Source organism: Chiloscyllium plagiosum, unplaced genomic scaffold (genome assembly GCF_037043375.1).
Source record: "Chiloscyllium plagiosum isolate Xiang-an unplaced genomic scaffold, Cpla_swu_hap1 HiC_scaffold_38, whole genome shotgun sequence".
Classification (NCBI taxonomy): domain Eukaryota; kingdom Metazoa; phylum Chordata; class Chondrichthyes; order Orectolobiformes; family Hemiscylliidae; genus Chiloscyllium; species Chiloscyllium plagiosum.
The window spans coordinates 25,790,409-25,861,329 of NW_028270176.1; the positions used below are offsets into that span (position 1 = coordinate 25,790,409).

The 70,921-nt window shown below is 50.1% G+C and overlaps 2 protein-coding genes across 3 annotated transcripts; one reads left to right on the forward strand and one right to left on the reverse strand.

Annotated features, from left to right (window-relative positions):
- The first annotated feature begins 1,013 nt into the window (after positions 1-1,013).
- On the forward strand, positions 1,014-11,981 carry btg3 (BTG anti-proliferation factor 3). Its single transcript, XM_043683255.2, has 5 exons — positions 1,014-1,149; positions 4,907-5,087; positions 6,729-6,866; positions 7,475-7,670; positions 10,050-11,981. Exons 2-5 carry the CDS (start codon positions 4,915-4,917, stop codon positions 10,251-10,253), a joined length of 711 nt encoding a protein of 236 aa, XP_043539190.2. The 5' UTR covers positions 1,014-1,149; positions 4,907-4,914; the 3' UTR covers positions 10,254-11,981.
- Positions 11,982-20,256: 8,275 nt separating this feature from the next.
- haus5 (HAUS augmin-like complex, subunit 5) lies at positions 20,257-53,001 on the reverse strand. 2 transcript variants are annotated; one of them, XM_087981067.1, is made up of 20 exons: positions 52,965-53,001; positions 52,489-52,580; positions 51,248-51,310; positions 50,619-50,651; positions 50,013-50,037; positions 49,493-49,613; positions 46,825-46,984; positions 46,594-46,675; positions 43,878-43,963; positions 37,787-37,844; positions 37,511-37,638; positions 35,541-35,619; positions 30,786-30,943; positions 28,672-28,834; positions 27,839-27,919; positions 24,346-24,491; positions 22,922-23,033; positions 22,102-22,240; positions 21,420-21,552; positions 20,257-20,644 (listed from the first exon to the last, which is right to left on the reverse strand). In XM_087981067.1, the coding sequence occupies exons 2-20, from the start codon at positions 52,575-52,577 to the stop codon at positions 20,500-20,502; spliced, it is 2,001 nt and encodes a 666-aa protein (XP_087837193.1). In that variant the 5' UTR covers positions 52,578-52,580; positions 52,965-53,001; the 3' UTR covers positions 20,257-20,499. The 2 variants fall into 2 exon arrangements, with proteins under 2 accessions (XP_087837193.1, XP_043539182.2); XM_043683247.2 differs by lacking the exon at positions 52,965-53,001 and adding an exon at positions 52,673-52,823.
- Between the last annotated feature and the right edge of the window lie 17,920 nt (positions 53,002-70,921).

Consider the following 70,921-nt stretch of genomic DNA (forward strand, 5'->3'; position numbering starts at 1 on the left):
TGCCGCACTGTCGGAGGGTCAGTGCTGAGGGAGTGGGCAGTGTTGGAGGGTCAGTGCTGAGGGAGTGGGCACTGTTGGAGGGTCAGTGCTGAAGTAGTGCCGCACTGTCGGAGGGTCAGTGCTGAGGGAGTGGGCACTGTTGGAGGGTCAGTGCTGAAGGAGTGCCGCACTGTCGGAGAGTCAGTGCTGAGGGAGTGGGCACTGTTGGAGGGTCAGTGCTGAGGGAGTGGGCACTGTTGGAGGGTCAGTGCTGAGGGAGTGCCGCACTGTCGGAGGGTCAGTGCTGAGGGAGTGCCTCACTGTCGGAGGGTCAGTGCTGAGGGAGTGGGCACTGTTGGAGGGTCAGTGCTGAAGGAGTGCCGCACTGTCGGAGAGTCAGTGCTGAGGGAGTGGGCACTGTTGGAGGGTCAGTGCTGAGGGAGTGGGCACTGTTGGAGGGTCAGTGCTGAGGGAGTGCCGCACTGTCGGAGGGTCAGTGCTGAGGGAGCGCCGCACTGTCGGAGGGTCAGTGCTGAGGGAGTGGGCACTGTCGGAGGGTCAGTGCTGAGGGAGTGGGCACTGTTGGAGGGTCAGTGCTGAGAGAGTGCCTCACTATCAATTGTGTTTACATAACACCTCAACTGGCCTCAGTGGCGAACATGAAGATCCCATTGCACCAGTTTGACAAGAGAAAAAGGGACCAGTCTGTTGTTGCCTCACGGGGCATCAGTGGGGAATGATTCATGGTCACATTGCAGTCTGCGGGATCTTGCTGTGCGCAGATTGGGCGCTGAGCCTGCCTCCGTGAGTGAGAGCGGCGGCACTCGAAGAGAGTGAGCGCCCCCGTCGCGGCGAGAGGCGCTAGAGAAATGCAGGTGCCGCCTCTCACCCTGGGGCTGCAGGCTTTGAGAAGGGCGGGCGGAAGCCCATACCTTATATGGTCAGTGACGTGGCCCCGGGGACGCCCCAGCTGGGTGGGCGACACAGAAACTGAATCATTCCTTTTCCTGATGTAAGTCGGTGGTAACTTACAGAAACCCTCAGTCACGTTGCAAAGTGAGTTAGTGAACCCAGGGCGCCCCGGGAGAAACCTGCACTTGAAAGAAAAGGCAATTAAAACTTCCAACAACTTTAAACCTCGGTATTTCTTGGTGGTGAGCTGTGACACTTGTAAGTGGGTCTGTGTCTCTGTCAATGCCTTTCCCTTCAATTAAGGAGCTAGAATTTCTAATTTCTTTTTTTAAGTTTTGAAAACTACTCTTCAGTATTTTTCTTACTTTTAAACCAATAACTTTTTCCTCGAGTGAATTAATCAAGTCAGATGGAATTATCTTGACATTGGGAGATGTTAAGGGACGAGTCAGTAATTGTTAGTTCGGGGGGGGGAATACAGTGGTGTTGAAATAATATATATACTTTTTAAGAAAGCAGTTTGGCACGCATGCCTGACCCCCCCCCCCCTTCTGTAGGGGTTGCTTTTATTTGTGTTTGGTTGAGGCGAGATGGGGGGGGGGGGGTGAAGGGAGATGTTTATAGTTTTTCTGAGTTAATTCTGTGAGATTGAGTGTTGGCGGGGGTAGTGGTGTCAGTTTTATTTAGCTGGAGTTGGGGGGGGGGGGGGGGGGTGCAGATATATGTCCAGCCCTCGACTAGGGAAAGTTACAGTTTCTGCAATAATTCAGGGAAATTCATCTGGAAGTGTGTGGCGTGTGTGTTAATTTCCCGCTAATCGTTGCTTCACCCCGGGGGGGGCGTGTGTTTATTTGGTGTCATGATCAGGGATTGCTATCACCACAAGTTCAGCTGTGATAACCCCCCCCCCCCCAATGTGTCACAGGAAGGAGGGGGGGGGAGAGGAACTACAGGGAGGGAGGGAGGAGCATGGGGCAGGGGATGAGGGTGGAGGGGGGCTACACTGAGGGAGGGAGGGAGGGACATGGGGCGGGGGGCGTGAGGGTGGAGGGGGTTACACTGAGGGAGGGAGGGACACGGGGCAGGGGGGTGAGGGTGGAGGGGGCTACACTGAAGGAGGGACAGTCTAAGGATAAGGGGTAGGACTGAGGAGAAACAACTTCACCCAGAGAGGTGGGGGGGGGGGGGGGTCTGAGGGACTCTCTGCCCCAGAGCAATCAAGACCCAAATGTTGGGTGTTTCCAAGATTTAGTTTTTCGGGTTAATGGGATCAAAGGGAGACTATGCTGGATGATCAAGTTGAATGGTGGAGGAGGATTGATGGGCCGAATGGCGTACTGTTTTTCTACATTTCCAACCAGCGGTCTCAGGGTCCTCTGTTGCCCATTGACAGGCTGTAGGGCTGGGAAATGGGATTCAAGTAGGTCGTTTCTCGATAGCCAGCATGAACACATTGGGCCGAAGGGCCTCTATGACTCTAGCCTTGAGCGTGAGCCTGTAAAATAAACGCCTGACCCACTTGAGAGCTGACTAAGGGGCTCCATGTGTTCAGAGAGAGGGATATACTGCTGAGGGTGTAGAAGCTTCTGGTCAGACTGTGTTTGGGGTATTGTGAGCAGTGTTGGGGCCCTGTATCTAAGGGAGCACCTGGGGGCGTTGGAGAGGGTCCACAGTCGGTTCATGAGAATGCTCCCTTCATCCCTGGGATCAGCACAGGACCCTGTATCACAGAATCCCGACAGTGTGGAAACAGGCCCTTCGGCCCAACAAGTCCACACTGACCCTCTGAAGATACCCCGTCCAGACCCGTCTCCTTACCCTACGTTTATCCCTGCCTAATGCACCTAATCCCTGAACACTATGGGGTGATTTAAGATGGCCAATCCACCCTAACCTGCACATCTTTGGAATGTGGGAGGAAACCAGGGGAAATCTATGCAGACACGGGGAGAATGTGCAAACTCCACACAGACAGTCACCCGAGGCTGGAATCGAACCCAGGTCCCTGGCGCTGTGAGGCAGCAGTGCTAACCACTGGGCCACCATGCCAACCCTGGTAACGTTTATAAGGATAAGGGGGAATCCAATTAAGACTTACAGAATAGATAGGGAGAGGTTGAACAGGCTGGGGCTGTTTTCCCTGGAGCGTCGGAGGCTAAGGGGTGACCTTAGAGGTTTATAAAATTATGAGGGACATTGATAGGGTAAATAGACAAAGTATTTTCCCTGGGGTCGGAGTGTCCAGAACTAGAGGGGCATAGGTTTAGGGTGAGAGGGGAAAGATATAAAAGAGACCTAACGGGCAACTTTTTCACACAGAGGGTGGTACGTGTATGGAATGAGCTGCCAGAGGATGTGGTGGAGGCTGGTACAATTACAACATTTAAGAGGCATCTGGATGGGTATATGAATAGGAAGGGTTTGGAGGGATATGGGCCGGGTGCTGGCAGGAGGGACTAGATTGGGTTGGGATATCTGGTCGGCATGGACAGGTTGGACTGAAGGGTCTGTTTCTGTGCTGTACATCTCTATGACTCTAATACTAGGAGACGTGGATGTGGAGAAGATGAGTAGGAGGGACTGGGACCTGAGGGCACAGCCTCAGAGTGAAGGGCCGACCCTATAGAATGGAAGTTGGGGAATCGGTGGGACTCATCGCTACAGAGGGCTATGGAGGCCAAGTCACTGTGTGTGTTTAAGACCGAGTTGAGCTGGGTTCTTGATCAGTAAGTGGGAGGGGGACTAAGGGTCATGGGGAGAAGGCAGGAGAATGGGGTTGGGAATCACATCAGCCAGGATGGAATGGCGGAGCAGAATCAATGGGCCAAATGGCCTCATTCTGCTCCCATATCGAATGCCTTGTGGGAGTTAGTCCCACAATATCCCAACTCCCTGTGGGAGAGTGAGCCCCACGTTCTCTCTTTCCCCCCACCCCCCGTGGGAGCGAGTCCCACATTCCCCACTCCCTGTGGGAGCACATCTCACATACTCTTTCCCTCCCCCCGGGACTTCTCCCGAATTCCCCATTGGATTGATATGGGATTGTTTTCTACTAATGTCCCCTCGTTCTGGTCTCCCTGCCCACGCGGGAATTGGTCTTCTCAGCGAGGGAACCCATTAGCATTCGGTCTTCAGGAGGGGAGATTCCCAGAGTGTCAACCCTTTCTTGATTGGTCAACTCTGACATTTCTGTCGAAATTCCCTGCTAAAAGTCCTGTGCGTCCTCTCCGGTGCCTCCTGCAGTTATATTTTCGATAGTACAGAGACCAGAACTGTGCACAGGCTGCCATCCACTAGGGGCTTAAACAGGTGGAGTGTAGATGCAACGTAATGAGCCTGTCAGGTGGTGATGCCTGCTGTAGTCCAATAGCTCAGTGGTCCTCATCATTCTCAATTTGCAAGCAGATTGTACAGGAGCCTTGGTGAGACCACCCCTGGAGTGTGTGTGCAGTTTGAGGAAGGATCGTCTGGTGATGGAGAGAGTGCAGGTTTCCCAGGGCTCCATCCTGGGATGGCAGGATGAAGGGAGACTGAAACGGTTAGGAATATATTCCCTGGGGTTTAGAAGACTGAGGGCAATCTTCCAGAAACTTGTAAAATTCCAACAGGATTAGACAGGGTAACCACAGGCAAGGACATTCCTGATGACCAGGGGGTGGGTGGAACTGGGGGAAGGGGGGGGTCACAGTCTAAGGATACAGGGTAGGAATGAGAGCAGGAGATATGTCATCTCTGCTCAGAGAGTGGGGGGGATCCTGTGGAAGTCTCTGACACAGAAAGTGGTTCAGGCCAATGTTTGAGAAGGAGTTGGATATCGTTCTCAGGGCTAAAGGGATCAATGGGGGAGAAAGTGGGGAAGGGATCAGGTTGAATGGTGGAGCAGGCTAGATGGGCTGAATGGCCTGTGCCTTATGTTTCTAAAAGGGAGGCAGCTGGATATCTGTGGTAGCCTGTCCTATCTGTCCCGTAGTAGCAGTTGATTTTGACCCTCTTTCCCCCTCTCTCGGGTCCCTAGGTCGGAGGATGGAGGAGGAGATCAGAGCCGCTGTGATCTTTCTGGTCAGCCTGGTGATCCGGCGGAGTGACCTGGCCCAGGACAAGGTCAAGGAGTTTGGGGAGAGACTGACCACTGTGCTGCGCCAGAAATACCAGGGCCACTGGTACCCAACCAATCCCAGCAAGGGCCAAGCGTACAGGTAACCAATCACCACCTCTGCCCGGCATCTCAGATGGGACAGCACAGGGTCAGGCCGTTCGGCCCCTCTGCTCCCTGCTGGTGTTCCCTGCTCCTCTCTTCATCCTCACCCACATCCTCCTTCTCTCTATCTCTGTGCAGTTATTACAGGGAGGGACCGTCAGTGGGAAGGAGCCATTGAAACACAGGAAATAGGAGGAGGCCATTCAGCCCCTCAACCCTGCTCCAACATTCAATCTGATCACTCAGCTCAGTCCCTCAATCCCATGTCTCCCCCCACACCCTTCGATCCCTTTAGCCCTAAGAACTTTCTCTAATTCTTTCTCAAACCTTTCTAGGGCAGAGAATTCCACACTCGCTGGGAGAAGACGTTATTCCTCATCTCAGTCCCAGCCTGTATCCTTAGACCATGATTCCGGATTCAGGACTCTCCAGTAACTGGGAACATTCTTCCTGCGCTTACCCTGTCTAGTCCTGTCAGAATTTGGGGAAAGGGGGGCCAGGCGGGTACTATTGTGGGGAGACTGGGGCATCTTTCAGGTTAGACATTAAATTCAAACTTCCATTTACCACCTCAGGTGGGTGGCATAGAACCCACAGGCCCTCGGAGGAGGGCAGTCGGTGCAGTCCCCCACCAACCCACCTCCCCATGTCCTGGGACGGGTATTTATCTCAACAAAAACTTTACACAGAAACAAGACCTCGGTCGTAATAACGCTGTGGGAGCTTGCTGTGAATAAATTGGCTGCTTTTTCTCCGTTATACTTAACGTAAGCGCTCTGGGACGTACTGAGGCAGCGAAAGGCGCTAGAGAAATGCAGGTTTTTGAGCTGCCAGTATTGAGCCAAGGTCCCCCTGCAATGGCGGACTCTGCCCATCTGAGGGCGGTGTTTCTCAAGGTTCAAACCGATGCGCTCAGTTCTGGCGCCATCCGGTGGCCAGAACCCTTCAATACAAGCAACAGCTCAAACAACAATGGCCTGCATTTCTCTAGCGCCTTTGGCGTTGCCGCAAAACTGTCTTTGTGCTCTATGGGAGCCAGAACTTGTTCCTCAAACCTCACGAGGTCATCACCCAAGAGCCTGATCAAGCAAAGGAGCTCAGCTTTTAAGGGACATACTTAGAGAGGAGGATGAGAGATGGTGGAGAGGTTTAGGGGCAAATTCGGGGGACCTCCAGGCAGCCGAAGGTGCGATGGAATTCGACAAGCACGAGAGGCCAGAGATAGGGAGGGGGCGTAGGGGCCGGAGGGGGTTATAGAAATAGGGAGGAGGTGTAGGGGCTGGAGGGGGTTATAGAAATAGGGAGGGGGTGTAGGGGCTGGAGGGGGTTATAGAAATAGGGAGGAGGTGTAGGGGCTGGAGGGGGTTATAGAAATAGGGAGGGGGTGTAGGGGCGGGAGGGGGTTATAGAAATAGGGAGGGGGTGTAGGGGCGGGAGGGGGTGTAGGGGGTTATAGAAATAGGGAGGAGGTGTAGGGGCTGGAGGGGGTGACAGAAATAGGGAGGGGTTAAGGGGCCGGAGGGGGTGTGTGGGGTGATGGGACAGTAGGAGTTCCTATGAATTTGGAAACAGACTGAGCAGATTTCCCATGGCATCCTTGGTATTCCTTGATTGTGTTCCCCTCTCTGTCTCTGGGCAGGTGCATTCGGATTAACAAGAAACAGAAAACCGACCCGTCGTTGCTGCTTGCTTGTGAAGACTGTGGCCTGGAGTATAACCAGCTGAGACTCCCCAAGGAGATCACGTTGTGGATCGACCCCAGCGAGGTGTGCTGCAGGTGAGAAGCCAGCCTAGGGCTGGGGCAGAGCAACTCAGCCCAGAGTCCCACTCTGGGCAACACGATTTGGGAACAGCAACAGGCCATTCAGCCCATTGAGTCTGCTCCAGCATTCAGTGAGATTGTGGCTGATTCGGATAACCCTCCCCTTTCCTGCTTCCCCACAATCTCCAGCCCTCAGCCACTGACTCATACCCTCTCGGGGTGAGGGACAGGGAGCTGGGAAGGTTAAGGAGGAGACTGAATCCCCCAGGGTGGGGTGGCAGTTTCGATCAGGCAGAGACACCATCTCTGGGGACAGGAGGGTCAGTCACTGGAGGGACACCGGGTTGGAGAGAATCAGGAAATGAGCCACAGGGAGAATGTGTATTTGGAGGGTGCCAGTTGTTGTTGTATCTGGGACACTGCCTGGAAGGGAACAGGTTCCACTGGAAGGGGGAATATTCACAAGGGGGTGAAGTGGGGAGCTCTTTGACAGAACCAGCACAGGCTAAGAGGGCTGAATGGCCTTCCCCTGTGTCTGTGGAAGCTGTAGCTGGGGTAAGGAGGGTGTGTGGTTAGGGACAGAGCCTGGAGTTAAGGGACTGTGTAATTCTGAATCCCTGCAGGTCTGGAGAGAGCTGTCAGCCCTTCACCGTGGCCCAGTTTAAGCAGGAATCCAGGAGAGTGTCGTCTTTAGACTCTGAGCACGAAGCTGGGAGTTCCGAGTGCAGTACGTCCGACTACCACACCGACACATCCTCGGATGAGGAGGACCACATCAAAGAGCAACCAATCAATACGACAGCAGAGGCTGCCACCAAGGTAAAGGGAATGGGGGGCGCGGAGGGAGGAGGTACCCATTCCTGAAGGAAGGGCTTATGCCCGAAACTTCGATTCTCCTGCTCCTTTGATGCTGCCTGACCTGCTGCACTTTTCCAGCAACACATTTTTCAGGGGAGGTACCCAGTGTCAGGGACATCACGTGGGACATTCCAACACAAACCCAGCTTCACACATCCCACCTCACACCGAAAGGCTACCCACTCCACACCCCTCCCTGACTGTCTGTCTGTCACCCCCTCTGTCCCCCCTACACCCCTCCACCTCTCTGTCACATCCTCCAGCCCCAAACCCCCTCCCTATCTCTCTGTCACCCCCTCCATCCCCCCACACCCTTCCCTATCTCTACCCCCCTCCAGTCCCTACACACCCTCTTTATCTCTGTAACCCCCTCCAGCCCCCGCACCCTCTCCCTACCTCTGTAAGCCCGAACACCCCTCCCTATCTCTGTCACCCCTCCAGCCCCTACACCCCCTCCCTATCTCTGTAACCCCCTCCAGCCCCTACACCCCTCCCTATCTTTGTATCATCGATAGTCACAGGTGAGGTGCTGGAAGACTGGAGGTTGGCAAACATGGTGCCACTGTTTAAGAAGGGTGGTAAAGACAAGCCAGGGAACTATAGACCGGTGAGCCTGACCTCGGTGATGGGCAAGTTGTTGGAGGGAATCCTGAGGGACAGGATGTACATGTATTTGGAAAGGCAAGGACTGATTCGGGATAGTCAACATGGCTTTGTGCGTGGGAAATCATGTCTCACAAACTTGATTGAGTTTTTTGATGAAGTAACAAAGAAGATTGATGAGGGCAGAGTAGTAGATGTGATCTATATGGACTGCAGTAAGGTGTTTGACAAGGTTCCCCATCGGACACTGATTAGCAAGGTTAGATCTCATGGAATAAAAGGAGAACTAGCCATTTGGATACAGAACTGGCTCAAAGGTAGAAGACAGAGGGTGGTGGTGGAGGGTTGTTTTTCAGACTGGAGGCCTGTGACCAGTGGAGTGCCACAAGGATCGGTGCTGGGCCCTCTACTTTATGTAATTTACATAAATGATTTGGATGTGAGCATAAGAGGTACAATTAGTAAGTTTGCAGATGACACCAAAGTTGGAGGTGTGGTGGACAGCGAAGAGGGTTACCTCAGATTACAACAGGATCTTGACCAGATGGGCCAATGGGCTGAGAAGTGGCAGATGGAGTTTAATTCAGATAAATGCGAGGTGCTGCATTTTGGGAAAGCAAATCTTAGCAGGACTTATACACTTAATGGTAAGGTCCTAGAGAGTGTTGCTGAACAAAGAGACCTTGGAGTGCAGGTTCATAGCTCCTTGAAAGTGGAGTCACAGGTAGATAGGATAGTGAAGAAGGCGTTTGGTATGCTTTCCTTTATTGGTCAGAGTATTGAGTACAGGAGTTGGGAGGTCATGTTGCAGCTGTACAGGACATTGGTTAGGCCACTGTTGGAATATTGCGTGCAATTCTGGTCTCCTTCCTATCGGAAAGATGTTGTGAAACTTGAAAGGGCTCAGAAAAGATTTACAAGGATGTTGCCAGGGTTGGAGGATTTGAGCTACAGGGAGAGGCTGAATAGACTGGGGCTGTTTTCCCTGGAGCGTCGGAGGCTGAGGGGTGACCTTATAGAGATTTACAAAATTATGAGGGGCATGGATAGGATAAATAGACCAAGTCTTTTCCCTGGGGTTGGGGAGTCCAGAACTAGAGGGCATAGGTTTAGGGTGAGAGGGGAAAGATATAAAAGAGACCTAAGGGGCAACGTTTTCACACAGAGGGTGGTACGTGTATGGAATGAGCTGCCAGAGGATGTGGTAGAGGCTGGTACAATTACAACATTTAAGAGGCATCTGGATGGGTATATGAATAGGAAGGGTTTGGGGGGATATGGGCCGGGTGCTGGCAGGTGGGACTAGATTGGGTTGGGATATCCGGTCGGCATGGACGGGTTGGACCGAAGGGTCTGTTTCCGTGCTGTACATCTCTATGACTCTATCTCTCTAACCCCCTCCAGCCCCTACAATAACAGTGTAATGTGTGTGAATTTGATGCAGCCAGTTGAAGGTTGCCGGAGGGTCCGTGCTGAGTCAGAGCACTGCGCTGATGAGGGGTATAAAAGATCTCTCGGCCACTGTTTGTTCTGAGAGCTTTCTCTGGGTCTTGACGCCAAAGTTTGCCCCTCGACCAATAACACTAAAGAACTAATGCTCGGGGGAGCTTGCCGATGTGTTTTGGGGAACATGGAGGTGATGGGAGGTGCTATGGAAATGCAGATTCTGTCCAGTCTGCAGGCCAGATTGGGGCTTGTTGGTTTGATTCCTCTGACTGTCCCTTTTCTTCCTCCCAGGTGCCCGGAGGTTTATACCAGTCTGCTGCAGTGTGGCCCCAGTATCCTCACAAGCTGGTCCAGTACGCTACCTTCTACCAGCCCGTGCCCTTGGTCAGCTACTACTTGATGCCAAGGCTGGACAAGGTCCTGAGACCTCCCCCCGGCTTCCTCCTGTCTCAGGGACAGACACAACGCTCGAAGTTTGGCAAACGGTACAAATGACAGGAATCCAGTCCGGAGAAAGAGATCGAATACGTCCCTTAGCTTGTACTGAGGCTGCTGTGCTGGACAGAACTGTGTCCGTTCGCACAGGCAGTCTGCAAGGAAGAGAATTGTACGTGTGTGTGTGTGTGTCTCAGTGTGTGAGAGACAGTGTGTTAGAGAGGAGGAGGAGGAGAAAGGGTCACACTGCCTGTGTGTGTGTATGTGTGTGAGACTGAGAGTGAGTGTGTGTGCAGAAAGGTCACTCTGCCTGTATATGTGAGTATGAGATCCACACTACTGCTCCTGTGGGGCTGTGTATATTTTCTCTGGCATGGAGACAGTGTCTGTCATAAATCTAGAAGCTCAGGTTTTTCACCAAATACGGAATAGCTGTGATCCTGTGTACCTGTTTAAATTAATGTCCCGTTGGGCTTGTGGAGTATGTAATATCGGTATTTTTCCTGACCCCTCATTGCTCATTCATGTTGAAATTTGAGCCCCACTCGGGTTTTTAAAACAAACTAAAATATGATGCCTGCCATTGCTGAATAGCCCAAAAGGTACTGGGGGTGGAACAGACTGTAGCCTGTGGGGTCAGAAACTGGCAATGAAATAATGTGTTCGGCAATATTTATTTGGCAATTTAAAAAATATCCTTTTTTTTGTTTTGGAGAACTTTTCTCATTAGGGGGGAGGGGTGTTGAGGAATAAAGTCTGGACTCTGGGATTTATTTTAAGCTGCTGCTCCCCCTCCATGTGTGAATAGTTGTTGGTGTCTCTCCCACCCAGGCTAGGTAAGGATCTCCCTCCTCTACCCCCCTGCTGAAGAGATAGAACGTAGAACAGCACAGTACAGGCCCTTCAGCCCTCTATGTTGTGCCAACCTTTTTATCCTACTCTAAGATCATACTAACCTACATACCCTTCATTGTACTATCATCAGTGTGTCTAGTCAAGAGATGCTTAAATGTCCCTAATGCATCTGACTCAACTACCATGCCACTCTGTGTAAAGAACCTAGCTCCAACATCTTCCTGAAATGTTCCTCTAATCACCTTTAAAATTATGTCCTCTGCCCCTGTGATAGACATCTCCACGATAGGAAAATGTCTCTGGCTCTCTATGCCTCAACAACTTGTACACCCCTATCAAGTCATCTCTCGTCCTTTTCCGCTCCAGTGAGAAACGCTCTCACTCCCTCAACCTTTCTTCATAAGACATGCCCTCCAGTCCAGGCAGCATCCTGGTAAATCTCCTCTGCACCCTCTCTAAAGCTTCCACATCCCTCCTCATAATGAGGTGACCAGAACTGGACACAATATTCCAATTGTGGTCTAACCATGGCTCCATAGAGCTGCAGCATAACCTTGCGGCTCTTAAACTCAATCCCCCTGTCCATGAAAGCCAACACACCATACACCTTCCTAACAATCCTGGCAGCTTGGATTCTCCTGAATATTCCATTCATCTCCGGAACACGTCTGGTGCTTCTGACCCAGGGATACAAGCTCCCCAGGGGCTGGGGGAGTGGGAGTTAACCCCCTGGCACAGACCCACTTTCCACACCTCCAACCCCCTTCCTTGTCTCTCGATCTTTTACAGAAATCAGAATAATGACAGCAGACTTGAAAAGTGTTACTGTTCCAATTTGTGAATGGGAGTGTTTTTATAATGAAACTTGATATTTATTGACTGTACATTTGTGTTCCCAATTGTGAATTGAATAAATAATTGCTGGGTTGCTGTCATCATCTCACTCACCCTGTTTGTTCTGTTTTGTTAAAATTCATGTACTTCCTGCATGAATACCTAAGAAAACAAGTACTACCCAAAATGTCTTAAATACAAACCTCCCCTTAACACACCACTCGCCAGAAGAATAGCAGAGCAATGAGAAAACTAACCTTCCAGCTCAGCGAGCAAACCTACATCCAGAACTTCAACCTGAGCTACAAATCTTCTCAAAACTCTCTAACAAATTAACCTACTGCCTTTTGGTTCCCCCAAACACATTTATCCCAAAATCAGCCGTGGCTATGTTTTTCTTTGTAAATGTTTGGAATAATGAGCGATTTCCCATTGGATGTGTTTCTCGGTTGATTGGCAGTGAGGGATTGGGGGATTGTCACAGTGAAATTGTGGTCACTGTCTGGGGAGGGGAGGGGGCTTTCTTTAGAGCAGAGAAAACTGTGGGGGAGGGCGCATAGTTGCGATGTGTAAAATTGAGAGGCATGGATAGGATAGGTGGTAAGAAACTTTTCCGTTTAATGGAGGGATCAATAACATAGAAAATAGATGCAGGAGTAGGCCATTTGGCCCTTCGAATCTGCCCCACCATTCAATAGGATCCTGGCTGATCTTGCAATCTCAGTATCCCATTCCCACACTCTCTCTCCATACCCCTTGATCTCTTTAGCTGCTCCAGCTCCCTCCTGAATCCATCTGGCCCCAGCATCTTCCTATGGGAGAGAATTCCACAGATTCACAACTCTTGAGTGAAAACATTCCTCATCTCAGTCCTGAATTTTTACCCCTTATTCTTAAACTGTGACCCCTAATTCTGGACTTCCCCCAACACCGGGAACATTCTTCCCACATCTAGCCTGTCCAGTCCCATCAGGATTTTGAGATCTCCCATATCCTTTGAAATTCCAGCGAGCATGAGCCCAGTCACTCCAGTCTTTCCTCATGTCAGACTTGCCAATCCTGGGATCAGTCTGGTGAACCTTCGTTGGACTCACTCAATAGTAGGAATGTCGTTCCTCAGACCAGGAGAACAAAACTACACATGATACTCAGGGTGTGGTCTCACCAAGGCAGTGTATAACTGCAGCAAGACATCCATACTCCAATCCTCTCGCTATGGAGGCCAGCATGCCCTTAGATTTCCTCTCTGCCTGCTGCACCTCCATGCCATCCTTCAGCAACTGTTCCACTGTGACACCTCACCTATTCCTAAACTGCCACCGTTCAGATAATAATCTACTTTGCTCACATTTACCCACATTATATTGCATTTGCCAAGTATTTGCCTACTCAGTCAGTCTGCCCAAGTCATCCTACAGCCTCTTAGCATCCTCCTCACAGCACACGCTGCCACCCAGCTTAGTGTCAAGCACGATTTTCCCTTTAGTGAATCCATGCCGAGTGGGACTGATTCTGTCACTGTTTTCCAAATATTCTGTGATTATGTCCTGAATGATTGACTCCAGCATTTTCCCCACCACCGGTGTCAGGCTAACCGGCCCATAGTTGCCCATTTTTTCTCTCCCTCTTCTTTTTTTTTAAAGACTGGAGTTATATTAGCTCCCCTTCAGTCCATTGGAACTCTTCCAGAGTCGACAGAATGCTGGAAAAGGATCACCAATGTATTGCTATTTCTAGGGCCACTTCCTTAAGTACTCTGGGATACAGAGGGCCCTGGGGATGTATCAGCTTTTAATCCCATCAATTTCCCCAATACCATTTCCTGACTGATAAGGATCTCCTTCATGCTTGACCTTGTGTCCCCAGCATTTCCTGTAGATCATTTGTCTTCCTTAGTGAAGTCCGATCCAAAGTATTTGTTTAACTGGGTTGTCATCTCTTTGTTGAGAAAGTGAGGACTGCAGATGCTGGAGATCAGAGCTGAAAATGTGTTGCTGGAAAAGCGCAGCAGGTCAGGCAGCATCCAAGGAGCAGGAGAATTGACGTTTCGGGCATGAGCCCTTCTTCAGGAATGAGGAAAGTGTGTCCAGCAGGCTAAGATAAAAGGTAGGGAGGAGGGACTTGGGGGAGGGGCGTTGGAAATGCGATAGGTGGAAGGAGGTCAAGGTGAGGGTAATAGGCTGGAGTGGGGGTGGGGGCGGAGAGGTCAAGAAGAAGATTGCAGGTTAGGAAGGCGGTACTGAGTTCGAGGGATTTGACTGAGACAAGGTGGGGGGAAGGGAAATGAGGAAACTGGAGAAATCTGCATTCATCCCTTGTGGTTGGAGGGTTCCTAGGCGGAAGATGAGGCGCTCTTCCTCCAACTGTCATGTTGCTATGGTCTGGCGATGGAGGAGTCCAAGGACCTGCATGTCCTTGGTGGAGTTGAAGTGTTGAGCCATGGGGTGGTTGGGTTGGTTGGTCCGGGTGTCCCAGAGGTGTTCTCTGAAACGTTCCGCAAGTAGAGACAGGCTGCCTACTTGCAGAACATTTCAGAGAACACCTCTGGGACACCTTAGTCCTGACACTTCTTGCGTTAAAATAGACAACTTCAACCCATCACAGTGACTTCAACTTTGCCCTATCAACTGTCTATGCTTCCTCACAGACTCTCTGCACGCTGTATCTGCCCATTCACCAGCCTCTGATCCGTAGCTCCGGTTCCCATCTCCATGCCAAACTAAACCCTCCCAAAGTGCTCCAGCAAACCTCCCACCCAGGATATTGGTGGCCCTCCAGTTCAGATGCAACCCATCCTCCTAGTACAGGTCCCACCTTCCCAGAAAGTATCCGAATGATTCATATATCTGAAGCCACATGTTCAGCTGCACTCGCTCTCTGTTCCTAGCCTGACTAGCCCAACTGGATCAGCAGGAGAAGAACAATTCTTTTCTGAGCAACAGAGGAAAGGTGGAGGAGTGGAATGGGTCAAGTTGAACTGATGGACAGAAGGTGAGCTCAGTGCAGTGCTGCTCAGAAACCATGTTCCAATTGGACTCTGAGATTGTTACAGATCCATTTGTGTTGTGAATCCATTCCGATGCCCACTTCCTGAACTACAACCTTCACTGAGGAAGTTAAAAATTACACAACACTAGGATATAGTCCAACAAGTTTAACTGGAAGCACTAGCTTTGGGAGCGCTGCTCCTTCATCAGGTGGTTGTCAGCGGCGCTCCGAAAGCTAGTGCTTTCACTTAAATCTGTTGGACTATAGCCTGGTGTTGTGCGATTTTTAACTTTGTACACCTCAGTCCAACACCGGCATCTCCAAGTCATTCACTGAGGAAGGGAGAGACAGACAGATGTTTGGGAATGGCAGCATGGACAGTGGCAGTCATTGGCAGTGACTTATGTAAGAATGTCAGGGATCAATATCAGAATCTGGATTTGATAAAGTCATTTGCTAAAAGATGTGGAGAGGACAGGATTCAGCTGCAAGCAAGCAGTGAGCTGAGTGCATTTTGCAGCACAGAGGGAGGGTCAGCGCAGAGGGAGCGCCGCACTGTCGGAGGGTCAGCGCAGAGGGGGCGCCGCACTGTCGGAGGGTCAGCGCAGAGGGGGCGCCGCACTGTCGGAGGGTCAGCGCAGAGGGGGCGCCGCACTGTCGGAGGGTCAGCGCAGAGGGGGCGCCGCACTGTCGGAGGGTCAGCGCAGAGGGGGCGCCGCACTGTCGGAGGGTCAGCGCAGAGGGGGCGCCGCACTGTCGGAGGGTCAGCGCAGAGGGGGCGCCGCACTGTCGGAGGGTCAGCGCAGAGGGGGCGCCGCACTGTCGGAGGGTCAGCGCAGAGGGGGCGCCGCACTGTCGGAGGGTCAGCGCAGAGGGGGCGCCGCACTGTCGGAGGGTCAGCGCAGAGGGGGCGCCGCACTGTCGGAGGGTCAGCGCAGAGGGGGCGCCGCACTGTCGGAGGGTCAGCGCAGAGGGGGCGCCGCACTGTCGGAGGGTCAGCGCAGAGGGGGCGCCGCACTGTCGGAGGGTCAGCGCAGAGGGGGCGCCGCACTGTCGGAGGGTCAGCGCAGAGGGGGCGCCGCACTGTCGGAGGGTCAGCGCAGAGGGGGCGCCGCACTGTCGGAGGGTCAGCGCAGAGGGAGTGCTGCACTGCTGCCAAGGGTCCTCTTTCTGTCCGTGCATCTCCTGTACAGGACCCACAGGCTTCGTTTGGAAACAGTCTCAGATACCTGTCCACGATACTAATGATGCCATTAATAAAAGTCGAGAGTGCGGTGCTGCAAAAGCACAGCAGGTCAGGCAGCATCCATGAGCAGGAGGGTCAAGGCTTCAGGCACCAGCTCTTTCTTCATCAGGGATCATTAATAAAAGTAAAAAGGTGGATGCACTGAGCGCTCAAGTTGAGGATTTGGGAAAACAGGTGCCAACGCTGCAAAGATGTACTGAAATTTTCCAGATCTGGCCTTTATAACCCTCCTCTCTTTCACTGTCATTTGTCAGTGACTTTCTTCATTTTTACTCAGTCACTAACCAGTGATTCCCAAGAGCTGGTTGGCTTAGAGTCAGGGCCAGTCTACGTTGGTCTGGAAAAACAGCCTCTCTGGATTAATCCCATTTCCAGCATTTGACCCTTAGCCTTCTACGCCTGGGCGCGATAGGTGCACATCTCATTATTTATTAAAAGTTGCGCGTTTCTACCTCTTATTAACCCTAACAAGCACCAAGTTCCAGATTTCCACCAGCCTCTGCATGACAACGCTTTATCTCACCTCCTCTCTAAGCCTCCTGCCCATTCCCTTAAATTTATGTCCCCCCCACCCCCAACTGCTCCAGTCACTGATCCCTCCACCAAGGGGGAATTGTTTCGAGCCATTTCCAGCCCAGATACTATACATCTCAATCTCCTCTGCTCCAAGGAAAATAACTGCAGTCTGTCCCATCTCTCTTTAAAAAGGGAACTCTCCAGCCCCAGGTAACATCTTGGTAAATTCTCCTCTGCACCCTGCCCAGTGCAATCACCTCCATCCGATGATGTAGACTCCAGAACTGCACACCATAGCGTCCCCTCTGCTGGGAAGACATCCTGGAAAAGTCCGCCGTCCTCCTGGGAATGTCCTGTCAAATTCGAGTCTCCCGGTAGAGCTGTCGCTTTGCAGTTCTACGAGCAACATATCACTCCCAGGAGGGCTGGTTTTGAATGATTAGCTCTTTGGAACAGAGAGTGTGATCTTTGGGAGAGACAATGTGATTGATGCAGTGCACCCTCAGCTCCTGGTTTGGAGGGTCTTGTGAGCTTGCTGCAAGTGACCTATCACTGGTGTTGTGGTCGGCCATGTTGGTTGCCCAAACCTCCAAAAGGTCAATCAGACAACTGCATCTCTGCTGTCCAACAAACTATGATCTTAGTTTGGAGAATATGGTGAATTAATACCGTGCCTCACAAATGCCAAGCAATGATCATCTCCAGCAAGACAGAATCTAACCATCATCCCTTGAAGTTCAATAGGATCACCATCACTGATTCCTGAGTGGTACCACTGACCGGTCACTGAACTGGACCAGTCACATAGACACAGGTCAGGTCTAACTACAAGAGCAGGTCAGATGTTAGGAATCCTGCAGAAAGTAACTCCCCACCTGACTCCCCAAAGCATGTACACCATGGGTGCAGCTCCAACAACACTCAAGCAGCTTTCCATCATCCAGGACAAAACAGCCTGCTGGATTGGCACATCCACTGCCTGGGGCCGGATCATGCCAATACAGGCACTAAGGGAGTGCAGGTCGTTGCTATAATTGTAGCTTGTGTTCTTCTTCGTCTCTCGCGCCCTCATAACTTTCATTTCCAGATGCACCAGGCTTGATTTTCCACGCCAAGGTGTCTGATAAAGTGAACCCAAAAGGGAAACAAAACCTTATCTACAATTTGGTCATTGTGAACAAAGAATGTGCCTCTCGACCTTTGACTGGGGACTTCACTGTCGTCAATGGTGACATCTACTCCTTTACCTACACTCGGCTGCTGGGGATAGGTGCCAAGGATACTGTCATGTATCTGATGAAGAATACTGTTCCCCAGAGTTACACTCTCAGTATCCTGCCATCAGGTGCAGCTCAGACAGTGACCATACCTGTCATACTGCCCTCAAGGGCGACCAAGTCTCGGTGCAGCTTGAGTGTGGTTCAGCATGGAGTGGAATGGACGCTTCAAATTCCCAGGGAGTCCCTCTGCACTGAGGAGGAACGGGCTGATTTAGGCTTTGGCCAATTTCAACCACCACCTCCTCTTCCTCACTCCCCAGTATCCCACCCAGTCTCATCCCAGATTCCCCTTCACTTCCCTGAACCCTTAAGTATCCCACCCACACTAATCTGAGTCTCAAATACACCACCAACAGCCTTCAATCCCACTCTCCCCTCACCCTATAATATCCCACCCAGTCTAATCCCACTCTCCCCCTCACACCCTGTACCCTTTAATCCCTCCCAGTTAAATCTCATACGCCCATTCACTTCCCTACACCCATAAATATCCTACTCAAACTAACCTCACTCCCCACAACCTTTAATCCCCTATTCAGTCTAATCCCACTCTCCCAGCATCCTTTAATATCCCACCAGTCTAATTCCACTCCCACCCCCACTCCCAGCACCCTTAATTATCTCGCCCATTTTAATCCCCCTCTCCCCACATGGATGGTTATATTTCACTTGAACCTGATCACTTTCAGTCCATATGTACATTGTATTCACTGTAATAATTAACAAAATCACTGCATTAACATTGCAACCAGTCACAAGCATAAATTTAGTCTCAGTTAATGAATCCATGATTTTTTTTCAGTTTAGACTGAATTAACATGGCATTTGAAGCTTATTATTGTATGTGTTAAAAAGTGTGCAGATTTAGATCAATTGTTCTTGCAGCGTGGCACTCTGAGGGTGATGTAATCCCACAATTTGCTATCGAGGGTACGGAGGCCAGCTGCTGTCAGTGATTGAGCAACTATTGAAGTCATGTAGTAACATCTACGACTTAGTTACTGGAAACAAAGTACGCACCGACAACCCTGTGACTGGAAACCTCACTGCTCTTGGTTACTAGTACTTATCTGATTGACCTACTTGCTCGAGGGTTGACGGGAATGTTCTCAGGGAAACAAAGAGGTGTGCTCAATGAAAGGTGAGGGAGCCTGGAGTCACCCAAACAGTACCTATCAAGCTAAAACCTTTAAATCAGAAAAGCAGCCTGACTCTGGCCGAGGATGATGGTCACTCGGGTTAAAACATGGAGGGTTTGGAGGGCTGGCGGGGGGGTACAGGGAGAGGGGATTGGGGGGGAGGGGGGGGAATGCACTGCAGCAACTCTCCAAAAGCTCCTCAGACTGCACCTTCCAAACTCACAACCACTTCCATCAAGGAGGGCAGCAGATACAGAGGAACCTCAATTATCCAGCATTTAATTATCCAAATATTGGATTATCCAGCAAGATTACAAGGCCCAGATGCTCTGCTAAACTATGTTATCTGACATTCGATTATAGAAAATTCAAATCAAACTGAATGAAATATACCCGTCCGTGTCTTTTGGATAATCGAGGTCCCTCTGTACATGGGAACACCACCATCAGCATTTTCCCCACAGAGGACCTCACAATCCTGACTTTGAAATATATTACCATTGACCCTCCAGCAGTGCAGGCTCCCTCAGCACTGACCCTCGGACAGTGCGACCCTCCCTCAGCACTAACCCTCCGACAGCACGGCGCTCCCTCGGCACTGACCCACCGACAGTGCGACCCTCCCTCAGCACTGACTCTCCGACAGCACGGCGCTCCCTCGGCACTGACCCTACGACAGTGCGGTGCTCCCTCAGCACTGACCCTACGACAGTGCGGTGCTCCCTCAGCACTAACCCTCCGACAGCACGGCGCTCCCTCGGCACTGACCCTACGACAGTGCGGCGCACCCTGGGCACTGACCCTCCGACAGCGCGGCGCTCCCTCGGCACTGACCCTCCGACAGTGCGGCGCTCCCTCAGCACTGACCCTCCGACAGTGCGGTGCTCCCTCAGCACTGACCCTCCGACAGTGCAGCACTCCCTCAGCACTGACCCTCCGACAGTGCGGCACTTCCTCTGCAATGTGAAATGCACTGAGATGGCTAGTGTGCACCTCAGCCTGGACCTTTCGCTCCAAATGCTACCAAAGACGTGACCGTGTTGTGTTCTCCGACACCTGTGAGACTCCCACTGACACATTCCGAAACGGGTTGGCCTAGCCCCTAGATCTACAATAAGGTATCCCCGTGGTTTAACATGTACTCACCGCCCCACAGATACAGTTGCGTAAACAGGAAGTGATCAATGTCATTCAGGAAACTATGCTCCAAATCATTGCCTTTATTTCCAATCTAAAACCAAATTCATGCAGTTAGCTGATCAGATATCCTCCGAGTGAGTACAGGTGGTCCAAGTCAGATCAGTCACAAGATGATTTTGTCTGTTCGACACAGCAGCTGAGAGTTGGAAATCCGGGAGCAGACGGGGTAGGAGAGCCTAGATGCTTTGGTCCACTTCAGGATTAGTCGAATGGGGCATGGGTCACTCAGGGGGTTTGGCACCATCCCTTCAGCAGGGCTTCCTCACAGTAGGGTCTCCCCACGCTTGCATCAGGCCCCTGTGGACCAGCTCGCTCCACTTGTGAATCCAGCCTTGCACATTGTGTCCGTGCTGCTTAACCCAGGGAACGAGAAACTGGGCCGGCTGCTCCCACCTGGAAACACACACACACAGTCAAATACACGGTGTCCTTGATCCCTGCCCAACCACAGCCTCTCACTGACTGACCCCCACAGTGAAATCAAATGTTGCCCAGCCCACCCGTTCTCCAATTTCAGCTGGAGTTTAGTTATAGTGGGGGTCAAACCTCCCACCTCGAATACCCCCTGCCCTCCCAATGACATCTCAATAGGAAAGGGCATCGGAACCCATGCTGCCAGTTCTGATTGGAAGCAAACCAGCTGACCCGCCCTCTCCCTAGCCTTAGCCCTCAACAGGCTGTCCGTATTCTCGTGGTGACTGGCACATTTTATCAGCATGTGGCAGCCAGCAAAAGCTCCAATTTCATTCTCCCCATCGCACAGCAGATCAGGGCTCGCTCCTGCTCCTAGGAAGGGCAGGGATATACAGGGCTGGGACCAACCTGTTTAGTTGGCTCACCCACACAAACCCTTGTTGGCCATCTAGCCCTGGACTGGGACTCGATAAAGGTAAAGTCTGCATCATCTTATCAGCCCATGGGGCTGCTGTCACATTAGAGAGGGATGACTGCAGGTGGTTTAACCCGAGGGTCACCACGCCTCAGCAGGGTGGAGAGATTGAGAAGGAGAGTTCTTCATGGTAACCTGAGCTGATGCAGGAATTTAATCCATGCTGTTGGCGTTACTCTATCATGAATCAGCCATCCAGCCAACTGAGCTAACCAACCACAGGCCACTACGTTACCGAGTAACATCATCAGCAGGTATCAGGTACATCAGGTCACTTACCAGTCCTGGACATCGTTCCTCAGTTCAGTGGTAAACTCAGTGGCTTGAATGCACTGATTCAAGAGTTTGTGAATGTTTGAAATGGTATTCTGGTCACATTCAGAGCTCTGCAAGAGGATGCGCTCAATCAGAGCTGGGAAGGGAAGAGCAGAAAGAGACATAAGTTACTAGGCTCAGCGCCGAGGGAGCGCCGCGCCGACAGAGGCTCAGCGCCGAGGGAGCGCCGCGCCGACAGAGGCTCAGCGCCGAGGGAGCGCCGCGCCGACAGAGGCTCAGCGCCGAGGGAGCGCCGCGCCGACAGAGGCTCAGCGCCGAGGGAGCGCCGCGCCGACAGAGGCTCAGCGCCGAGGGAGCGCCGCGCTGTCGCAAGGTGAGAACTTAAACTGACGGATGGTGTGGCTGTGCTTCATGCTGCATGTGGGATCTTGCTGTATGTAAAATGGCTGCTTGTGTTTCCTTCATTAAAGTGTGAGCTTAATTCTAAAAAAGGCCCTTCATTGCATTTGTGGTTTCAAGTGACCTGAGCCAGGAATGGGAATCTCTCTTTAATCCTCAAATATTTCACAGTTCCAGCAGCGTTATAACAGTGTCTCTGGGTTGTGATGAGGTTATCCCACAATGTGTCTCCCCTCCCCCTCTGTTAGCCTCACAGTGGACTCTTCACCCCCCCCCCCCACCTTACCGTCTGCATCAGTGACCGGCGTGATGTTGTCTCGTCTCTGCAGTGTCTGCACAGAGTCTCTCTGGTGGAGCAGAGTTGCTTCCAGTGACCTGCGCTCCACCTTCATCTTGGCTGCATGCTCCAGCAGGAATTCAGGAGCCTGGGGAGAGAGGCAGAGAGTTATTCCACAATACCAAAGGGAGATAGCTGAATGGGAAAGGGAGGGAAGTGAGAATGAATGGAATTGATTTTTCCAAGGAGTGGACACAGACTCGATGGGCCAAAGGGACTCTCGCTGCGCTTCAGTGAAGTTCTGCACCACTGAGGGATGGGTGCCTCTGCTCGTCTCCCTGAGTCTGTGCACGTGTCTGTGCGTATGCATCCGGGCAGGCGGGGGTTCCAACTATTATAGGTCTCATCCCTGCCCCCGGGTTACGTCCTCAGCTAACACTGGCTTCTCATTGGGTGATAAACCTCTAAAAACCTCCCCCCACAGGCATTCCCCGATTCCCATTACTCTGTCAGTCGTGGCCATGCTTTAACAGCCTGGGATCGAGCTCTGGAATTTTCTCCCTAAAGTCTCTCTCCCTGTGCCCATCTCTGTCTCTCTGCACCATCCCCATCTTTCCCCTCCTGTCCCCGTCGCTCCCGCCCCACCCCTGTATCTCTCTTCTTCACGAAGACACTCGTTATAAAGCGAAATCTCTGACTGAAATGTTGGGTCCACAACACATTCCCTCATGAGTTAAGTGTTAGATAGTGCTTAATTGATACGCCTGTGCAACACACTGGGCACGTTTTACAGCATTCAATGTGCTACCTAAATGCATATTGTCATTACCTTGTAGAACGGGAAATACATACTCTTCTTGAGGCCCTGGAAGAATTGACGATTGTTCAATGAAGAGTCCAGTTTGTGGATTGACAGTTTGTGGACAGGAAGCCTCTGGAACCTGAAGAGAACAAGACACTGCAAAACCTCCAAAACCACAGCCAGGTAATGAAATAACACATCCAGGATCCCGCACAGCCCAGGTCACAATGCCCACCGCCTTTACACCAGCCTTCACATGGCTAAGCCATTTAAATTGACCATGGGGGAGTTAACAAAGGAGGAGTAGGAGGAAAACAAGATCTGAACCATTGGTCAAGTATCGTTGCAAATACAATTCGATGTTGATCAGAGAGGGGTGGTACAGTTTGGAGGAGGTGATTAAAATGTCATACATGCCCTGTATAATGAAAGGTCAAATAGGCTGGAAGGGCAGAGAATTACAAGTTACAGAATTAAATGTCACACAAAGTACAGTCAATCAACCATAACGTTATATGAAAACCAGGAGAGAATCAGGGTTTGCTGATAGAACGATGGGATTCACAATAAAATTCTCCCGCAGCACTGGCCCTCCGACGGCGCGGCCCTCCCTCAGCACTGGCCCTCCCTCAGCACTGGCCCTCCCTCAGCACTGGCCCTCCCTCCCTCAGCACTGGCCCTCCCTCCCTCAGCACTGGCCCTCCCTCCCTCAGCACTGGCCCTCCCTCCCTCAGCACTGGCCCGCCCTCCCTCAGCACTGGCCCTCCCTCAGCACTGGCCCTCCCTCAGCACTGGCCCTCCGACAGTGCGGTCCTCCCTCAGCACTGGCCCTCCGACAGTGCGGCCCTCCCTCAGCACTGGCCCCTCCGACAGTGCGGCCCTCCCTCAGCACTGGCCCTCCCTCAGCACTGGCCCTCCGACAGTGCGGCCCTCCCTCAGCACTGGCCCCTCCGACAGTGCGGCCCTCCCTCAGCACTGGCCCTCCCTCAGCACTGGCCCTCCGACAGTGCGGCCCTCCCTCAGCACTGGCCCTCCGACAGTGCGGCCCTCCCTCAGCACTGGCCCTCCGACAGTGCGGCCCTCCCTCAGCACTGGCCCTCCGACAGTGCGGCCCTCCCTCAGCACTGGCCCTCCGACAGTGCGGCCCTCCCTCAGCACTGGCCCTCCGACAGTGCGGCCCTCCCTCAGCACTGACCCTCCGACAGTGCGGCCCTCCCTCAGCACTGATTGGGAACTGTCAGCTTGAATTTTGTGTACCGTTCGTTACAGTGGGCTCTCAAACGTGGATTGTACTGGCTCAGAGGGGAGTGCGCTCACCGTGAAGCTAGACATGGGGAAGGTGCTGAACAAACAGTATCACACTTGACTCCTGAGGAGCCCAATATTAAGAGGGATTTTGTACACCACCCCCCCACCCCCCAATCCCCAAAAACCAAGTCATCGTTACTCACTCTCCTACAAGTCGGCGATCCAGGGTGGGCAGTGAAACGGCTGTGAAGAGGTTCACTTCCCTGCTGACGGAATTGTGGAGCTCCTCGGTCAGTGAGCGAATAGGATCCTCCTGCACCCCAAGTTTCTGCCTCATGAAGGAGCCAATCTACAATGACAGCAGCAGGCTGCGATTATATAGCTCCCTGAACCAAGTTGAAAAATAAAAAATACCTCCACAGTCAGGGGACCGGAACACCCGGCCTGAGACACAATGAAATATCAAGGACAGGCGACCAGAAAGCTTGCTCAATGAGACTGATTACTAAGGAGCATCTTAAAAAGTGTGTGTGTTTTGGTGTGGAAAGGAGAGTGGTGGTGGCGGCGGCAGAGGGGTGGGGGGATTTTGTCAGCAGAGTAAGAACATAGAACAGTACAGCACAGTACAGGCCCTTTGCCCCACAATATTATGCCAAGCATTCATCTTAATCTAAGATCAACCTAACCTACACACCCTTCGATTTACTGCCATCCATGTGCTTGGCCTGCAGTCGCTTAATGTTCCTAATGTATCTGACTCTACTCCCCACTCTGTATAAAGAATCCACCTCTGACATCTCCCCTATACCTTTCTACAATCATCTTAAAATTATGACCCCTCGTGACAACCATTTTTGCCCTGGGGAAAATGTCTCTGGCTATCTATGCCTTTCATTATCTTGTACACATCTATCAAGTCACCTCTCTTCCTTCTTCTCGAGCCCTAGCTCATTCAACCTCTCTTCATAGGACAAATCTTCCAATCCAGGCAGCATCCTGGTAAATCTCCTCTGCACCCTCTCTAAAGTATCTACCTTCTTCTGGTCGCCTCATTGTAAGAACTGGACACAATATTCCAAGTGTGGTCTAACCAGGATTTTAGAGAGCTGCAGCTCTTAAACTCACACCCTCTGTTAATGAAAGCCAAAACACCATATGCCTTCTTAAAAATCCCATCAACATGGATGGCAACTTTGAGGGATCTATGTACGTGGACTCCAGATCCCACTGTTCCTCTACACTGCCAATAATCCTGCTTTTAACCCCATATTCAGCATTCAAATTTGACCTTGCAAATTGAATCACTTCGCATTTGTCGAGGTTGAACTCGATCTGCCAGTTCTCAGCCCAGCTCTTCCACCCTGTCAATGTCTCGTTGTGTCAAGGGTTGTTGCAGGCTACAATCTACAACACCACCAACCGCTGTGTCATCGGCAAACTTACTAACCCACCCTCCCACTTCTTCTTGCAAATCATTTATAAAAACTACAAAGAGCAGATGCCCAAGAACTGATCCCTGTGGGATCACCGACCTCCAGGCGGAATACTGTCCATCCACTATCACTCACTGTCTTCTTTCGGCCAGCCAACCTTCTATCCAGACAGCCAAATTTCCCTGTATCCCATAACTTTCTGAATGAGCCTACCGTGGGGAACCTCATTAAATGCCTTCCCTGAAATCCAAATACACCACATCCACTGCTTGACCTTTTGTCAACTTTTCTCGTCACATTCTCAAAATCTCAATAAAGCTGGTGAGGCATGACCTGCCCCTCACAAAGCCATGCTGACTATCTTTAACCAAACTACATTTTTCCAAATGGTCATAAATCCTTTCACTCGGAATCCTTTCCAGTACCTTGCTTACCACAGATGCAAGACTGGTCTGTAATTCCCAGGGATTTCCATATTCCCTTTCTTGAACAAAGGAACAACATTCGTTTCCCTCTAATCAGCCAGTACTACTGCCATGGAGAGTGAGGATGCAAAGATCATCGTTAGAGGCGCAACAATCTCATTCCTTGGATATATCTGGTCCGACCCTGGGCACTTATCGATCTTGATGCTTCCCAGAATTTCCAGCACGTCCACTACCTTTGCATCAATCTGTTCAAGCCTATCCACCGGGTCCACAGAGCTCTCACTATCAACGAGATCCCTCTCTCTCGTGAATACTGAAGCAAACAAAACTCATTTAGGGCCTCCCCTACTTCTTCAGACTCCAGGCACAAGTTCCCTCCACTATCCCTCATCAGCCCCACCCTCTCTCTGATCATTCTCTTACTCCTCATGTGCATGTAGAACGCCTTTGGGTTTTCCCTAATCCTCCCTGCCAAGGCTTTTTCACGCCGCCTCTGAGCTCTCCTCAGTCCATTCTTGAGTTCTTTCCTAGCTACCCTGTAATCCTCTAAATCTGTGCCAGATTCTTGCTTCCTCAACCTCAAGTAAGCTTCCTTCTTCCTTTTGATGAGAAACTCCTCTGCTCTTGACATCCAAAGCTCCTTCACCTTACTGTTCCTTGCCTGTCTCAGTGGCACAAAGTTACCCAATATTTGTACAAGCGCTCCTTAAACATCATCCACATTTCTGTTGTGCAATTCCCACATAACAATTGTTCCCAATTTATACTTCACAGCTCCTGTCTAATAGCAGTATAATTTCCCCTCCCCCAATTAAATACCTTCCCAGACTGTCTGTTCCTATCCCTCTCCATGGCTACGGTAAAGGTGAGACAGTTGTGGTCACTGTCACCGAAATGCCGTCCCACTGAGAGGTCTGACACCTGCTGGCCTGGCTCGTTGCCAAGCACCAAATCCAATATGGCCTCCCTTCTAGTCGGCCGATCCACATAGAGTCAGAAATCCCTCTTGGACAAACCTGACGAAAATCAGCTCCATTCAGACCATCTGCACTGAGGAGGTTCCAATCAATATTGGGGATGTTGAAGTCACCCATAACAATAACTCCGTTACATCTGCACCTTGCCAAGATCTACTGTACAATCTGTTCTTCCATCTCTCTGCTGCTCCTTTCCTGTTACTGACTTCCACCATACTGACTCAGTTGACAAACCTTCCTCAACAAATGTCTTTTCCCTGCAGCTCCAGTGCACTCTCTAATTAATAACGCTACTTCCCCTCCTCTAATAGCACCCCTCCCAGTTCTTTTTAAGAAGATTTAAACCCTTGAACATCCAGCCACCATTCCCACCCCTGTGAAATCCATGTCTCTGTTACAGCTACAGCATCGTAATTCCCAGTACCGATCCATGCTCTAAGCTCATCACTTATTCCTTACACTCCTTACATTGAAACAGACACTTTAACCCATCCCTATCAACTGTGTATCCTTCCTGACAGACTCCTTGCATTCTATTTCTGCCCATACAACAACTACCCTCTGATCTGTAGCTCTCATTCCCATTCCCCTGCTAAACTAGTTTGAACCCTCCCAAGGTGCTCTAGCAAATCTCCCGCTCAGGACATTGGTGCCCCTCCAGTTTAAGTACAACCTGTCCTTCATGTACAGGTCCCACCTTCCCCAGAAGGTACCCCAATGACCTAAGTTTCTGAAGCCCTCCCTCCTGCACTAACCCTATAACCACATGTTTAGCTGCACTCACTTCCTGTTCCTTGCCTCACTAATGCTAGTAAGGTTTGGAGTTCCTGAGATGGGACAGGTTAGTGGGAGACTGACCTCCATTTGTGTCTTCATAAGTTGACTCTTGGCTGATGAATTCCCTTTCACTAAAGCACGGATGAGATCTTGCTTTGTCTCCTGTAAACAACAATTGTTAGAAAAGCTGAGGAAAACAAGGAACACCAGAGGCACAGTGCCCCTGACAGGACACACCCTGTAACTGGCCTTTTAACAGATCAAGTCAGCATCGCAGGAATAATTCACCCTGTCAGACTGAACTCGGTCACAGGACCTGACTATAGGGGGCGGAGTACAAAACTCCAGACAATACTCCAAGGGTAGCACTGAGGGAGTGCCGCACTAGTACCGAGGGAGCACTGCACCAGCAGGGGTGTCATCTCTGATTTGACACTATAAAAGGAAACTGCGTCTGCCCTCTCGTGTGGGTGTGCTTATCTTGATGATAAGCAGGAAGCAGCCCTCCCTGATGTCTGGGGCCGATACTTATTCCTTCACCAGTATCACTGAAAAACAGGTGGGAGGAGTCATTCTCACTCTGGTTGTGGGATAGCACTGTGCACCAAAGGGCTTTTCTAAGTGAACTTGCATTACTGAACATCACTCATTGGCTGTGAAGCCACAGGACAGCCACATCTTTGTAAAGAAGATGTTCTGCTGTGATTCCTGTCTGAAAATGGTGGAATATACTTTCAAATCCATCGACTGCACAGGATAATCGCGGTCACGTGACATTTCACACTGGGGAGGGCCCTCAGAGACCAGGGGTCGGAGGGAACACAGAAAGGTCAGAGGGTGTAAAACTTCGCTCCAGCAGGTCACAGGCAGATCCTGTCAGTCTCGCCCAGCCCCTACCTCAACAGCAGACTTACCACGAGAGCTTGGAAGTGGAGAATGCTGCTGTGCTTCTGCTGCAGGATCTGGATCTCACGGTTCTTGGTTTCTATGGAGTTAGCTAAGAGCTGAGCCTGTTCCGAGAGCTCCTGGAGGTAGCTCCTCTTCTCCATCGCAGTCAGTTCCAGCTCCGAGGCCTCCCTGTCACAAACACAAGCGCACTGTCCAGTGAGATATGGCTGCAGGCGAGACCAGCGATGCCGCTCAATGTCTGCAGAAAGGTTGACAGCACCCTGCTATTCCACTGCCTCCTACCTGGCAGCTCCAACCTCCGCCATCTATATGGTCCCATCTTACAAAGGATTCGGTTTACCATTCTGTCCTCTGTGGTCCCTGTTTGCTGATCTCCACTGAAGCTAGGGAAGGGATTGCTGGGCCCCATGCCAAGATACTTGCATTATCCATAGCCATGGGCAAAGTGCCAAAAGACTGGAGATTAGCTAACAAGGTGCCATTATTTAGGAAAGGTGGTAAGGAAAAGCCAGGGAATTATAGACCAGGGAGCGTGACTTCAGTGATGGGTAAGTTGATGTGTCATAGTGGCTCGGTGGTTCACACTGCTGTGTCACACCACCAGGATCTGGGTGGGATGCTCCTCGGAGGATCGGTGTGGACTTGATGGGCTGAATGGCCTACCTCCACACTAAGAATTCAATGATTTTATAAAATTGTTGGAAGGGATTCAGAGGGACAGGATTCACGTGTATTTGGAACTGATTAGGGATACTCAACGTGGTTTTTATGCTTGGGAAAATCATGTCTTGCTAACTTTACTGAGTTTTTTGAAGAAGTAATGAAGAGGATTGATGACGAGAGAGTAGTGTATGTTGTCTATACTGGCTTCAGTAAGGCATTCGACAAGGTTCTGGACGGTAGACTGGTTAGCATAGGATCGTGATGGAGGGTTGCTTTTCAGACTGGAGTCCTGTGACTAGCAGTGTGCCATAAGGGTTGCTGCTGGGTCCACTGCTTCTTGTCTATAATTTATAGACACTTATATGAATATAGGCAGTACGGTTAGGAAGTTTGCAGATCACACCAACATTGCTGGTGCAGTGAACAGCAAGAATAAAACAGGACCTTGATCAGACGGCCTGGGAGTGGCAGATGGAGTTTAATTTAGAATAATGTGAGGTGTTGTATTTTAGTTAGGCAATTTAGGGCAGGACTTATACACTAATAGTAAGGTCCTGGGGAGTATTGCCGACCCACGAGACCTTGAGGTCCAGGTTTATAGTTTCTTGAAACTGGAGTCACAGATATGCAGGGTAGCAAAGGTGACGTTTGGTACACTTGCCTTCATTGGTCAGAGCATTGAGTATAGGAGTTGAGAGGTCATGTTGCGGCTGTACATGATATTGGTTAGGCCACTTTTGGAAAACTGCGTTCAATTCTGGTCTGCCTGCTACACAAAAGATATTGTGAAATTTGAAAGGGTTCAGAAAAGATTGCAAGGATGTTGCCAGGGTTGGGAGGGGTTTGAGTAGGGAGAGGCTGAATAGGCTGCGTCTATTTTCAATGGAGTGTCACAGAGGCTGATGGGTGGCCTTATAAAATCATGAGGGGCATGGATAGGATGAATACCCAAGGTCTTCTCCCTAGAATGGGAATGTCCAAAACTTGATGGCATATGTTTAAGGTAAGAGGGGAAGGATTTAAAAACGGTCGTAAGGGGCAATTTTCTTTCCACTTAGAGGGTGGTGCATGTGTGGAATGAGCTGCCAGAGGAAGTGGTGGAGGTTGGTACAATTACAACATTTAAAAGGCATCTGGATGGGTATATGAATAGGGAGGGTTTAGAATGATATGGGCTAAATGCTGGCAAATGGGACTAGATTAATTTAGGATATCTGGTTGGCAAGGACGAGTTGGACCGAAGTTCCATGCTATACAGTGCTATGACTGGTGTTTTACCCAAAGTGGTTTACTCAGGTGAGGGAAGAGGTTGAGAAGCAGATCCCTTCATGGCAACCTCAGCCAATGCAGGAATTGAAACCTCACAGCTGGCATCACTCTGCATTGTAAACCAGCCATCCCACCAACTGAGCTAACCTCGCCACAAGACTGTCGAAGAGGGGACAAAGCTTCTGACCTGACAGCAGACAGGAGCTCAGCATCATGCGCATACTGTTCCTCCAGCAGGCGATTAAACTCCTTATTCAGCGCCGTCAGCCTTCCACTCATTTCCTTCTCCCGCCTGAGGGCCCCGATCTTCTCCACTGCCCGGACCTCACAGTCTCGCCATCTCTCCTGCCGAGGGACCACACAAAAACGCAATTTAACTGCTTCCCCTCTGGGAGATAACGCAGGGCAGTTCAACTTTACCACAGATCATTCCAGCCCCACATCAACAAGGATTAAGATGTTTCAGCCAGGGGTATTGGGTTGGGGGAGGGGGGGGCATTGTTAATCAAGGATAGTATTACAGCAGCTGAGATAATGTTTGCGGACTCATCCACTGAGGTAGTTTGGGCTGAGGTTACAAACAGGAAAGGCGAGGTCACCATGTTGGGAGTTTGCTATAAGCCCCTGAATTGTTCCAGGGATGTAGAGGAAAGGATAGCAAAGATGGTTCTCAATAGGAGCGAGTGTAACAGGGTAGTTGTTATGGGGGACTTTAACTTCCAGTTCAGTTAATTTAGACGGGTCAGTTTGTGCAGGAGGGTTTTCTGACACAGTACATACACAGGGCAAAAAGGGCCAACGCCATATTGGATTTGGTACTGGGGAAATTCCTGATGAAGGGCTTTTGCCCGAAACGTCGATTTTGCTGCTGCGCCTCGGATGCTGCCTGAATTGCTGTGCTTTTCCAGCACCACTAATCCAGAATCTGGTTTCCAGCATCTGCAGTCATTATTTTTACCGAAATGAACCCAGTCAGTTGTTCGATTTGGAGATAGGTGAGCACTTTGGCAATAGTGACTGTAATTCGGTTATGCTTACGCAATAGGCAGCAATAGGTATATACTGCAAGGAAAGAGGTATAACTGGAGAAAGGCAATTACGATGGGATTAGGCAAGATTTAGGATGCATAGCATGGGGAAGGAAACTGCAGGGGATGGACAAACTTGAAATGTGGAGCTTATTCAAGGAACAGCCACTGGGTCCTTGAAAATTATATACCTATCAGGCAGGGAGGTAGTTGTTGATAGAGGGAGCCATGATTTACTAAAGAAGTTGAAGCTCTTGTCAAGAGGAAGAAGGCGGCTTATGTGAGGATGAGGCGTGAAGGCTCAGTTGGGGGCTTGGGAGTTATAAGTTAGCCAGAAAAGACCTAAAGAGAGGGCTAAGAAGAGGGGACATGAGAAGTTGTTGGCAGATAGGATCAAGGAAAACCCTAAGGCCATCTGTAAGTATATCAGGAATGAAAGAATGACTAGAGTAAGATTAGGGCCATTCAAAGACAGTAGTGGGAAGTTGTGCGCGGAATCCGAGGACATAGGGGTAGCGCTTAATGAATACCTTTTGTCAGTATTCACATTAGCGAGAGTACGGAGACATAAGCTACTAGATGAGATGGGATTGAGGGTGACAAAGAGGAGGTTTTAGCAATTTTGGAAGATCTGAAAATAGATCAGACCCCTGGGCCGGACGGGATTTATCCTCGGATTCTCTGGGAAGCCAGGGAGGGGATTGCACAGCCTTGGCTTCAATCTTGATGTCATCATTGTCAACAGGAATAGTGCCAGAAGACTGGAGGATAGCATATGTTGTTCTCTTGTTTAAGAAAGGAAGTTGGGACAACCCTGGTAATTATAAACCAGCGAGCCTTACTTCAGTTGAGGGCAAGGTGTTACAATCATCTGGAATGGAATAATTTGATTAGGGATAGTCAACACGTTTTTGTGAAGGGTAGGTCATGCCTCACTAACCTTATTGAGTTCTTCGAGAAGGTGACCAAACAGGTAGATGAAGGTAAAGTGGTGATGTGGTGTTTATGGACTTCTGTAAGGCATTTGATAAAGTTCCACACGGGAGGCTATTGCACAAAATACAGAGTTTTGGGATTGAAGATGATTTAATGGTTTGGATCAGAAATTGGTTAGCTAAGAAAAGACCGAGGGTGGTGGTTGACGGGAAATGCTCAGCCTGGAGCTCAGTTACCAGGTGTGCCGCAAGGGTCTGTTTTGGGGTCACTGCTGTTTGTCACTTTTATACATGATCTGGATGTGGGCGTAGAAGGATGGGTTAGTAAATCTGCAGATGATACTAAGGTATGCAGAGTTGTGGATAGTATCAAAGGATGTTGTGGGTTACAGAGGGACATAGATAAGATGCAGAGCTGGGCTGAGAAGTTCCTGATGAAGGGCTTTTGTCCGAAATGTCGATTTTCCTGCTCCTTGGACGCTGCCTGACCTGCTGTGCTTTTCCAGCACCACTCTAACCTAGACACTGGTTTCCAGCATCTGCAGTCCTCACTTTTGCCAAGTAGCAAATGGAGTTTAATGTGGAAACCAAGGTGATTTACTTTGGAAGTAGTAAGAGGAATGCAGAGAGCAGGGCTAATGATAAAATTCTTGGCAGTGTAGATGAACAGAGAGATCTCAGTGTCCAGGTGCATAAATCCCTGAAAGTTGCCACCCAGTTTGATAGGGCTGTTAAAAAGGCATATGATGTGTTGGCATTTATTGGTAGGGGGATTGAGTTTCAGAGCGATGAGGTCATGCTTCAGCTGTACAAGACACTGGGAAAGGCCGCACTTGAAGTATTGCGTGCAGTTCTGGTCACCGCATTATAGGAAGGATGTGGAAGCTTTGGAAAGGGTTGAGAGGAGATTTACCAGGATGTTGCCTGGTATGGAAGGAAGATCTTACGAGGAAAGGCTGAGAGAACTGAAGCTGTTTTTGTTGGAGAGAATGTTGAGAGGTGACTTAATTTAGATGTATAAGATAATCAGAGGGTTAGATAGGGTGGACAGTGAGATCCTTTTCCTCGGATGGTGAAGGCTAACACGAGGGGATATAGTTTTAAATTGAGAGTTGATAGATTTAGGACAGATATCAGGGGTAGTTTCTTTACTCAGTAATAGGGGCGTGGAACAGCTTGACTGCAGTAGTAGTAGACTCGCTGACATTAAGGGTATTTAAGTGGGCATTGGACATACATCTGAATAATGGAACGGTGTAGTTAGATGGGCATCAGATTAATTTTACAGGTCAGTGCAACATCAAAGACCGAAGGGCCTGTATAGCACTTTAACGTTCTATGTTCAATGTTCATTCGCCCCCTTCACCACTGTCACTCAATCATAGCAGTGTGCGCCATCTACAAGACGCACTGCAGCAATTTACCAAGTCGCCTGAGGCAGCATATTCCTGAACACTTCCAGCTAGAAGGGTAAGGGCAGTGTCTCAGAGGGTGACCGTACGCAACACCAGCTCCTCCAAGTTCCCCCCTGACTCCCTAAAACAACTTTGCACGGAGATGGAGTCTGTCTCAGGAAGGATGTCAGCTTTCAGCGACTACTGTGTGATCAAGTGGTTCACGGATGGTCACAGCAAGCAGGAATCCACTGACAATCCAAAAACTGCTGCAGTTCAAGAAGGCAGTTCACCCCAATGTTTTCCAGGACAATTAGGGATGAGCAATAAATGCTGGTCCAGCCTCAAACAGCCACATCCCAGGAAATAATAAAGGAAACACAATCATTTGGTCAAACAGCAACAACAAAAACCAGTGCATCAAAGATGGGGGCGGGGGGTTGGAAACTGCAGGCACAGCAACATTTTGTTAAACTGAAGGCGTTTTGACATAATCAAGAACTGTTCCATTTACTTCACTGTGGCGGGTGTCAGTGGCTGGATCAGCATTTATTCTCCATCACTAATTGCCTTTTCAGAAGTTGGTGATGGGCTGTCTTCTTGAACCGCTGCAGTCCACCTGCTGTGGGTTGACCAACAATGCCTTCAGGGAGGAAATTCCAGGATTTTAACTCAGTGACAGTGAAGGAACGGTGATATATTTCCAAGTCAGGATGGTGAGTCACTTGAAGAGGATCTCAAAGGTGGTGGTGTTCCCATATGTTGTCCTTCTAGATGGAAGTTGTCGTGGGTTTGCTTTCTGTGGCCCACCAGTGAATTTTTGCAGGACATTTTGTAGATAGTACACACTGCTGCTACTGAATGTTGGTGGTGGGGGGGAGCACATGCTTATGTATGGAATGCCAATCAAGTGGTCTACTTTGTCCTGGAAGGTGTCAAGCTTCTTGACTGTTTTGGAGTTACACCTACACAGACAAGTGGAGAGTATACAATCACAGTCCTGTCTTGTGCCTTGGGGAGTCAGAAGGAGAGTTTACATTGACAGACGCATTGATATGGCATAAAACTTCAGCTGCAGCTTGCATCTTTTACACTTATTGAATATTATCTTGGACAGATTGTTGATTCCAACATAATTTGGCCAAGGATGAAAGTTTCAGCACTCAGGAAAGAGTCCCCAGAAGGCTGGGGGTGGGGAATGTGGGGCTTGCTCCCACAGGGGAGAGGGGAGGATGTGCAATTGTTCCCACAGGGAAGGGGTTTGGAACATGTCAATTTATTAATAGAGAGAGAAGTATAAACACACAAGGAAGAAAGGAATAGAAGGAGATGTTGGTGAGGGAGTGAGGGGAGATGAGTCGAGAGGTGGGGAGGGGAGAAATCACTGCTGTGGGAGAGCGCACAGGGAAGAAGCAAGGAACAGGATGGCCTGTTTCCCAACTATACATCATAAAGATGAACTTGTGCTGATCAGTGTGGCATTACTGGATAGTTTCAGGCTGGCTCTCCCTGTGCTTGGAATATGTTCACTCTGACCAAACATTTACACTCCCACTCAAAAGCTAATCTCTCACATCGTACAAACCTCAAGTAAAGACTTGACAGAGCGTAGAACCGCAGGAGCCTCGGAGACATCCTGTAGGTGGGAACGACTGTAGGAGAACCTGCAAACAAAAAGGGCACCATTGCCAGACTCAGCAGTGATATATCATTAACAAAAAGACAACTCTCGGTCAGATTAAAGAGCTTCCAGTAAACACACACACACTTCTCAGAAACTCAAACCAGAGGGAACACTGTTAGGGTACAGAGTCCAGCTCTGTCAACTTTAAAATGAAAGTAAAGTTGCCTCTACACTGCACTCCCCCCCATCAAACATTCCCAGGACAAGGACGGCACAGGGCTAGATACAGAGTAAAGCTCACACTCCTCTCTCAAACCAAAAGTAATGCGCCTCTTCTCTTCTTTAAAAACAATTAAAGTAAAGCTCTCTCTACGTTTTTAAACCACAAATGGAAAATAAACCTTCATCGACATTTACCCCACAAACACTTTGAGGAGAAAGTGAGGACTGCAGGTGCTGGAGATCAGAGCTGAAAATGTGTTACTGGAAAAGCGCAGCAGGTCAGACAGAATCCAGGGAACAGGAGAATCGATGTTTCGGGTATAAGCCCTTCTTCCCTGGATGCTGCCTGACCTGCTGCGCTTTTCCAGTAACACATTTTCAACCCCACACACACTTCCATGCCAGGTGCAGCACAGGCTTAGCTACAGAGTAAAACTGCCTCTACTCTTTAAAACTAAAGACTCCTCTACATGTTTTGTTTAACACTGAGTCTCCATCAAACACTATTTTAAGCAGAGAAATATGCATTTACTTATTTCAACTGGGAGTAAAGTCTCCTCTTTCTTTTAAACTGAAAGTAGAGCTCCTTTCACACTGTTCACAAACACACTCAGGACAGGGACAGCTCAGGGTTAGATAAAGGGTACAGCTCCCTTTGTTCTATTAAATGAAATGTAAACTGAAAGTAAATCGCCCTTTTCTCTTTTACACGAAATGGAAATAAAAAGTAAACACACTTTCAATACTGTCTCAACAAAAAACACTTGAAGGTCAAGGACAGTATGGAGTCAGGCACAGAGTTAGCATCCCTACACTCTTAAATAGGAAGCAAAACTCCCACTACTGTTAAACTGGAGTAAAGCTTCTATTACAGTACTCCCAAACACTCCGGACAGAGATTGCATGGGGGCAGATACAGAGTAATGCTTTCTATTCTTTTATGCTGAAAATAAAAGTCCCTCTATTTGTTTAAACTCAAAGTAAAGCTCCCTCCACACTGCACCCATCAACACTCCCAGGACAGGGACAGCACAGGATTAAATACAGAGTAAAGCTTCTTCTACACTGTCCCCCCATCAAACACTCCCAGGACAGGAACAGCACAGGGTAAAATACAGAGTAAAGCTTCTTCTATACTAGGCAACCCAGAAGACTCAACATAGAGTTCTCCAATTTTAAATAACCTTCCTTCCCATCCCACAATTCCCTTTCCAGCCTCTCTTCATCCCTTCCATTCCACTTACTGACCCTACCTTCCAGCCACCAACCATATTCACTCCTCCCATTATCAAACAGGCCGTACCCTCTACCTGTGTTCACCTATCACTACCTCACCCCTCTTGTCAGTCTCCCCACCCAACACTCTCCCTCAGACCCCCCTTTAACTGCAGCTCCCCTCACCTCCACTCCTAGTCCTGAAGGGTTACACGTGAAACATTGACTTTTCCACCGCCTGATGCTGCCTGGCTTGCTGTGTTCTTCCAGCCTCCTGCTCGTCTCCCTTGGATTCCAGCATCTGAAGCTTTGTTGTCTCCTCTACACTATTCCCAATCAAACACTCCCAGGATAGGGACAGCACTGGGTTAGATACAAAGTAAAGCTCTCGCTACACTGTCCCCACCAAACACTCCCAGGACAGGGACAGCATGGGGTTAGACACAGAGTAAAGCTCCCTGCACACAGCAAGAGTTCTGCCAAACAAAGATTACCTGAGGACTTCCATGTCCTTTCCCACATCCACTTTCGATTGGAGTTCCATGAGCTCCTCTTTATTCTCAGCTGCCAGAGTCTGCACTGCCGCCAGGATGTGGATTGGTGGGTGTGACGCATTAACACCCTGCACAAAAACAAAGGCTGAAAATTGCAAAAAAACCAGACAAAACCCCCAAGTCTGCGTACACAGCGCTCCCTATCTCAGCAGCCCCCTACACCCTGGTGAGTATGGGTATGTGGGACCCCATATCCCAAGGAGAATTGGCACTCACCTCTATCTGGTTCAGCCATTGCTGATAACTGTCACTTCTCAGGTCATAGCCCCTGTCACTGTGAGCAAAGGAAAAATACATTTAATAAATATGAGGTACAGAACACCTCCCCCGTACCCAACCTCCCCCCCCATCTGTCACCGCCCCCGGCCCCGAGCCCCGCTCCCACCTCCGTCACCTCCCCCGTCCCCACCTCCGTCACCTCCCCCGTCCCCACCTCCGTCCCCGACTCCGTCACCTCCCCCGTCCCCGACTCCGTCACCTCCCCCGTCCCCACCTCCGTCCCCTCCCCCGTCCCCGACTCCGTCACCTCCCCCGTCCCCACCTCCGTCCCCTCCCCCGTCCCCGACTCCGTCACCTCCCCCGTCCCCGACTCCGTCACCTCCCCCGCCCCCACCTCCGCCCCCACCTCGGTCCCCACCTCGGTCCCCACCTCGGTCCCCTCCCCCGTCCCCTCCCCCGTCCCCTCCCCCGTCCCCTCCCCCGTCCACACCTCCGTCCACACCTCCGTCCACACCTCCGTCCACACCTCCGTCCACACCTCCGTCCACACCTCCGTCCCCTCCCCCGTCCACACCTCCGTCCCCTCCCATGTCCCCACCTCCGTCCCCTCCCCCGTCCCCACCTCCGTCACCTCCCCCGTCACTTCCCCCGTCCTGGAGCCCCGTCCCCACCTCCGTCACCTCCCCCGTCCCCACCTCCGTCCCCTCCCCCGTCCACACCTCCGTCCCCTCCCCCGTCCACACCTCCGTCCCCTCCCCCGTCCCCTCCCCCGTCCCCGACTCCGTCACCTCCCCCGTCCCCTCCCCCGTCCCCACCTCCGTCACCTCCCCCGTCCCCACCTCCGTCACCTCCCCCGTCCCCACCTCCGTCACCTCCCCCGTCCCCACCTCCGTCACCGACTCCGTCACCTCCCCCGTCCCCACCTCCGTCACCTCCCCCGTCCCCACCTCCGTCACCTCCCCCGTCCCCACCTCCGTCACCTCCCCCGTCCTGGAGCCCCGTCCCCACCTCCGTCACCTCCCCCGTCCCCACCTCCGTCCCCTCCCCCGTCCCCACCTCCGTCCCCTCCCCCGTCCACACCTCCGTCCCCTCCCCCGTCCACACCTCCGTCCCCTCCCCCGTCCACACCTCCGTCCCCACCCCCGTCCCCGACTCCGTCCCCTCCCCCGTCCCCGTCCCCACCCCCGTCCCCACCCCCGTCCCCGACTCCGTCACCTCCCCCGTCCCCACCTCCGTCACCTCCCCCGTCCTGGAGCCCCGTCCCCACCTCCGTCACCTCCCCCGTCCCCACCTCCGTCCCCTCCCCCGTCCCCACCTCCGTCCCCTCCCCCGTCCCCACCTCCGTCCCCTCCCCCGTCCACACCTCCGTCCCCTCCCCCGTCCACACCTCCGTCCCCACCCCCGTCCCCGACTCCGTCACCTCCCCCGTCCCCGACACCGTCACCTCCCCCGTCCTGGAGCCCCGTCCCCACCTCCGTCCCCTCCCCCGTCCCCACCTCCGTCCCCTCCCCCGTCCCCACCTCCGTCCCCTCCCCCGTCCCCACCCCCGTCCCCACCTCCGTCCCCTCCCCCGTCCCCACCCCCGTCCCCACCTCCGTCACCTCCCCCGTCCTGGAGCCCCGTCCCCACCTCCGTCCCCGACTCTGTCCCCGACTCCGTCACCTCCCCCGTCCCCGACTCCGTCACCTCCCCCGTCCTCGACTCCGCCCCACCCGTCTCCGACTCCGTCGTCACCTCCCCCGTCCTCATCTCCGTCCCCGACTCCGACACCTCCCCCGTCCCCGACTCCGTCACCTCCCCCGTCCCCACCTCCGTCCCCGACACCGTCCCCTCCCCCGTCCCCGACTCCGCCCCCCGTCTCCGACTCCGTCACCTCCCCCGTCCCCATCTCCGTCACCTCCTCCGTCACCTCCCCCGTCCTGGAGCCCCGTCCCCACCTCCGTCCCCTCCCCGACTCCGTCACCTCCCCCGTCCCCTCCCCCGTCCTGGAGCCCCGTCCCCACCTCCGTCCCCTCCCCGACTCCGTCACCTCCCCCGTCCCCATCTCCGTCCCCTCCCCCGTCCCCATCTCCGTCCCCGACTCCGACACCTCCCCCGTCCCCGACTCCGTCACCTCCCCCGTCCCCACCTCCGTCCCCGACACCGTCCCCACCCCCGTCCCCACCTCCTTCACCTCCCCCGTCCCCGACTCCGTCCCCTCCCCCGTCCCCGACTCCGTCCCCTCCCCCGTCCCCGACTCCGTCACCTCCCCCGTCCCCGACACCGTCACCACCCCCGTCCCCACCTCCGTCACCTCCCCCGTCCCCACCTCCGTCCCCTCCCCCGTCACCTCCCCCGTCCCCGACTCCGTCACCTCCCCCGTCCCCGACTCCGTCACCTCCCCCGTCCCCACCTCCGTCCCCTCCCCCGTCACCTCCCCCGTCCCCGACTCCGTCACCTCCCCCGTCCCCGACTCCGTCACCTCCCCCGTCCCCACCTCCGTCCCCACCTCCGTCCCCACCTCCGTCCCCTCCCCCGTCCCCGACTCCGTCACCTCCCCCGTCCCCACCTCCGTCCCCTCCCCCGTCCCCGACTCCGTCACCTCCCCCGTCCCCGCCCCCGACTCCGTCCCCTCCCCCGTCCCCACCTCCGTCCCCACCTCCGTCCCCACCTCCGTCCCCTCCCCCGTCCCCGACTCCGTCACCTCCCCCGTCCCCACCTCCGTCCCCTCCCCCGTCCCCGACTCCGTCACCTCCCCCGTCCCCGCCCCCGACTCCGTCACCTCCCCCGTCCCCGACTCCGTCCCCTCCCCCGTCCCCGACTCCGTCCCCTCCCCCGTCCCCGACTCCGTCACCTCCCCCGTCCCACACTCCGTCACCTCCCCCGTCCCACACTCCGTCACCTCCCCCGTCCCACACTCCGTCACCTCCCCCGTCCCACACTCCGTCACCTCCCCCGTCCCACACTCCGTCACCTCCCCCGTCCCCTCCCCCGTCACCTCCCCCGTCCACACCTCCGACCCCTCCCCCGTCCCCGCCCCCACCTCCGCCACCTTCCCCGTCCCCACCTCCGTCACCTTCCCCGTCACCTCCCCCGTCCCCGACTCCGTCACCTCCCCCGTCCCCACCTCCGTCACCTCCCCCGTCCCCACCTCCGTCACCTCCCCCGTCCCCACCTCCGTCACCTCCCCCGTCCCCACCTCCGTCACCTCCCCCGTCCCCACCTCCGTCCCCACCTCCGTCCCCTCCCCCGACTCCGTCCCCTCCCCCGTCACCTCCCGCGTCCCCGACTCCGTCACCTCCCCCGTCCCCACCTCCGTCCCCGACTCCGTCCCCGCCCCCGTCACCTCCCCCGTCCCCACCTCCGTCCCCTCCCCCGTCCCCACCTCCGTCCCCTCCCCCGTCCCCACCTCCGTCACCTCCCCCGTCCCCACCTCCGTCCCCTCCCCCGTCCCCGACTCCGTCACCTCCCCCGTCCCCGACTCCGTCACCTCCCCCGTCCCCACCTCCATCCCCGCCCCCGTCACCTTCCCCGTCCCCACCTCCGTCCCCTCCCCCGTCCCCACCTCCGTCACCTTCCCCGTCCCCTCCCCCGTCCCCTCCCCCGTCCCCACCCCCGTCACCTTCCCCGTCCCCACCTCCGTCACCTCCCCCGTCCCCTCCCCCGTCACCTTCCCCGTCCCCACCTCCGTCACCTTCCCCGTCCCCTCCCCCGTCCCCGATACCGCCCCCTCCCCCGTCCCCGACACCGTCCCCACCTCCGTCCCCACCCCCGTTACCTCCTCCGTCTCCGTCCCCGCCCCCGTCCCCGACTCCGTCCCCTCCCCCGTCCCCGACTCCGTCCCCTCCCCCGTCCCCGACTCCGTCACATCCCCCGTCCCCGACTCCGTCACATCCCCCGTCCCCGACTCCGTCCCCGACTCCGCCCCCCCGTCCCCACCTCCGTCACCTTCCCCCGTCCCCGACTCCGTCACCTCCCCCGTCCCCGACTCCGTCCCCACCCCCGTCCCCTCCCCCGTCCCCGACTCCGTCCCCACCCCCGTCCCCGACTCCGTCCCCACCCCCGTCCCCTCCCCCGTCCCCGACTCCGTCCCCACCCCCGTCCCCGACTCCGTCCCCACCTCCGTCACCTTCCCCCGTCCCCGACTCCGTCACCTCCCCCGTCCCCGACTCCGTCACCTCCCCCGTCCCCACCTCCGTCACCTCCCCCGTCCCCGACTCCGTCACCTCCCCCGTCCCCGACTCCGTCCCCACCCCCGTCCCCTCCCCCGTCCCCGACTCCGTCCCCACCCCCGTCCCCGACTCCGTCCCCACCTCCGTCACCTTCCCCCGTCCCCGACTCCGTCACCTCCCCCGTCCCCGACTCCGTCACCTCCCCCGTCCCCGACTCCGTCACCTCCCCCGTCCCCGACTCCGTCACCTCCCCCGTCCCCGACTCCGTCCCCACCCCCGTCCCCTCCCCCGTCCCCGACTCCGTCCCTGACTCCGTCACCTCCCCCGTCCCCACCTCCGTCACCTCCCCCGTCCCCACCTCCGTCCCCTCCCCCGTCCCCACCTCCGTCCCCTCCCCCGTCCCCGACTCCGTCACCTCCCCCGTCCCCACCTCCGTCACCTCCCCCGTCCCCACCTCCGTCACCTCCCCCGTCCCCGACTCCGTCCCCTCCCCCGTCCCCTCCCCCGTCCCCTCCCCCGTCCCCTCCCCCGTCCCCGACTCCGTCCCCTCCCCCGTCCCGTCCCCGACTCCGTCCCCGACTCCGTCACCTCCCCCGTCCCCGACTCCGTCACCTCCCCCGTCCCCGACTCCGTCCCCTCCCCCGTCCCCACCTCCGTCCCCTCCCCCGTCCCCACCTCCGTCACCTCCCCCGTCCCCACCTCCGTCCCCTCCCCCGTCCCCACCTCCGTCACCTCCCCCGTCCCCGACTCCGTCCCCGACTCCGTCCCCGACTCCGTCCCCACCTCCGTCACCTCCCCCGTCCCCGACTCCGTCCCCTCCCCCGTCCCCGACTCCGTCCCCTCCCCCGTCCCAGACTCCGTCACCTCCCCCGTCCCCACCTCCGTCACCTCCCCCGTCCCCTCCCCCGTCCCCGACTCCGTCCCCACCCCCGTCCCCGACTCCGTCCCCACCCCCGTCCCCGACTCCGTCACCTCCCCCGTCCCCACCCCGTCCCCTCCCCCGTCCCCGACTCCGTCTCCACCCCCGTCCCCGACTCCGTCCCCACCCCCGTCCCCTCCTCCGTCACCTGCCCCGTCCCCGACTCCGTCCCCTCCCCCGTCCCCTCCCCCGTCCCCACCTCCGTCCCCTCCCCCGTCCCCGACTCCGTCCCCTCCCCCGTCACCTCCCCCGTCCCCACCTCCGTCACCTCCCCCGTCCCCACCTCCGTCCCCTCCTCCGCCCCCCCGTTCCCTCCCCCGCTCCCCGTCCCCTCCCCTGCCCCCGTCCCCTCCCCCGCCCTCCGTCCACTCCTCCGCCCCCTGACCCCGTCCACTCCTCCGCCCCCACCTCCGTCCCCTCCTCCGCCCCCCCACCTCCGTCCCCTCCTCCGCCCCCCCACCTCCGTCCCCTCCTCCGCCCCCCCACCTCCGTCCCCTCCCCCGCCCCCCGACCTCCGTCCCCTCCCCCGCCCCCCGACCTCCGTCCCCTCCCCCGCCCGCCCGACCTCCGTCCCCTCCCCCGCCCGCCCGACCTCCGTCCCCTCCCCCGCCCTCCATCCCCTCCCCCGCCCCCCCGTCCCCCACCTCCGTCACTCCTCCCCCATCTCCCCCGGCCCCGACTCCCGTCCCCATCTCCGCCACCTTTCCCGGCCCCGGCCCAGGCACCGACTCCCGCCCCATCGCCGTCACCTCCCACAACCCCGACACCCCTCGCCACCTGTCACCTCTTTAAGCTCCTACATTGTTCCTTTCATCTGTCACCTCTTCTACTCCCTACAACCCCTGAAGTCTCAATGTTGCACAAATGCTTGCCTCTCACCCACCTCCCAGCCAATTGTTGATTCCCATCACTCCACCATCGGTGACTGCCACTTCCCCCGCCTGGATTCTCAGCTCAAGATCTGCCAAGCACTAGACAGAGAAGACCCACAAATGCATGAAGCACAGGAGCTACCTACCCACTGCCTCCAAGAGGACTCTCCTGTTCATCATATAACGACTTCAGGAGCTGGAATCTCGTGAAACACGTTCCCCGAACATCTTGCTGAGGGAAAGAGATTGGAGAGAGAGTGAGCGAATGAGACAGACGGAGTCTGGAACAGAGAGGGAGTGCACGTGTGCAGGACATAGAGAAAAAGAAGGAGATTGCGAGAGAGAAACATACAGACACAAAGAGGGATTAAGGCAGAAAGTGAGAGAGACAGACATAGTTCACAGGTTCCAAATCCAGAACATGTTGATTTTTATAAAACAGAGTCACTACAGCAATGAAGGAGTCTAATCTGTCTATCAAGCCATGCCAGCCCTGTATAGTGAAATCCGGTCATTCCAACCTGTGGAGTGGGAACACAGAGAAAGTCGTTTTGCAAGCTTATCTTTCCTCAATTTCTTTGTGAAATCCTTCTCCAGCTTCCTCATGGTCAATGCGATCCAGGTCATTATCTCTCACTGCATTAAAAATATTTCCGTTCTAACCTTGTCTCTGCTACTCCTACCCAGAACATTAAATCTGGGTCATGTTCCTACCATCAGTCAATGGGAACAGTTTTTCATTGTCTCCCTTGTCGAAACCAGTCACTAACTAAATCACCGCAATCAATCAGATGTCTCCGTCAATTTCTTGTGCTCCATGGAGAACGTTAGCCTCTACAAGAGGACTGCCTGTTTCTTAAGGGTTAAACAGCATCAGCCACACGTCTGCCCATACTGCTCAAGGTGCTGCTACAGGAAACTGGGTTATAAACTCACCCTGACAACAAAAGTACTGGAGATTACAGTGAGTCAGACAGCATCCACGGAGAGAGAGCAAGCTAACATTTCAAGTTGAGATGACTCCTCATCAGAGCTGACATAAAGTGCGTGGCAGCAGTATTCATTCAATAATGGGGTGCGTGCAGGGTCAGAATCCTGAGGGAGCATTCCAAACCCCTTCCCACCTCACTACAGCTCTGAAGAGACATCTAGACTCAGAAATGTTAGTTTGCTCTCTCTCCACAGATGCTGCTTGACCTGCTGTAATCTCCAGCATTTTTTGTTTTCAGTGCAGATTCCAGCCTGTGTGATAATTTGCTCTTATAAACTCACCCTAGTGAGTTACTCATCAAGATTGGAAGCTTGTTTTTGTAAAATATGGACACCATTCTTGGTTGAGGACATCCCAGCTAAGCACAGGGAGTTGCTGCAAACAATCCAGAAGAGAATTGGTCCAATCCTGGAAGAGGGAACACATCCAAGGACCAATTGGTACAATACTGTGCCTTTTAAAACTTATTCTGCGTCGTTTCTATTGCAGAGTGTTATCATCACCCTGGAGACAACATCTCTGCTTCATAAGCAGCAGGTAACATCTTTGAGCTCTGTGGTTTTTTTTCAACGAGATGAAGGATGCATGAATGAGTGGAGTCAGGTTCACACATACCCAGGGTTTCAGTTTCGCTGAGGTTGGCGGTTTGAAACTGCTCGATACAGCTCTCTCTGCTGTGGCTGAAAGTTTGGTCTGGTCCATAACATAAAGGGATATAAAAGCAGAGAGTTGCTGTATCGTCCTAGGGAGTGTTGCTGAACAAAGAGACCTTGGAGTGCAGGTTCAAAATTCCTTGAAACTAGAGTCACAGGTAGGCAGGATAATGAAAAAAGCATTTGGTACGTTTTCCTTTATTGATCATACATTGAGTACAGGAGTTGGGAGGTCATGTTACGGCTGTAAATGACATTGGTTAGGCCACTGTTGGAATATTGCGTGCAATTCTGGGCTTCCTCCTATCGGAAAGATGGTGTGAAGCTTGAACGGGCTCAGATAGGCTGGGGCTGTTTTCCTGGAGTGTCGAAACTGAGGGGTGACCTTAGAGGTTTATAAAATCATGAGGGGCATGGATAGAGTAAATAAACAAGGTCTTTTCCCTGGGTGCGGTGTCCAGAACTAGAGGGCATAGGTTTAGAGTGAGAGGGGAAAGAATTATAAGGGACCCAAGGGCATCATTTCCATGCAGAGGGTGGTGCATGTATGGAATGAGCTGCTCGAGGAAGGGGTGCAAGCTGGTATACTTGCATCATTTAAAAGGTATCTGGATGGGTATATGCATCGGAAGAGTTTACAGTGATATGGGCCAAGTGCTGGCAAATGGGACTAGATTAAATCAGGCTGTGGTCAGCATGGATGAGTTGGACCGAAGGGTTCGTTTCCATGCTATACATCTCTGATTGTCTTCTATCACTGCTCCCTAGTTCTGATCTAATACCAATAAGTTGAAACATGATTGGGTAGATATACAGATGAAAGCCCCTTACTTAATTTTACAACTTTGATGAGGCCACCTCTCAGCTTTCTTCTGGGATGCCAAAGGCATCCCCAGTCCAGATTAAACAAAATGACCAACTGTGTGGGACTATTATTTGTAGTAATGGGGCTTCACCCAGCATATCCCCCCTCTCAGGTCTAGCTAGTTGGTGACAGTGGGTTAAAAGGAAGGACACCCCCCTCCCTTACCCAGTCTCTCCTCTGGCATAGGTTGGGAGGTACAATGACCCACCACCTCCAAAACCAGCTGTCTCAATGATTAATTCCACTTCTCCCCCAGAAGGAGAATGTGAACAGAGCACCACCCCCATGAACACACAACAGGACTCAGCTGCAGGGACAGGTTCCTCGGTGCCCATCCTCCCACTGATACTCACCAGCACCTCGGGTTCCAAACCACTGCCATGCCACAACTTGCCATCCATGGTACTGTCAACTCCCACATCTTGCTCAGCTTTACTGAAACAGATAGGGGAGGTATGAGACAAAGTAAGGAAACAGCAAAGTTTTCAAAGGGATACTCAAAAATCAGGCCGAATATGGTATCGCCAACAGTGCTCCCTCAGCCCTCCCACAGCATGCCATGCACCCTCAGTATGTTTCCTCACCTGCCTATCTGTCTGAAGACATGTAGCCGATCGTGCAGCTTCTTGCCCTGTTCCTCCAGTGTCTTCCTCCTGTTTACTGCACGCTGCAGAAATGCTTGTAACAAAATATTTCGCTGTTTCAGATCCTGCAGCCTCTCGCAAGTCTCCGTCAGTATTTGTTCTGCATAGCAACAAATCAGGCTGAAAATTCACCAAGGGAGAGACCACGCCCACTGACAAGTGCCCCACACTGACAGAGGCCATTCAGCCCCTCAGCTGGTGTTTCTTCACACCAGCCTTGTCGCCATTCCTTTCTTCATCCCACACTTTCCACTGGTTTCTCTCGCACCTGTTTATCCAGCTTCCCTGTTTCTATACATCAATACAATTCAGCTTGTACATTTTGATAGCGAGTCCTGCAGCTCCCCCCCACACACCACGCACTGCAAGAGCAACTCCCTCACCTCACCACCACCTTCCAAAAAGGGAGCGAGTGCCACATTTCCTACACGCAGTTCCCCCCGCCCTCCCAACTCTCTGGGAGAAGGCAATTGGATTTATTAGAGATTGTCTTCTCTTGATGGCCCCTTGTTCTGGTCTCCTAACACACCCTGTCCACGCCTCCAAAAATTTAAGTTTCTGAGTCTCCACAGTTGTAGTCCCTCTCTCATTTTTAAAACAGCTCAATCAAGTCACCCTACTCTTTTGTGAAAAGACCTCGGCTTGGTCTATCTTGCTGACATTTATCTACACTCCCTGGGAGTCAAGTCTACAAAGTGTCTTGCACTTTCTCCACACCTTCCCTGTCCCTATCTGGCACATATTTCTGTCTATAGAGTCATAGAGACGTACAGCATGGAAATAGACCCTTCGGTCCAACCTGTCCATGCCAACCAGATATCCCAACCCAATCTAGTCCCACCTGCCAGCACCTGACCCATGTCCCTCCAAACCCTTCCTATTCATATACCCATCCAAATGCCTCTTAAATGTTGCAATTGTACCAGCCTCCACCACATCCTCTGGCAGCTCATTCCATACATGTACCACCCTCTGTGTGAAAAAGCTGCCCCTTAGGTCTCTTTTATATCTTTCCCCTCTCACCCTAAACCTATGCCCTCTAGTTCTGGACTTCCTGACCCCAGGGAAAATACTTTGTCTATTTACCCTATCCATGCCCCTCAATTTTGTAAACCTCTATAAGGTCACCCCTCAGTCTCCGACACTGCAGGGAAAACAGCCCCAGCCTGTTCAGCTTCTCCCTGTCGCACAGATCCTCCAACCCTGGCAACATCCTTATAAATCTTTTCTGAACCTTTTCAAGTTTCACAACATCTTTCCGATAGGAAGGAGACCAGAATTGCACACAAGATTCCAACAGTGGCCTAACCAATGTCTTATACAGCTGCAACATGATCTCCAACTCCTGTACTCAATATTCTGACCAATAAAGGAAAGCATACCAAACGCCTTCTTCACTATCCTATTTATCTGCGACTCCACTTTCAAGGAGCTATAAACCTGCACTCCAAGGTCTCTTTGTTCGGCAATACTCCCAAGGACCTTACCATTAAGTGTATAAGTCCTGCTAAGATGTGCTTTCCCAAAATGCAGCACCTCACATTTATCTGAATTAAACTCCATCTGCCACTTCCCAGCCCATTGGTCCATCTGGTCCAGATCCTGTTGTAATCTGAGGTAACCTTCTTCGCTGTCCACTACACCTCCAGTTTTGGTGTAATCTGCAAACTTACTAACTATACTTCTTATGCTCATTTATGGAAATGACAAAAAGTAGAGGACCCAGCACCGATCCTTGTGGCACTCCACTGATTACAGGCCTCCAGTCTGAAAAACAACCCATCTTGGACCCAAAATAGACCATTTGGTCCTTCTAGCCTGCCTTGCCTTTCAATATCATCACATCCCATTAGTGAAGGGGGAATATGGCACAAGTTCCTTGAAAGTGGAGTCACAGTTCGATAGTATAATGTAGGCGGCGTCTGGTATGTTTACCTTTTTTGGTCACTGCATTGAGTATAGCAGTTGGGAGATCACGTTGTGGCTGTACAGGACATTGGTTAGGCCACTTTTGGAATACTGCATTCAATTCTGGTCTCTCTACTGGCAGAAGGATGTTGTGAAACTTGAATTGGTTTAGAAAAAATTTACAAGGATGTTGCCAGTGTTGGAAAGTTTGAGCTATAGGGAGAGGCTGAATAGGCTTGGGCTATTTTCCCTGGAACTTCAGAGGCTGAGCAGGGCTCTTATAGAGGTTTACAAAATCATGAAGGCTATGAAAAAGGAAAAGGTAAATAGACAAGGTAGTTTTTTCCCCCCAGTGTAGGTAAATCCAAATCTCGAGGCCATGGATTTAAATTGAAACGGGGAAAGATTTAAAAGGGACTTATGGGGCAATGTTTTCATACAGAGGGTTGTGCATGTGAGAAATGAGCTGCCAGAGATGGTACAACAACAACATTTAAAAAGGTACATGAATGATGTTTGGAGTGATATGTGCCAAATGCTGGCTAATAGATGAGATCAGTTTAGGATGTCTGGTCGGCATGGACGCATTGGACCAAAATGTCAGTTTCAGTGCTGTACATTTGTGACTGTTCAAAGGGCTGAGGGAAGAGTGGGCCAGGCTGCACTAACAGACTGAATCTGACAGGGTCTGACAGCTCACCATCAATCTCTTGCTGCTCGTGCTCTGAGCTTTCGTCCAATTGCTGGAGATCAGTCTGCAGAGATACAAGTTGTTCCAGCAGCTTCCTCCTTTTCTTCTGCTCCTTGTCAGACAATGGAGCCTGGGAGTGGAACAGAAACACACTGTGTAAGATTCAATCACCCTACCAACAGGCAACTAGAGCTAAATGCAAACTGTGTCTATCCTGCACATGCTGATCACAATGCAAGACTGAAAACAGATTCATGTTCTCATGATGGGGACAGAGTAGAGACAGCTTCACTATGCATCTAAACTTGTACTGTCCTGCCCCGGGTGGATTTCACGGAGACAACGTAGAGGGGGCTTTCCGTTGTACCTAACCCGTGCTGACCCTGTCCGGGAGCGTTTGATAGTATAAAGGAAACTTTACTCTGGATTGAACCCTGTGCTGTCTCTGCCTGGAATCACACAATAAATTTACTTTTTAAACCGAATAGAAAGACATCCTGATATACCTCTTCCTCTTCACAGCACTTACCTCAGAGCCTTTTACCCACCGGTTCCTAAGCAAACAGTCAAGGAAAGTCTCAACGTCACTGCAAGGAAATCATATGGCTCCTTACTCCACGCCTCCCTCCCTCCCTCTGCAACCTCCTCTGGCCTCTCCATGCCTCCCTCCCTCTGCAACCTCCTCCGGCCCCTCCACGCCTCCCTCCCTCTGCAACCTCCTCCGGCCCCTCCACGCCTCCCTCTGCAACCTTCTCCGGCCCCTCCACGCCTCCCTCTGCAACCTTCTCCGGCCCCTCCACGCCTCCCTCTGCAACCTTCTCCGGCCTCTCCACGCCTCCCAAACCCTGCAGCCTCCTCTGGCCCCTGCATCACTCCCTATCTGAGTGATCTGCGCACCTCAAATTCCAACTTCTCCAGAATCCCCCAATTCCCATCAGTCTACCATTGACAGCATGCCTTCAGTTGCCCACAGCCCCAAACTTTAACAATCTTTCAATTGTTGTTTCTGTCTCATCATCTAAAGACATTTCTGATTGACTTGATTTGCCTGAGTTTCACAATCTCCCCAGTATGACCATTATAACCCAGAGCATGGTCTCCCAGCATAAATTACTGCCAACAGCTTAAAGGATACCATTCCAGGTTCCCCTTGATCTCTCTCACTACCCTGTAAGAGAGAAATGGATGAAGTGAGCCAGGCAATCAGTGGAGGTTTAACTGTAACTAAACATGTGTGACAACAGGCATCAGCCACCCGGCGATTCGGCCAGTTTAATAGGCCGCATTCTGAGGGGATCAGGGCTGAGGGAGCGCCACGTTCTCAGGGGCTCAGGGCCAAGGAAGCGCCTCCTCTTGAACAATTCCTTGAAGCATTGTCCCTTCTCGAAGCATTACACTGTCTCCAAGCTCAGGTCAACTCCATAATTATCAGAGCAACTGTGTTGAGGAAAAGCAGTGAGGGACTTCCTCCTGGTGTCCAATTTTCATCCCATCAGCAACATTAAAATTAACACAATCTGGTAATTATTTACTGGAATTTGAGGGAGCTTGCTGTGTCCAGACTTCAGACAAACTTCCTTCAGCAACAACTATGTTTGGGCAATGGTTTGTAACCCTCTATGGGTAAGTCACAAGACGGTGAATGCCTCTTCTCCAAGTCTCAAATATCAGCCTTGCTTGAACATGACATCCTGGGAAACCACCAGTTTCTCTGGCCTACGCCTTGACAAGCTACCAACACGACAGCAGTGTGCAGTCACTTACTCTTTCCGCTTGACGTAGCAAGTGACATATTCCCAGATGTCTTGACACTGACCAGTACAGAGACTGGAAGAAAAAACACAAAACAGAAAATGAACAAATAAGGAGAATTTCACTCTGAAGATTTGCAAAAAAAAAATTGTCATTTATACATATCTGTGAAACACACATCTTCTTCAGACTCAAAATATAGAAGAGGAAAGTTGCTGAAGAAGACATGTTATCAAGTTTACAAACTGGAGAAACTCAGCAGGTCTGGCAGACCTATGAAGAGAAAGCAGAGTTAACACTTTGAATCCTAAGGTGCTTCTTCAAACTGAGAATGGACTGAACAGTCCGGAAGGGTCACTGCACCCGAGACTATGCTTTCTCTCTACAAATACTGGCACACCTGCTGAGTCTGTCCAGCAATTTCTGTTTTGTTTCAGATCTCCACACCCAACGTTCTCAGTTTTATCAATGTCATCAACGTTTCTCATCAGGACCAACACAAGAATTATAAACTTCGAACACAGATATAAAAGGGACCCAAAGGGCAATCTTTCACGCAGAGTGTGATGTGTGTATGGAATGAGCTGCCAGAGGAAGTGGGGAAAGCTGGTATGGGCCAAGTGCTGGTAAACGGAACTATATGAGGTTAGGCTATCCGGTCAGCATGAATGAGTTGGACCGAAGGGTCAGTTTGTGTGCTGCAAATCTCTATGACTCTATGACCTGCAACATTTTATACCCTGGCCTTCGAAATTTGCTGTTTTTGGGAATGGCTTGACAAGTACACAATGTAAATCTTCAGTAAAACATCTCTTTTCAGAAAGGCAAAACACCACAAAATAGCTGCAGTCCTGAATTTAGCCCTCAACTCAAATTACCTCCACCACTCCCTGTGGGCATAAGTTTCACATTCTCCCTCACTGTCTGGAGGAATATGTTTCTCCTGAATTTTCCATTGGATTTATTAGGGACTGTCTTCTATCACTGCTATCTAGCTCTGGTCTCCTACCAATAAGTCAAAACACCTTCTCCACATCCAAATGATTGCCTAATTTTACGACTTGGATCAGGCCACCACTCAGCCTCCTTTTTTTGTAGAGAACGCAGCCCACGGTCTGTCCTGTTCTTTCCTGATCATCAGCACATTTTGGTACTAGCATCACAGGCAAACATTGGGCAGGACTGCACAGTCAGTCAAGACACAGTGGCATCTCAGGGGTATGCGTTGGTTCAACGATATACACTCTCCTTACTTTCGGAATCCAGTGTCAGTGGGCATGTTCTGATCGGGGACTCCCATCGCGACTGCCCATTCCTTCAGCTTCATGCCCATGTCCTCCATGACCTGGGAAATAAAGCAGATTGTTTGAGCAAAAAAATCTTCAGCAGAATCAATCATTTGCAAGCAATGCACTGATGCCACAGCTCTTTTTTTACCTTATGTCATACTTGACACATTCCTAGCCCTAGCACTGTAACACTGTCAACATCCCAAGGCAGCTGAACTTGCTGGGATTTACTCCAATGTCTGTAACCCTATCCTCCCAGCTCTCTTCCTTATCATTCATACTCTTTCTCCCTACTTATTCCTCCTTTGCTCATTGCCCCCACCCACAATACCATTCTCTCTCCCCCCCCACCCCCAATCTTTCTGGCCTCGGTTTTTCCCCCTTCCCCCTCTCTCCCTACTTTCTCCACCCCCTTCCCCCCATCTTTTCTCCACATTCACCTCCTTCCTCCGCCGTTTCCCGCCTCCCTCGGTGAAACCGGACGCAGGGCGGCGTCACTAACGCGCCTCCCGCGCACGCGCAGACCTCCGGCCGGCGGCCGGTCCCAGCCCCGCGCCTGCGCACCTTTCAGATTTTCAAATCCCGGTTCAGAGTAACGGGACAAAGAAAAACCCGCCAAGAGAAGGAGCACGTGACCGAAGCATCAACTGAGCAGCTCAAGGTGTTCCAGACATGAATAAAAATCATATTGCCATCTTTCAATAATAGTCCCTGCAATAAAATCACCATCTTTCAATAATAGCCCCTTCAATAATCATCTCTCTTCAATAATAGCCCATTCAATAATTATCATACCCCTTCAATAATAACACTTTCAATAAAATCACCATCTTTCAATAATAGCCCCTTCAATAATCATCTCTCTTCAATAATAGCCCATTCAATAATTATCATACCCCTTCAATAATAACACTTTCAATAATATCACCATCCTTCAATAATATCATTGGCCTTCAATAATAACACCTTCAGTAATTATCATCTCTCCTCAATTACAGAAGCATGAGGGAGGAGCTGGGTAGAATTGACTGACAGGAAAGACCATGAAACAGCAATGGCAGGAGTTTCTGGGAGTAATCCAGGAGACACAGCAGAGATTCAACCCAAGGAAATAGAAGCATGGTACAGGGAGGATAAGGCAACCGTGGCTGACTAGGGAAGTCAGGAAAAGCAAAAGAGAAAAAATATAGTGTGGCAAAGGGCAGCCGGAAACCAGAGGATTGGGAAGCTTACCAAGGCAACAGACGGCAACAAAAAAAATACAAATAAGGAGGGAGAAGATTAAATATGAGAGTAAGCTAGCCAGTAATATAAAGGAAGACTGTCAGAGTTTAAATATACAACGGGGAAAAGAGAGGCAAAATGGACATTGGGCCTTTGGAAAATGATGTTTAGAAAGACAGAATTGGGAAACAAGGAATGGCTAAGGAACTGAATAACTACTTTGCATCAGTCTTCACAGTGGAAGACATGAGTAATATCCAAAAAAATTCAAATGTGAGAGGGCAGAGCTGAGTATGGTGGCTATCACCAAGGAGAATGTGCTTAAAAAAAACTAAATGGCCTGAAGATGGATAAATCACCTGTACCAGATGGACTACGCCCCAGAGTTCTAAGGAAGACAGCTGAAGAGATATTGGAGGCATTAGTGGTGATCTTTCAGGAAACGCTAGAATCAGGAAAGATCCTAGAAGACTGGAAAATTGCTAATGTGACACCCCTGTTTAAAAAGAGAGTTAGGCAAAAATGGAAAATTACAGACTGATTAACCTAACTCGGTCATGGGTAAGATCCTGGAATCCATTGTGAAGGATAAGATTTCTGAATACCTGGAAGTGCATGGTAAAATTGGGCAAAGTCAGCATGGTTTCATCAAGGGGAGGTCATACGTGACAAATCAGCTAGAATTCTTTGAGGAAGTAACGGACCAGATTAGACTAAGGATGTTATCTACCTGGACTTCAAAAAAGCCTTTGACAAGGTGCCATACAGGAGGCTGCTGAGTAAGATAAGGGCCCCTGATGTTAGAGGCAAGATGCTAGTATGGATAGACGTCTGACTGTCTGGCAAAAAGCAGAGACTGGGGATAAAAGGGTTTTCTCAGGATGGCAGCTTAGTGTTGGGACCACAACTTTTCACTTTATATATTAACAATCTACATGAAGGAACTGAGGGAATTCTGGCTTATTTTGCAGGTGATACAAAGATAGGTAGAGGGACAGGTAGAAAGTGAAGACTGCAGATGCTGGAGATCAGAGTCAAAACGTGTAGCGCTAGAGAAGCACATCAGGTCAGGCAGTACCCGAGGAGCAGGAGAGTCAGCACTTCAGGCGTAAGCCCTTCATTAGGAATGTGAGGGTGGCCCAAGGGGTCTGGGAGATAAATGGGAGGGGGTAGGACTGGGGGGAAAGGTCGCTTAGAAGGCAATAGGTAGATGAAGGTGGGGGGTGATGGTGATAGATTGGAGCAGAGGGTGGAGTGGATAGGTGGGAAGGATGATGGATAGGTAGGACAGTTCAAGAGAGCTGAGTTGGAGGGTTGGATCTGGGATAAGGTGGGGGAAGGACTGATGAGAAAACTGGTGAAATAGACATTGATGCAGTGTGCTTGGTGGGTCCCAAGGCGAAAGATGAGGTATTCCTCCTCCAGGTAGCATTGAGGAGGCAGAGAGGCTGCAGAAGGATTTGGACAGGTTGGGAGAGTGGGCAAAAAAATTGCAGATGGGAAAGTGTGAGGTCATGCTCTTTGGTAGGATGAATAGAGGCATGGACTATTTTCTAAACGTGGAGAAAATTTAGAAGTGTGAAGTGCAAAGAGACTTGGGAGTTTTAGTCCAGGCTTCTTTCAAGGTAAACTTGCAGGTTGAGAGAGAAAGTGAGGACTACAGATGCTGGAGTGTCAGAGTCGAAAATGGTGGTGTTGGAAAAGCACAGCAGGTCAGGCAGCATCCAAAGAGCAGGAGAGTTGATGAAGAAGGGCTTATGCCCGAAATATTGACTCTCCTGCTCCCTGGAAGCTGCCTGACCTGCTGTGCCAGTGCCACCCTTTTCAAAACATGCAAGTTGAGTTAGTAGTTAGGAAGGCGAATGCAATGATGGCATTTATTTTGACTGGACTTGAACATAAAAGCAGGGATGTACTTCTGAGGGTTCATAAGGCTCTGGTCAGACCACATTTGGAGTATTGTGCACAGGTTTGCGTCCCATACCTCAGGAAGAATGTATTGGCCCTGGAGCGTATTCAGAGGAGGTTCACGAGATTGGAAGTAGAAATGAAAAGCTTAACATATGAGGAACATTTGAGGACTCTGGATCGAAACTGAATAGAGTTTAGAAGGATAACAGAGGGATCTAATTGAAACTTACAGAATACTGAAAGGCCTGGACAGAGTGGATATTGGGAAAATGTTTCCATTGGTAGGAGATGAGGACATGAGGACAGAGACTTGGAGTAAAGGGATGACTTTTTAGAACGGAGATAAGGAGAAACTTCTTCAGCCAGAGAGTGGTGAATCGATGGAATTCATTGCCATAGAAGACTATGGCGGACAGGACATTGCATATATTTAAGACTGAGATAGATAGGTTCTTGATTATCATGGGGATACGGGTTATGGAGGAAAGCAGGAGAATGGGGGGGGGCGTTGAGAAACTTGTCAGCCATGACCGAACAGCAGAGTAGACTGAATGGCCTAATTTCTTCACCTATGTCTTATGCTTCTTCAATATTAACACCTTCAGTAATATCATCATTCTTCAATAATAACATCCTCAATAATATCATTGTACTTCAATAACGAACCCCTCAATAATATCATTGTCCTTCAATAATAACACCTTCAATAACATAGAAGATGTCATCAAGAGTGGTATCAAGCAGCGTCTCCTCAGCAATAACCTACTCAGTGACACCCAGTTTGTGTTCTGCCAGAGCCGCTCAGCTCCTGACCTCATTACAGCCTCAGTTCAAATATGAACAAGCGAGCTGAATTCCTGAGGTGAGGTCAAAGTGTCAGCCCTTGACATCAAGTCTGCATTTGACCAAGTGTAGCAACAAGGGCTACTAGCAAAACTAGAATCAATGGGTATCACGGGGCAAACTTTCTGCTGGTTGGATTCATACCTGACACATTGGAAGGTAGATGCAGTTGTTGGAGGTGAGTCATTGTGAATCTCGGACATTTCTGCAGGTGTTCCTCAGGGTAGTGTCCCAGGCCCAACCAACTTCAGCTACTGCACCAATGACCGTCCCTTCATCATAAGGTCAAAAGTGAGGTTGTTCATCGATGATTGCACAATGTTCATTTTTGAAGACTCAGGTATCGAAGTAGTCCATGTTCAAATGCAACAAGATCTGGATATATCCAGGCTTGGGCTGACCAATGGCAAGTGATCATTCACACCACACAAATGTCAGGCTATGACCACCACCAATAGGAGACAATCTAACTACAGTTCCTTGATATTCAATGGTATTACCATCATTGTATCCCCACAATCAACATCCTGGAGGTTATCATGTTCAACCGGACTCACCAAATAAACATGGTGGCTACAAGAGCAGGTCAAGGCTACGAATACTACAACAAGTAGCTCACGTCCTGACTCCCCAAAGCCTTCCACCATGTCAGACGTGTGACTGAATACTCCCCACTTGCCTGAATGGGTGCAACTCCAAAGATACTCAAGAAACTTGACACCAACCAGGACATCACAGTATATCTGATTGGCATCACATCCAAAAGCATCCAATCCATCCACCATTGACGGTCAGTAGCAGCAGTGTGTACAATCTACAAGATGCACTGCAGAAATTCACCAAAGATCCTCAGTCAGCACCCTTCCAAACCCGTGACCACTTCCATCAAGGAGGACAAGAGCAGCAGATACATGGGAACACCACCACTTTCAAGCCGCTCACCACCCTGATTTGGATATATATTCCAATCCTTCACTGTTGCTGGGCCAAAATTCTGGAATTCTCTTCCTATTTTGGCACTGTGGGTCAAACCACAGCAGGTGGACTGCAGTGGTTTAAGGAGGCAGGTCACCACCATCTTCTCAAGAGCCACTAGGTTGGGCAATAAATGCTGGCCAGTCAGCAATGCCTAAATCCCTTCAATAATAACCCCCACAATATCCTTCATTAATTAGCTGTTCAATAATACCACTATCCCTTAATAATCACTTCAATTTTTTTCATTATCTTTCATTAATAAACAACTCAATATCATTCCCTCAAATTATAACCACTAGTTATAACCCCTTCAATATCGTTATCCTTCCATAATAACTCCTTCAACAATACCATCATACCTTCAATAATATCCTCATCTGTAATAATCACTTCAGTAATATCATCCTTTAACAATAATCCCTTCAATAATATCATCATCCCTGCATGATTAGCCCCTTCAATAATTTTATTATGGGGACGTGATGGCCTAATGGTATTATCTCTGAACTGATCCAGAAACTGAGCTAATGTTCTGGGGAGCTGAAAATGTGTTGCTGGAAAAGCGCAGCAGGTCAGGCAGCATCCAAGGAACAGGAGAATCAACGTTTCGGGCATAAGCCCTTCTTCAGGAATGTTCTGGGGACACAGGTTCAAAACAGTCAAGGCAGATAGTGAAATTTGAATTCAATAAAAAATATTTGGAATTAAGGATCTACTGATGAACATGAAACCATTGTCAATTGCCAGATAAACCGGCTCACTAATGCCCTTCACAGAAGGAAATCTGTCATACTCACCCGACCTGGCCTATATATGACTCCAAATTCATTGCAATGTGGTTGACACTCAACTGTCCTCTGAAATCGCCCAGCAACCCATTCAGTTGTATCAGTTGCAACAAATTCTCAACAAAGAAATGAAACCAGACAGATCGCCTGGCATCGACCTTGGCATCAGAAAAGACAATGGCTGAAACAACCATTGCAAAGTCTTCCTTGCAAACATCTGAAGGGCAGTGCCAGAATTGAAAAGCTATCTCACAGACTAGTGAAGCAATGGCCTCATATATCCATACCATAAATACAATGTCCCAGACATCACCAACCCAATCCCTGGATATCCAGAACAGACCCAGCAGAGGTGGTGGCACACAGTCAGACAGAGTTGCCTTGGAAGTCCTCAACTTTGACTCAAGGCCCCTTAAATCTCGTGGCTTCAGGTTAAACATGAGCAAGGAAACCTCCTGCTGATTACAATGTACCATCCTCCCTCAGCTGATGAATCTACATCTCCATGTTGAAAACCACTTCGGAGGAAGCACTGAGGGTGGCAAAAGCACAAATGTATTCTGGATGAAGAATTTGAATGTCCACCATCAAGAGTGGCTTGGCAGCAGCATTACTAATGGACCTGGTGGCTTCCTAAAGGACATAGCTGCTAGACTAGGTCTGTGGCAGACGGTAAGGGAACCATCAAGAGGGAAAAGCATACTTGACATCATCCTCACTCACCTGCCAGCTGCAGATGCAGCAGTCCATGACAGTACTGCTAAGGCTGACCACTGCACAGTCCTTGTGGAAACCGAGTCTTGCCTTCACATTCTGGCAACTCAGGATTGGGCATTCATGAGCTGCTGTATGCTATCAACAGCAGCAGAATGGTACTCCAGCACATTATGCAAAAAAAAAAGGTCTGAATGGCCTAAATCTACTCCTATATGTTATGAACTAATATCCATCAACCATCACAATCTGCAACCTCATGGTCTTAACTATGTCCCATTCAACCATTACCACCAAGCCAGGGTATTGCCCTGGTTCCGTGGAGAGTGAAGGAGGGCATACCAAAGGCTGCACCAGGCAAATCTAAAAAAGAAGTGTCAACGAGGTAAAGCTACCAAACAGGACTATCCAACAGCATAAAGGCAATCCCACAGTCAATGGATCAGAACACATCCAGTCATGAATGGTGGTGGACAATTAAACAGCTCACTAGAGGAGGAAGTTCCACAAATATCCCCATTTATGGAAGAGTCCAATACATCAGTGCAAAATATAAAGCTTAAGCACTCACAAAAATCTTCAGCCAGAACTGATGAGCTGTTTATGCATTCATGGGATTTGAGCGTCATTAGCCAAGTCAGCATTTATTATCCATTCTGAATTGTTCAGAGGACAATTAAGTGTCAGCTACGTTGCTGAGAGTCTGGAATCACATGTTAAGAGTTGCTAGATCAGTTAAGGACAGCAATTTCCTCCTCTAAAGGACATTAATGAACCAGTGAGGAGAAAGTGAGGTCTGCAGATGCTGGAGATCAGAGCTGAAAATGTGTTGCTGGAAAAGCGCAGCAGGTCAGTCAGCATCCAGGGAACAGGAGAATCGACGTTTCGGGCATAAGCCCTTCTTCAGGAATGAACCAGTGGTCCCCAGTGGATGCCAGTCTTCACCTCATTCCATTCACTCCACGTGATATCAAGAAACAGTTGGAGGCGCTAGAAACTGCAAGGTTTATGGGCCTTGACAACATTCAAGCAATAGTGCTGAAGATTTGTGTTTGAGAACTTGCTACTCTCCTCGCCAAGCTGTTCCAATACAGCTGCAACACTGGCATCTACTGGATAATGTAGAAAATTGGCCAGGTATATGCTGCTCCATCAGTCTACTCTTGGTCATCAGTAAAACCATGCACAGTCCCATCAACAGTGGTATCACGCAGCACCTGCTCGGTGACGCCCAGTTTAGGTTCTGCCAGGGCCACTCAGCTCCTGACTTCATTACAGGCTCGGTTCAAACATGGATAGAAGGGCTGAATTCCCGAGGTGAGATGAGAGTGATAGCGCTTGATTAAGGTTGCATTCGCCTGAGTGTGGTGTCAAGGGGCCCTAGCAAAACTGCAATAAATGGGCATCAGGGGCAATCTCTTGGCTGGTTGGAGTCATACCTGGCACATGGAAAATGGTTGTTGGTTGTTGGAGGTCAGTCATTGCAGCTCCAGGACATCTCTGCAGAAATTCCTTAGAATAATGTCCTAGGCCTGACCATCTTCAACTGCTCCATCAGTGACCTTCCCTCCTTCATAAGGTGAGAAGTGGGGATGTTCACCAGTGACTGCACACAATGTTAAGCACCACTCATAAACCCTCAAATACTGAAGCAGTTCATGTGCAAATGCAACATGACTGGACAATATCCAGGCTTGGGCTGACAAGTGGAAAGTAACGTTCACAACACACAAATGACAGGCAATAACTATCTCCAATAAGAAACAATCTAACCACCACTTTAGACATTCAATGGCGTTATCATCACTGAATCTCCTGCTGTCAATATTCTTGGGGTTACCATTGATCAGATATTCAATTGGAGTTGTCACATGAACACACTGGCTACAAGAGCAGGTCACAACCAGGAATACTGTAACAATTAACTCACCTCCTGACTCCTTAAAGCCTATCTACCTTCTACAAGACATAAGTCAGGAATATTATGGAATACTCCCCACTTGCCTGGATGGGCACTGCTCTGCCAATGCTCAAGAATCTTGACACCATCCAGGACAAAGCAACCTGCTTGATTGGCATTATATCCACAAGCATCCAATCCCAGTAGTATGTACTATCTCCAAGATACACTGCAAAAATTCACCAAGACTCCTTAATAAGCACTTTCCAAGCCACCCAACATCCTGGGTTGGATATATATCGCTGTTCCTTTAGAATTGCTGGGGAAAAACACTATTTTAATTCCCTCTCCCAGGGAATTGTTGGTCAACCTATAGCATGTTGATTGCAGTAAATCAAGAAGGCAGCACACCAATAAATGCTGACGAGACCGCAACATCTACATCCCACACAGGAATAAAACAAAACCATCATTCCTTTATTAGTAATTTCTTAATAGTATCATCATTCTTTAATAATAACCCCTTCAATAACATCATCATCACTTCAACAACTCCTTCAGTAATATCATCTCATTTCTATCATATCATCACCACTTCAATAATAAACCCTTCAATATCATCATCACTCCTTCAATCATATCCACTTCACAAACTCAGCCATTCAATGATATTTTCAACCATTCATTTAGAACTCATTTAATAACATCTTCAGCACACAACTTCGTAAGGGATATGTGGGCCAATGCTGACCAGTCCATTCCCATTTTTTTTCTATTTCTTCTCTATTGTGGACCGTTTACTCCTGGAATGAGGGAGGTATTATGTGAGATGTTAGTGATTGGCACAGCTGTTCACCTTGGTGTTGGTGGGAGAAATGGCAGAGAAGTGTTTGTGTGGGAGTGAATAAGCAGTGCAGAAGGCGTACACGGTTAGTCATGCAGAGGGTTTAGGTGGATGAAAGTGAAGAAAGAAAGATGTTGCATGCAAAATTGGGAGGGCTAGAGCATGAGCCTTGATGGCAGGTGGGTAGATGGCTGAGACGGAATAGTGAGACTTAACAGATGGTGAGACTCCCTGGCAGAATGAAGCAGGTCATTGACCTCATTCCTACTTTGCTGGGCATTCCTCCAGATGGCTGAGATGGCACTGACTCAGGTGGTGATCGTGGTCAGACTGGCATGGTCTGGTACGGTGGTGTCCTCTGGGGATGACGTGGAAGTGCCGGTTTTGAACTGGGGTGGACAAAGTTAAAAATAACACAACACCAGGTAAGAGTCCAACAGGTTTATTTGAAAGCACTATTTTTGGAGCGCTGCTCCTTCATCAGGTGGTTGTGGAGCAGAATTATAAGATACAGAATGTGCACCATTTTTTCCCTTGGTGCCACATCTGAGGAACATGTCAGCTACTGTAGTCAGCAGTTCCAAACTGATGGTGCCTGATTGGGAGCATAATGGGCAGTTAAGGATTGCATCAGTGACAGTGATCCCAGGCTATTCCAGGGAATCTGGCAAGTGATGTGTTGTTCCAGTGACTGGTTGAAGTAGACTGGAATCAGATGAGAAGGGCACATTGGGGCAGGATAAATAGTTATAGGGTGACAGAGTCATACAACATGGAAGCAGATCCTTCATCCGCATTGACCAGACAATTGAGGGTTTGGGTAAGAAAAAGAAGGAAGCATATGTCAGGTACAGACAGGATAGATCAAGTGAATCCTTAGAAGAGTATAAAGGAAGTAGGAGTATACTTAAGAGGGAAATCAGGAGTGCAAAACGGGGACATGAGATAGCTTTGGCAAATAGAATTAAGGAGAATCCTAAGGGTTTTTACAAATACATTAAGGACAAAAGGGTAACTAGGGAGAGAATAGGGCCCCTCAAAGATCAGCAAGGCGGCCTTTGTGTGGAGCCACAGAAAATGGGGGAGATACTAAATGAATATTTTACATCAGTATTTACTGTGGAAAAGGATATGGAAGATATATACTGTAGGGAAATAAATGGTGACATCTTGCAAAATGTCCAGATTACAGAGGAGGAAGTGCTGGCTGTCTTGAAACGGTTAGAGGTGGATAAATCCCCAGGACTTGCTCAGGTGTACCCGAGAACTCTGTGGGAAGCTAGAGGTGTGATTGCTGGGCCTCTTGCTGAGATATTTGTATCATCGATAGTCACAGGTGAGGTGCCGGAAGACTGGAGGTTGGCTAACGTGGTGCCACTGTTTAAGGAGGGTGGTAAAGACAAACCAGGGAACTAGAGACCAGTGAGCCTTCAGTGGTGGGCAAGTTGTTGGAGGGAATCCTGAGGGACAGGATGTACATGTATTTGGAAAGGCAAGGACTGATTAGGGATAGTTAACGTGGCTTTGTGCATGGGGAATCATGTGTCACAAACTTGATTGAGTTTCTTGAAGAAGCAACAAAGAAGATTGATGAGGGCAGAGCAGTAGATGTGATCTATATGAACTTCAGTAAGACGTTTGATAAGGTTCCCCATGGGAGACTGATTAGCAAGGTTAGATCTCAGGGAGAACTAGCCATTTGGATACAGAACTGGCTCAAAGATAGAAGACAGAGGGTGGTGCTGGAGGGTTGTTTTTCAGACTGGAGGCCTGTGACCAGTGGAGTGCCACAAGGATCGGTGCTGGCTCCTCTACTTTTTGTCATTTACATAAATGATTTGGATGCGAGCATAAGAGGTACAGTTAGTAAGTTTGCAGATGACACCGAAATTGGAGGTGTACTGGTCAGCAAAGAGGGTTACCTCAGATTACAACAGGATCTGGACCAGATGGGCCAATGGTCTGGGAAGTGGAAGATGGAGTTTAATTCAGATAAATGCGAGGTGCTACATTTTGGGAAAGCACATCGTAGCAGGACTTATACACTTAATGGTAAGGTCCTAGGGAGTGTTGCTGAACAAAGAGACCTTGGAGTGCAGGTTCATAGCTCCTTGAAAGTGGAGTCGCAGGTAGATAGGATAGTGAAGAAGGCATTTGGTATGCTTTCCTTTATTGGTCAGAGTATTGAGTACAGGAGTTGGGAGGTGATGTTGCGGCTGTACAGGACATTGGTTAGGCCTCTGTTGGAATATTGCGTGCAATTCTGGTCTCCTTCCTATCGGAAAGATGTTGTGAAACTTGAAAGAAAAGATTTACAAGGATGTTGCCAGGGTTGGAGGATTTGAGCTACAGGGAAAGGCTGAACAGGCTGGGGCTGTTTTCCCTGGAGCGTCAGAGGCTGAGGGATGACCTTATAGAGGTTTACAAAATTATGGGGGCATGGAATAGGATAAATAGACAAAGTCTTTTCCCTGGGGTCAGGGAGTCCAAAACTAGAGGACATAGGTTTAGGATGAGAGGGGAAAGATATAAAAGAGACCTAAGGGGCAATTTTTTCACGCAGAGGTTGGTACATGTATGGAATGTGCTGCCAAAGGATGTGGTGGAGGCTGGTACAATTGCAACATTTAAGAGGCATTTGGATGGGTATATGAATAGGAAGGGTTTGGAGGGATATGGGCCGGGTGCTGGCAGATGGGACTAGATTGGGTTGGGATATCTGGTCAGCATGGACGGGTTGGACCGGAGGGTCTGTTTCCATGCTGTACATCTCTATGACTCTTTGACATCCCAATCTGACTTCATCCCATTTGCCAGCCTTTGGCTCATAACCTCGTAATGTTGAAGGCCATTCGCATTTTGGTACGCGAACAATTAAGCCTGGAGGCCATTGCAAAAGCAAAACCGGTCAAAGGAAGTAAACAATGTTTTCTAAAACAGTTTGAGATGTAAATTATCAGTGCATTGATCTCTTTCGGAGTTTAATTAGTATTGTTGATACAATTGAATAAAATATGGAATTCTGTGAATCTTTTGTTACTCAAGTCTGACTTGACATTTAAGGAGAAGGATTGATGGTTTAAAATAGACTGAAAAGAAAGGATGTAACTCAGCACAGAGAGATCAGGCCAGAAAAGCAATGTTTGAGCTGGCTGAACCAGTTTTCTTGTGTATGTTTGTTTATAGATATATATGCATTATACCACATGATAGCAAGTTGTCGCAGTTGAAAGCCAGATGTAATATGTCAGAAGCATAGTTAGCCTTCGATGATGGAGGATCACGATAGCTTTTACAGCTTTCAAGAAGCTTGTGTTGCCCTGTAAAGAAAACATATTATACGTATTTGCCTGGAATACTCAAGGTATGAAGAAAATAAATTAACTGCTATGTGATAAAATTTCCACAAAGTTTGTCCGTCTTGGAAATATGTTGTCTCTATAAAGTGAACAAAATGACAAGGTTCACTAGAGACCTTCTCATCAAAATAAAAAAAAGTCAACCTGCTAAATGAAAAGAGCAAGAATATCTGCAGAAAAGGCTGTATGTTGGGGTCTTTAATAGACTTGGATACATCTCATTGCTAAATTTGCCTAGCAGAAATTTACTCAGGCCAGATTACTATGAATGACTCATCCATGGGTAGTGTATTCTGTTACAATTGCCAGATAACAACCTCACAAAGTTCTTCAGTCAGGCTGAAGGAAGAACAGCAAGAATGGACCTATGCCTTTCTGATTAGAGGAAGTTTCTTTTTGAGTTTTCTTAGCACTTTACCCAATTTTTGCAGATTAGTCTACTTTGTCCCATATGGTGCCAGCTTATTTGACTCTGATTCATATCTCTCAAACAAAGCAGACAAATCTGTGGGGTGGCACAGTGGCTAGCACTGCAGCCTCACAGCACCAGGAACATGGGTTCGATTCCACCCTCAGGCAACTGTCTAGATGGTGTTTGCACATTCTCTCCATGTCTGTGTGGGTTTCCTCCGGTGCTCTGGTTTCTTCCCACAATCCAAAAGACTAGGTGAATCAGCAGTACTAAATTGCCTGCAGTGTTCTGAGATGTGTAGGTTAGGTACATTAGTCAGGGGTAAAACGTAGGATAGGGAAATGGGTCTGGGTTACTTTTCAGAGGGCCAGTGTGGACTTGTAGGGCCGAAGGGCCTGTTATCACACTGTAGGGATTCTACATTCCTCTAAAGATTAGATTAATTAACTACAGTACTGAAACAGGCCCTTCGGCCCAACAAGTCCACACCAACCCTCCGAAGAGTAACCCACCCAGACCCATTCTCATACATTTACCCCTGACTAATGCACCTATCACTATGGGCAATTTAGCATGACCAATTCACCTGATCTGCACATCTTTTGGATTGTGGGAGGGAAACCCACACAGACATGGGGAGAATGTGCAAACTCCACACAGGCAGTCATCCAAGGTGGGAATCAAACCCAGGTCCCTGGTGCTGTGAGGCAGCAGTGCTAACCACTGAGCCACCTTGCCACACTATTCCTTTTCTATTCATGCACCCAACTCTATTCCTTTTAAATGTTGTAATTGTAGCAGTCTCAACCACTTCCTCTGGTAGCTCATTCAATACATGCACCACTCTCTCATGAAAAAGTTATCCCTCAAGTCCTTTTTAAATTTTTCCCCTCTCACCTTTAACCTATGTCCTCTAGTTCTGGACTTCTTCCCCCTAGGAAAAAGGCCTTGGCTATTCACCCTATTCATGACCCTCATGATTTTATGTAAACCTCTACCTGGTCACCCCCCAGCCTTCAGCACTCCAGGGAAAAAAGCCCCAGCTTTTCTAAATTGCTTGTGAATGTTTATTGTAACAATCAATTTAAATTACATTATAGAAATGAATACTGTGTGATAGAATATCAGAGACAGTTACAACATGACTATTCTACTTTAAATGTGTGCACAATGTTTATAACCAGCTTAAAAATCAGTTGGATATTCAATCAAATAAGACTTTAAAAACTGTACTTACAACTTACTTTGTGTCTTTGTCTCAAATTTTCAGACAGAGTTAGTGGTGAAATCAATCTTTTTGTATTCTAAGATGGCTGTTCTCCCTGTGTATGTGTTGCTATTTTGACTTTTTCCTGTTTCCGTGACAGTGTCTTCCATTATTCAAAAAAGCCTCTTTTCTGCTTGCTTTTTAAAAGTAAATTCTTAATTTTCATTTATCTTATAGTTCAGATATTTGGCAGTCCTCCAGCTGCAAGGTGTGCCAAGTTCCTAAAAGTTGCATGATTTTCTATATCATGTTTTCTCACTGGTTCCCTGTTCAAATACAGCACGGAGTGCATGATACTTCCAGAAACTCCACTCACCCATTAACAGTTTACAGAAACAAACGGAACACTGCAGTGGGAAGGAAAGGGTAGGAATATCATCCAGTAGAGTGTCTTCTGTCATTATCCTGATCTAGAAATAATAAGGAAATTTAAGTCAAGGATTCATTGCCCTTATTGAGAGGGAGACCAGGCCTGTCAGTATGGAGGGAGAAATGAAACCACAAGGAGAGACACAAGGACAAATCAGAAAATTCCAGGTTTATATTGAGCAGCTATTCCCCCAAACTGACCAGGAATAAAACATACCATTTCCAGTAGAAAGCAAAGTTGTTATCTCCCTATCTTCTCCAGCTAGATCCAACCATGTTTTCATGTTATCCAAGACAATTTCCTTCCTTCCACGTGCTTTCTCCCCTCACATCTCCAAAACACTTCCTGCCCTGTCTCAACTATTCTCTCCATCTCTGGTCCAGTCCAGTATTTGCAGCTGTTCTACTGAACACCCAAACCCACCTTCATCCCCACTCTCTGCCTCTCCATTCTCCCTGATCCCTTTCTCATTCTCAACATCTGCCAACCCGTTCTTGCCTCCTCTTCAGTCTGAATCCTTCTCCTATCCTCCCTACCCACTCTCCCCTCTCGCCACCCGGATCTCTGCCCCAATCTGTCTCCCTCCCCCACTCTCCTGAATCGCTCCCTACTCTCAGTTTTTCTTTCTGCTCTCTCCCATGCTCTTCCCAACTTACTTTCCCATCATCTTTCCTCACTCCCAAATGCTGATGAATTGTAATTCCTGTTAGCAGGACCCACATCCATTCCCCTGAGCAAAGAGGTGATGAGGGAGAGTTTCCCTCCCTCTTCCACCCTCCCTTTCTTTCCCAGGGTGGAAGACATTGACAGTAAGTATCTGTAGGTCCTTTCCCAGAACCGGGAGCCGGATCAGGATCAGACTTGGGCACAGGGAGACCCACACTGTACAGAGGAGGGTCTTAATTCCTGTCCCTTCCCCCTCTCCCAGCCTTAGCACTGGATCACCAGTTTGTTGGAAGTACGCACTTAACATTATTGTTTTACTCCAATCCCTTCAACGGAGAAGCAGCTTTTAGCACAATGTGGGGAAATTCCAAAATTAACCAGAGGAAGTTGCTCAGGAACTCCCAAACAATTCCAAGCTTATTTGTTGTTTCCAAAGATTTCATCAGTCTGAGTAAACGGGGGGGGGGGGGGGGGACTGTATAAAGGGGGGAAAGGCCGGAGTTAGGAGTGGGGGTATTGTGGGAGTGGTCTGCTGTCCTTAACCAGTCTTACTTACATGTCATTCCAGACCCATAGCAACGTGGTTGACTCTGAACTGTCTCACCCCGATCTAATGTATCCCTCAATTTGTGGGAAATAAGGGCAGAAATTATGAATCCCTTTGCAGAAATATTTCTTTCATCTGTAACTATGGGTGCGGTGCCTGTTCATTGGCAGTCTGCTAATGTTGTACCTTTGTTTAAGAAAGGTTGTAAGGAGAAACCTGAGAACTACAGACCTGAGAGTCTGACTTTGGTTGTGGGTAAGTTGTTGGAGGTGATTATAAAAGATAGGACATTTAGAGAGGCAAAAATTGATTAGGGATAGTCAACATGGCTTTTGTGCGAGGGAAATCATTTCTCACAAACTTAAATGAGTTTTTTGAGGAAGTTACCAATAAAGCTGACGATGTTCATTTAAACTTTAGTAAAGCCTCTGACAAGGTTCCGCATTGTAGACTAATTTGTAAAGTTGGATCGCATGGGATTCAGGGGTGAGCTTGCCAAATGGATATATAATTGGTTTAACAGCAGGAGACAGGGAGTAATGGTGGAGGGTTGCTTTTCAGACTGGAGGCCTGTGACCAGTGGTGTTCCACAAGGATTGGTTTTTGGGTCCTCTTTTGTTTGTCATTAATGCAAATGATTTGGATGAGAATATAGAAAGCATGGTTAGTAAGTTCAGAGATGACACCAAAACAATGAAGAGTGAAGAAGGTTACAAAGGATCTTGATTAAATGGGTCAATGAGCTGAAAAATGGCAGATGGAGTTCAATCTGGATAAATGCAAGGTATTGCATTTCGGTACAACAAACTAACAAGGGTCGGGCTCATACAATTAACGGTGGGGCCTTAGACAGTGTTGTAGAATAGAGGAACTGAGGGATGCAGGTATATAATTCTTTAAAATTTGTGTCACATAAAGTCAGGATTGTTAAAAAGGCACACTTGCCTTCATTTCTCAGTCCTTTGAGTATAGGACTTGGGACATTATGTTGAGGTTTTACAGGACATTAGTGAGGCCTCTTCTGGACTACTGGGTCCAGTTCTGGTCACCCGATTACAGGAAGGATATTATTAAGCTGGAGAGGGTTCAGAAGAGATTTACCAGGATGTTGCCGGGTATGGAAGGTTTGAGTTATAAAGAAAGGCTGAATAGGTTGAGATTTTTTTCACTAAAGCATAGGAGGTTCAGTGGTGACCTGACAGAGTTTATAAAATAATGAAGTATAGATGGAATTGATGGTAGTTGCGTTTTCTCCAAGATGGAGAAAGTGAGAACTGTAGATGCTGAAGATCAGAGTCGAGAGTGTGTTGCTGGGAAAGCACAGCAGGTCAGGCAGCATCCAAGGAGCAGGAGAATTGATGTTTCGGGCATAAGCCCTCATCAGGAATTCCTGATGAAGAGCTTATGCCGAAAAAGTTTTTTCTCCTGCTCCTTGGATGATGCCTGACCTGCTGTGCGTTCCCAGCAACACATTCTTGACTCTTCCCCAAGTTGGGAAATTTCATGACAAGGGGGCACATTTTTAAGGTGAGAGGAGAGAGACTTAAAAAAGACATGAGGCAAATTTTTTTTACACAGAGGGTGGATCACACGTGGAATTGAACTTCCTGAGGATGTGGTGGATGTGGGTACAATTCCAATGTTTAAGAGTTTAGTTTTGAATTATGGTTAGCATGGACTGGTTGGGCCATTCTGTATGATTCTAGGATTCCAGGCCACACGGGATGGGCACCTAGCCAACAATGCCCATTCCCCCCTGTGTGAAGTTTTAAAACATGGGAGATCAGCAAGAGTGTGGAAGCTGGGACGGGGAAGGATGGGAATGGGTGCTGTGTGACCATGATTTGGGGACACTGTTTTCAGCAGAAATAGAGCTGCTGTCAAGACAGGGGGAAGGTTAATGGTTGAAGATTCAATTCAGTGAACTGAAACTATCAAGATAATGTGATCACTGGTTTAGGGGAAATGTTATTAAACATTCGATTTCCTGTTGGTTGGTTACTGAGCAGACAGCAGGATGCTAAATGTCAAGAATTATTATGGTGCTACACACCCTGTTGTCTCAATCTCCTGCCTATTCCCCTCCCTGCAGTCCACTCCTGTCCAAAAATCAATCCCATGCCCTCTTGCATGTCTCAGTTGAAACTGCCTCGGCCACAGTTAGCGACAGTGAGCTGCTCACCCGAACTACTTGCTGCGTGAAAAATTCACAAACAAAACAAACTGGAGATCTGAAACAAACAAAAGAAAGTAGCTCGGGACAGACAATAAATCCTGGCCAGCCTGCGACACCCACTTCTTATAAGTGAATAAAAAAATTGCTGGAGAAAATCAGCGGGTCTGGCAGCACCTATGGAGAGGAAGCTGAATTCAAATGTTAACTGCTTTCTCTCCATATAGGAGAGAGTGAGGACTGCAGATGCTGGAGATCAGAGTCAAAAAAGTGTGGTGTTAGAAAAGCACAGCAGGTCAGGCAGCATCCAAGTTGCAGAAGAATTGATGTTTTGGGCATGAGCCCTTCATCAGGATTGTGGAGAGGGGCCTGAGAGGTAATAGGGGAAGGGGGTTGGAACA

Bases quoted from the DNA above. Each gene is read 5' to 3' on its own strand.
- btg3 (XM_043683255.2), top strand. From the start codon at position 4,915: ATGGAGGAGGAGATCAGAGCCGCTGTGATCTTTCTGGTCAGCCTGGTG. The intron at 5,088-6,728 runs GTAACCAATCAC...GTCTCTGGGCAG, and splicing joins AGCAAGGGCCAAGCGTACAG to GTGCATTCGGATTAACAAGA. The intron at 6,867-7,474 runs GTGAGAAGCCAG...GAATCCCTGCAG, and splicing joins CCCAGCGAGGTGTGCTGCAG to GTCTGGAGAGAGCTGTCAGC.
- haus5 (XM_087981067.1), bottom strand. From the start codon at position 52,577: ATGGAGGACATGGGCATGAAGCTGAAGGAATGGGCAGTCGCGATGGGA. The intron at 50,652-51,247 runs GTAAGTGACTGC...TCTCTCTTACAG, and splicing joins TGCTACGTCAAGCGGAAAGA to GGTAGTGAGAGAGATCAAGG. The intron at 37,639-37,786 runs GTGAGTGCCAAT...GTTTTTGTGCAG, and splicing joins AATGGCTGAACCAGATAGAG to GGTGTTAATGCGTCACACCC.